The sequence below is a fragment of the Mercenaria mercenaria genome, chromosome 9, assembly GCF_021730395.1.
Source record: "Mercenaria mercenaria strain notata chromosome 9, MADL_Memer_1, whole genome shotgun sequence".
Classification (NCBI taxonomy): domain Eukaryota; kingdom Metazoa; phylum Mollusca; class Bivalvia; order Venerida; family Veneridae; genus Mercenaria; species Mercenaria mercenaria.
The window spans coordinates 37,274,031-37,346,119 of NC_069369.1; the positions used below are offsets into that span (position 1 = coordinate 37,274,031).

Consider the following 72,089-nt stretch of genomic DNA (forward strand, 5'->3'; position numbering starts at 1 on the left):
TCTAGAGAGGTCAAAAGAATTTGATAATTTTAGACCTACTGACCTAGTTTTTGATCGCAGTTGACCCAGTTTCAAACTTGACCTAGATATCATCAAGATGAACATTCAGACAAACTTTCATACAGATCCCATGAAAAATATGGCCTCTAGAGAGGTCACAACGTTTTTTCATTATTTGACCTACTGACCTATTTTTTGATGGCACGTGATCCAGTTTCGAACTTGACGTAGATATCATCAAGATGAACATTCTGACCAATTTTGTGGAGATCCATTCACAAGTATGGCCTCTAGAGAGGTCACAAGGTTTTTTTATTTTATGACCTACTGACCTAGTTTTTGACCGCACATGAACCTGTTTCAAACTTGACCTTGACATCATTAAGATAAACATTCAGACCAACTTTCATACAGATCCCATGAAAAATATGGCCTCTATTATTTGACCTACTGACCTAGTTTTTGATGGCACGTAACCCAGTTTCAAACTTGACCTAGATATCATCAAGGTGAACATTCTGACCGATTTTCATGAAGATCTTGTGAAAATTTTGGCCTCTAGAGAGGTCACAAGGTTTTTCTATTTTTAGACCTACTGACCTACTTTTTGGCCGCACTTGACCCAGTTTCGAACTTGACCTAGAATTTACCAAGATGAACATTCTGACCCATTTTCATAAAGATCCCATGAAAACTGTGACCTCTAGAGATGTCACAAGGAAAAGTTTATGGACGCACGGACGCACGGACGACGGACGCTGCGCGATCACAAAAGCTCACCTTGTCACTTCGTGACAGGTGAGCTAAAAACAGAGGTAGATTGGCTAATTTGACGCAGGGTCAAATACAACCACTTCAGACAACGGCAGTCGAATACCATAATGACCTAGTAAAATTAAGGGCAAATGTCGTGATAATTGTACATAAATAAATTGCGAGAAAGTCAATAGCTGGAAAGTATTGATTTCAAAGTTTCAAGATTCTTTTGTAGAAAATGAAATCTGATCAATAACGGCTGTGAGGAAATGCCACTATTACGATGGTAATGCCGCCGAAACTGTAAAAAGTAATCAAATATTTGATATACACTTTTCAAATATATGTGTACATAAATGATTTAAGATCCCGTGAAATGTTCTCAAGTCATTTGTGAACACGAAAGCCTGCAGTATTTACATCTTGATCGTTATATGCTAATATTTAAACATGTGAAAAATTCAATTTTAGGAAGAAAACATTGAACTTTCTGCAGGCATTCGCCTGATTTGCTCTGCCAATATTGACTGATGCTTTTTATGATAAAAAACACCTATAGACATTCCAAGACCAAAAATTAATCCAGCGCTTATTGACAGTAAATTATCATTTCTGAGAAATAAGATTCTAAACACTGAAACATTCGGCAATTGTGTTAGTCTTTGACGAACGGTAACAATGCTGTCTGTAAACAGCCACTTCTCCAAATAAAAATGCAAACATATGCGTGTACGTAATAAGAAATATTAATTATCTAAGAAGGCTTATTTTTACCTGTCATGTCTCTAACGAATGTAATTTTACTTTTTCTCAGATCTTGTTCATTTGACTTTTCTTTGTGATCCTGGAACGTTATTTTTGTTCTAGTTATACTTATTTATTTTAGGTCGATTGTGAAGCAAGTTCTACAATTTATATTAATCACTCTCGACACCTCATACCTGATGGAATCCATCGCCACGAGGGTATAAGAGAAGAGAAGCCAGCTTCCCTTTTAATGCTGAGCGCCAAGCAAGGGAGCTACTAGTAACATTTTTCACGTCTTTGGTATTTTTGTTTTGATTAGTAACACTAATGCAATGGCGACCGGCAAAGGAAAACATGAACAGGATTGGACACGAAATGCATAATCAAAATATATAAAAAGATTACTGAACCGAACTGGTAAATCTTCTATTTGACGGAATTATTTTTGCATGTGATTTACTTAAAATATATACAAAAATGTATAAACAAAATTTAAACAGTTGAACGCTACCAAAATGATGTTCGTGCTAAGGACGAATATGCACAAATTCATTAAAACCTGTAATAGGTGAAAATAAGACAGACACGACAGTTTACTTTATAATAATATCTTGTGTAAATCATGTTATTGTATATACAAACACTTCCTTAGTAAACAACAACAGGGAGTGATCGTTTTATGGAGTTCTAAACAAAACATGTTCTGATGCGCCTCAGATATCGATATATTAGTTTAACGCAGCATTGATATTTTTGCCGTTCATCCATTTGAACCTTCAAAGACATTAGCACAACCTACATTTTCTTAATGTTTGTCAGGGGTTAGAATGCGAAGAACCCACCTTTACCGCTGGATAGATAGATTTTCAGTCTAGGTAAATAAATGAAGCCATGATTAAGATCAAACAGTTTGAACAGTAATGTAGGTGTATTGTATCATTGTTTATACAAAATGAACCATCGGTCTCACAAGAGTCATAGTTTTCAGACCACGAAATTCTCTCTACTTTTGAAATGACATCACAATAATTTGTTGTTATGAATCCTATCCCAATGCACCAGTAGAAAGAGTAAAGTCACGCTTTGTTCACTTGGTACACTGAATGCAAATAATGCATTTTTACCTCTAGTCATCATACTGATAGCTTCAATAATTGTTACTGTAATATTCCGAAGGATACTGTACTAATACCTTTTAGAATTAACGTTGACTTGTTTGTTTTCTTCTTATGTTAACTACGTGTTATTTTAGCATTTATTCGAGGTGAATACGTTACATAAATCAGAAGAAAGATAAATTCTCCCACGGCTCTATGTAAATCATCATAGGATTTACAGACTCTTGTCAGTTAATCAATATGATATATCCTAACGGACGTTAAAGGAAAAACGGAAGCAAACAAGATTGACGGAAAAAGCAAGACATTTTCGTAATGAGAACATAATTTGCAATTTGTAATTAATTGCAACCGAAACTATTAGCGTGATCTAGTTCTGAGGATGACATTATTGGCAACTCTTCTGTATGTCTTTTATCTTAATATACGACTTTAAAGCTTCAATATTAAAAAACGAGTATTTCATTCTAAAGATTTTACATCTTATAGTACAAAAAGAACAGTCTATCCTATCATTAAGAAATTTAGTTAAAATAGTTTTCGTCTTTCCGAAGGAGCAAAGTAAAAGCTGAGTTGTTAGACATCAAACTGTAATCTGACACTATATAGATGTACACACAATGGGCCATTCAACTGTTTATCTTAAAATTTTATCTCTACATCGCAATACATCTTCCGCAGTTAGCGTGCCAGTGTAAACAACAGGGGAGGATCAAGTATTTTGGTTAAGTGCGTGGTCCGAGGAAATGTCCACCTCGGTAATATTGTTCGCATATGTACAAAAAATTAGAGCTGATCTATATCTGACAAATGTGGGACCTGAATACTTTCAATTTGAAAATTTAAAAAGACATCTGATTCCAATAATAGCTTTTCATCTATCGACTATCATCCTGGCCCAACTCTTCAGCAGTTATAATTACTATTGATATCATGTTTTGAGAGCGAAGCGAGCCAAAAATTCCATTTGTTCAAAGTATAACGTCTCAAATTTTGTGTATAAAAATTATGTCAGCCAAATTTTAGAGTGGGCTCGCGGCGGGTACGTCCCTTTCTTGGGCCACCCTAGAACAAACACATTTTTGACTTATCTAGATAGATACTGGCAACAGTAAATAAAGGGTAGGACCAATTTCCCTCTAAGAAAATACAACTTGTACAATATTTTAATATATTAAATAGACTTTCCTTTCATTTTACCGTTTCACTCTTCATATTCCAGCAAAATTGTTATTGTCGCAAAACACATTTTTATAGCCTGAGAAAATCCTTCTGGTACGATAAGCATAAGGTCTTAATAAACTGAATATATACATAACTTCACTGGTGTAGAGATGACAAATTCATGCGTTGTTGCTTAAAACGGATATCACTTTTGGAAATGATATGTCATTAAACGGTAAGAGAGGTTTTTGAACGACAGAAACGTCATATACAAAGATGGACAGAAAACGTAAAATGATACCAGATAACAGTGAAATATTTTTTTTTTATATAAAATACTGAAATTTAATAAAATAAAAAGGCTTCATCAAGGTATTTAATCTTAATTGTCACCATTTTGATCTTCCATCGCTTCTAAATGTCAAGCAGAATGGCATTAAAGCTTTTGGGAAATGGTTTGCTGTCAAATCGCTTACAGATCACAAGTGGGAAGGACAAGAAAGAATTCCGAGTGCTTAATCGATCCGGCTGGCTATTGGAAGGCACGTCCTGGTAATTACAGGCTTTGATTATCTCCAAAGATTGAGAGCGAATGTCATGCCAGACGGAAATAAATTTTAGTACCGACAGACAAGGGAAATGTAAGTTAATTTGAGTGAAAGTTAACTAAATGTAATATAAATTCACAAAGTAAAGATCAAAATTGTTACGTTAAAAGTCGTACCGACACATCTAAGGACCATATGGCGACTTATCAGCTCTTGATGCACCTTTTTACCATTATTTCAGACACGAACTGGCACCTGTGTAAACCACCGATCTTTCGTAAGCCAGCTAGGTTGTTTACACACATGAAAGAGTTCTACACCCTTAGTGACATTTCAAACAAACAACAATGACGGGCAGATGATTCGAAGTAAGAGATTTTAATTACTTGGACACATAAGAAAACAAATATAACTGTATATCTGTAATGTAAGTCCAACACTATTATATCTTATACACCAACTGTTCCGATTTTCACTGTGGAAGAAGAGTCAAGGTGCCCCTCCAGAAACCATTGAAGACAGGATCGGCACTTGTTTAAAAAATATCAGCCTTCCATGAAAGATTTCTACACCCAAATCGAGGTCTTGAACGCACAGTGGGGAGGGGTCACGGACTTTGACCACTCAAGGTAGCTCCTATATTACAATGAAACATGTATCTATTGCATATATACAAAAATGTTTTTATTTTTTTTTTTCGAATATTTAATACAACGTTGTTAAAGGTGGTGAGTCACATTAAATTTTAAGCATCATTTTATGACTCTTCTGCAGTTTGTTTATATTCTGCTAGAGAGTTAAATACCTCACAGAAAATTATTTTTATCACTTTTTATGAAATTTTGTAATTATCCCACTTTAATATAAAATTATTTTGAAAAGAGGACCATTTCTTTTGCTTTAGATCAATTAACTAGATTAATTCAATTGAGAGATATCTGAAAACTACAACAATCTAAACTGAAAGGCAAATTTTAAACAAGAATGAAGTATGTGGATTCTATCTTCTATCTCAACCAAGATGGGCGAAAAAAGGAGGGGATGGAAGGTATGTGTGTGTGTGTGTGTGTGTGGGTGGGTGGGTGGGTGCGGGGGGGGGGGGGGGGGGGGGTCATTTATTTGCTAATGAATTTTTCCTGGATATATACAATTATCAATACAAATCTTTTGCAAATATAATAATATTATAGTTATTATTCTTATTTTCATATCGTTCCCTAGACAAAGTTTGTTTGTTAGATTTACATAAATGCTCAGTCTGGAAAAACCAAATTTCAAAAATACTTTCAGCGAAAATAAGCCATGCATTAAGCTCTCATGAACACAAATTTATATATGTTTAAATGACCAGTTACTAAAGCTTTGAACAAGTCCATTATTTTTCCAATATCTCTCTATATATTAAACTTTTTTGTATATTTGTGCACTTGCTTTTGTTTGGAAATTATAAACGTTTCAATGACAATATACGTATTGGTTGCATAGGGTGTTAGAATCGCCAAAGTACAGATATGAAAGCTCAGATAATGATCTGAAACAAACATCGACACATTTAAACCACCAATCAACACAGTGTTGTAAGGACAATTTCTTTTTTCTAAAACTATGTTGTGTTCAGGCGCATACGTAAATATAAATCTGTTTTGAGATTGTTGCTCCTGATCAATAGATATCCTTTCAGTGTTAGAAGGTCAAAATGATTTGACATCCTGTGCTGTTTCTGAAATAATTTCGTGTTGTGTCAGAACCCTCCCCCCACCCCCTCCCGCACACACACGCCCATAAGTCAGCCACTACCACAATATGTCGACCAGCATACAATTAGTTAAACTGGAAAAAGCATAGTTATTATTTTCATGACATTAAATTTCAGCTGACCTACTGTCCTCCATTGGAGTTGTTATTGATTTCGTCTGCATTTACCAGTAGGCTCCAGTGTGGAAACCCCTGGTGTCACATTATGTAGGAGATAATTCAGTTTCTTGAAATAATAACAAAGAATTGTTAAATTTTCTGCCGTGTGTGCGAAATCGCATTCAGTCCGAAACCGTGTACACTGACTAGCTACCACACATTCATCTGTAAAGCGAGGTACGCAACAGGGAAAGAAATGTACTTTTAATTTCTCTTGCGTTGATAAATTTTTTAAAAACTTTAAAATTAGTATAAATCATTTTAGTTTTGGGTAACAAAACTACAAAATATCTTCCATTAAATATGTGCCTTTTGGTATTCAATGTCATTCAAGACTTAATACATGTTTTATCTTCTCAGCGCGCACCTGTTCCGTGTCCCAATTACTACAGAATATCTAGGTCAAAATCCATGATATACAGTTAACGCCGAAAAGCAGTAAAAACTGTCCTTGCAGTCTATACCTCTACACCGTCTGTTATGCCTTAAGGTAAGAAAAAGCTGTTAGCAAAGGCATTAGGATAGGTAGGTCAGTACATGTATTTAGTTTTTTCTATCTTTTAACTTTTTGTCACAAATAGAATTTTACGGACCATTGATATTCGTGAACAGTTAAGAAGACTCAAAAATTCTATATTTTACATGTACATTCATCATGTTCATTTTAATTCGCAACAACATTCCTACACATACATGTATCAAAGAAAAATCTCACACAACATGTATATATTTTTAGCTGAAGATACAAAATTTGTTTCAAATTGAAATATTCAACTTAGTAAAATAACTTCAAAGTGAAGGACTTAGATATTTAGTGTACATATGAAATTTATATTTCTGTACTAAAGCTAGATGTTTATCATGTTTATTTTCGAACGACTACTGACACTTTCAATCCTACGCTTAGAATAACCTTTTAAGGATAGGCAAATATACTCTTGACGTATTTGGTAAATATGATGCTATTTTCCACCATCCAAATGTAGATGAAAATCATTATATAAATTATACAGTCGTCAGTATGTAGTTGTACAATAAGTTGAATATCAGAATTATTTGATGAAGGTTCGAAGAGCTTCTTTAACACGATACAGCAGTCTTTCAAAGGAAACCACGTTCTGAAATAAATGACTTTAACAAATATACAAAGGCAGAAATGGTGAAGATTCAAACATTTGCTCTTCTTCAAGGACAAATAATTTTACTTAATAATATGATTATGTAAATCAATGTAGTGTTAGGAAGCTCGATCTGATAAACCATTGTTTTTTTTAATCTACTTGTAATATTTTATGGACATGTTGTTAGTATTAATTAGCACTCTTTGAGATTTTTTTTTTTGCAAAACAAATAAACAACATGAATATCACTCAATATGCAGTCTAGAAAATCGTGACTTGACTCGAGAATCAAACTTAAAAACGTACGTAGGTATGATATTTATATATGTAAACTCGACCGTTTCATTTATGCAACATTTGGGAGCAAGTGACGTCCAGTCCGCATATGAATGATAAGTAGCACCCATTATTCAAGAAACTAATCCATAAAATAACGTTACTTGTAACAGATTAGAAATAGGCAAGAAAACACATTCTTTACTCGTTTTTACTTTGTCTTCATCGGAAATAAGGAGGACAATATCAACGCCGCAAAAGAGCATATAATCCCATTTGAAACTCGAGATCTTGAACTCGCTAACTCGGCTAACCGGCTAACTCTAAGACATTTTCGAGAACAGTCCTGAAAACACGTGTTCAAAATACCAGTTTAAGTCGAATTTCGTTTATCTTGAAGTAAAATGATCGATCCTTTGGATTCGAGATACCGAGTTGCAACTGTGTAATAGCATTGTAATAATATTCATGAATGCAATATTTATATGTACAAAATGTAGTATGGAATATACAAGAATTGAATTGAAATATTCATGACCGTAATTAAAAAAATACTAGTCTTTTAGAGTTGAAATAAATTCATATAGGCCTTTCAAGTACAGTAAAATCGCGATCCTACGAAAAGCCAAGGGACCAGCCGTTGTTTTCGTAATATCGCATTTTCGTTCGAGCGTGGCATAGGAAATTTCGCTATACAGCATCTTAATTGATATCTTCACGTCGTAACCCGTGTTATTTAAACATGTGATTTTCAAGAGTAAATGTATACCAATTTTATATGTACATCTAGGTTTACTACAGATCTTATTCGAATCTGAACTCAGATGGTATCTGGAATGTAAAACGAGTTGGTTTTTGTTTTGTTTTGTTTTCTTTCTTCACTTGTTATTCACTTTGTTGCACGAGAACAAAAAATCGCAGTTGCGTATTCCGATACCCTCAGCTACCCTTTACTGAATTGTTTGCAATAATAAAACGACAATAAACAGACGATCAGGACATTTTTTATTTTCTTTATGCAGTGATTGTTTGAGACAATTCGAAGCAAAAGTGACTGGTATGCCATCCGATCTGATAGTTAAAGGAGAAAAATTTAACCAACAACTTATGTCATAGTGTACAGCGTATGTGTTTCGAATTTAATTACTAAGTATTCACACTTTAATTACTGTTTACGCCAAACTAAATGATAGTGACACTTTCCACTCTAAAGCGTTTTCATGCCGTTATGGAAGGTGTGAACATTTAGACGATACGGGTATTCGTAAAATTGCAACTTAAACAAGTTGAAAACATGCTTTAAGGACATAACAATACATTCGTAGGAGCGCATTTTTCGTAAAATTGCATTTTCGTAAAATTGCATTTTCGTAAAATCGCGACTTTGTTACATAGACATAAGAAGGAAACTAGCCGGGACCACAAAACCTTTTCGTAGACTTAGTATACCCGTATTTCGTTAAATTGCGATACGTAGCATCGCGAATACACTGTATATTCGTTGGTACAGACTTGAGGAGGAAATAATTTTCATTTCAAAATAATGTTCGTTGAAATTTTATTTCAAAATTTAGCGTTGACAGGTATTTACGGTAAACACTAAGAACATCAAATTCATATGTCGATGAAAGCATATTATGCGTACCTGCAAACGCGACCGGATTCAACCGTGTATTGTGTTTTTAAGTACGACCAATTTAGACGGTTAATTTTCGTTCAGTCGAAGGCGCATTTGCCACATTTTTAAACATAGAAAACGTTTGCATGATAACACATCAGAACTCATACATATATTATGATCATCTATTTAATAATTTAGAAGACCACTAACCAAAAAGTACTATGTATGTTTATTAATTGAACATTGCCTTTATAATAATTGTACGTAATGAACTTCTCTGGTGGTCAGTAAGTTTGATAAATGTATGAAAAGTGATAAACATTAATAAACCAAATGACCTGTCACTTCTATGGCATGTAAGCATGTATATCTGATCGCAATAACAAAATATCATGTCACAATTTGCCTAATATAGATATCGGCAAAGCACTAGACTGTTTGTAGGGAAATGCCATAATACAATCAGTTTTGCGGACACTTTAGAATCTACCATTAGCTAAGGAGCAAATAACAAAAACATATTTTTTTTTTCATAATTTTGCCGGTGAAAACTCATACTGGCATTAATTCGATAGATAAGATACTTGGATAGACAAGATGTCCCTCTTAGCATTATAGGTAGTGAATGTACAGGTTTTAACGTTAGTTGATTAGACTGTAAACAGTTACACAAAGTAAAACTTCTCTGCTTTTATGTTCAGCGACCTAAATTCAAAAGAAATCAAATAAAAATTAAGGATTTCAATTTTCCCAAGCACTGCTCAAGCTAAACTCCATCATTAAGAACAATAAATGCACTAGGCATTATCGCAAAGAACAAGAAATAATAGCAAAAATGAGCCCACATACGAGGCGACTTCTGGATGTTGTAAAATCAGATGTCGATATTCACTGAAAACTCCTATTGATCTACCATTTTAATTAAAGTTAACTAATAATTGCCACCACAATCGTACAACTTTTGAATTTGAACACTTGAAGTCGGTACAATGTACGCTGCCGTACCTATGCCCGAATGTTGCATATTTTCAATCGCTTATTATTTGCATGTAATTTTCTTAACGTTTGAAATTACGATATCAGATGACAAAACATAATTATGATGATAATGGTAAAATTAATTGAAAGACAGGTACGGGAACATATATATCGGATATTCACTGACCAAAAAAGAAATAAATATACCTAAGCAATATTGAAATGTGTATTTCCTTTCCAGGTTGTACATGCATTTTCAATTAAGTAAACTTTTTAAAGTATTTGCGATCGACATTGCCACACTGTGTCAATATTTGGGAATTACAAAGACAAAATAATATTGGAACCAGCAGTGGAAAACAGCACCAAATAAACTTTCCAAATTTGAACTTAAGGATGAACACTCCACTTGGCAAAACTATATGTTATATATCGCCATAGACGTCACAGGTTGTCATCGTAGGTGTGTATAACGTGAGCGGCTATCAAATACACCTTTCAAAATCAATATCAAATTAACGAAACTCAGCAAAAAGTGATATTTCTATGGGATTAATTACTTCATTTTCAATGGTATTTCATATATTTCTTTAACTTTGGCATTATGCACCAAACTGATGTCGAGCACAAGGTGTGAAAAATGTCTGTTGTCATGTAAATTGTTTCTCTGTCTGAGATGAAAATGAGAAGAGAAATCAATAAAACTTAAATGCGAAAAAAAGCAGTTCCCCATTGTTTGATTTTAAAACTTTGCTGGAGGCAATATAAAGTTGACTTGATTTCTTGATCCAGCCTTCAAAAAGATCTGAAAACAAGAAATATCTTTAAAAATGATGGTCGGCAAATTGTAATAAGGAAAGAAGTTTATGAATTTTTCATCTAACATTCATCTTTCATCTAACATTTTTCAAATTGCAAAACTAAACACCGCACTTTAACAATTTAAATGGTTCTCTTTTAATTTTTCGCAAAGGTTTCGTAGGGTTGCAATTTTGTTTCGTATATCCTTAGACGAATAATTACAGCAGTAGTTTGATGAAGATTCATGAAGCGGTTCATGAGAAGAGGTCATTAAACGTATTAATATTTTTAGCTAAATTGGTCCCTATTCCCATTTGTAACAAAATAGCAGGAGACCTTACGATATTGTTACACATCGAGTTTGATAAAAATCCATTACATTTTAGTGGCTAATGCGAAGAAAGGCATATCTACTTTTAGCTATAGTGGTCCCTAATAGGGCCCAAGTTCCTATATAAATAAATTTGGAAGAGGACCTTATAATGATGCTCCAGACCAAGTATGACAAAGATCAACCAAGCTGTTCATGAGACGCTGTATAAAGGCATTTCTAGTTTTAGCTCTAGCAGCCCCTAAAAGGGGTCAAATGTCCCAGCTGAACAAAGTTGGCTGCGGGCCTAATAAAGATGCTACAAATCAAGTTTGATTAGAATACATGAGAAAAAATCAATTAAAGGATTTTTTTATTTATTATTTTTATTTATTTCTAAAATAGGCCAACTGATCCCGCTTTAACAAATGCATATTCGCTATTCATGAATCTTTGGACAATGACGTCACACCTATTAAAAAGTGAAGGTCAAGCAAAACATACAATTGTAATTATTTCAATATTTCTGTTTCATAAGCAAAGTTTGACCGTAGTCATATCACATAGATAAACTGTATGCAGCGTACCTTCATTTCAGTGTGATGAGATTCAGTCATTATATAGTATATATATAATGAAACAGATTTCAACTGAGTTCAATATTTGCATACCATACTAAAGAAAAATATTTATATATAATAAATCAGTTAAATAATTTATAACAAATATATCAAAACAAACAAGTGCTCATTTTAATATGCAATCTGAATAAGTCACAAAAGCAAGAAACCTGTTCATATACAGACGACAATGTAACAAGGAAAATCTTTTAAAAAGCACTTCTACATAAAAGACTCTTATCACACCCTTATTCATGTGATACGAAGACCGTATTCAGCTCTTTCTTTAATTTGATATATGTTGGTATTTGAACATGTTTTTATCATATTTATTAAACTTACTTATCATTTTGAGATATATCAATATTCTTGCTAAATATACTGAGCCAAAGTTAGCTTTAAAACTGTGAACAGCGTCGTTTAGGATAAACGCTTTGTCTACATTTCATTCAGCGTAGCACAATCAACAGAGTGAAAGAAATTGACACTCTCGTCCAATCAGGCAGAGTGTTGCATAAATCTTCCATTTTGATAAATTATCTATAATGCGTTATCAAGTAGTTTGACTTGCAAACTGAAGTCACGTGGCATAGGTAACGAAAACGAATTTAGACGGCGTCGCCGAAAAAATCTTCTTTATTGTTTGAGTTTAGCGCCGTTTTTCAACAGTATTTCCAGTTATATAACGGCAAACAATTAACATACCTAACGTCCCTGATTCTACACAAGTAACTGCTAACTTCTCGGGATGAATCAGCGGTGAAGAACGTGTGATTTCAGACACATTGTCATTTCATCAAATCGTCACGGTGAACATATCCCACGCCCAGGGATCGAACTGGCGACTCTGCGACCCGTAGATCTGCGCTCCGTCTAATGTGATATGTGGGCGGGCTTATAAGTTCGAGTTCTGAAAATGAACACAGAACACTTGTAACAAGAGTTTGATATTTATGACAAAACACTTTCTAATTAAGTTCTTTAATTCTTATCAAAAAGGGTGTAAGAAGGGGAACGTGGCTTTAGTATTTTAAAATAAGAATTTAATAACATGCATAGCTTTATCCATATACAGTATAGATCGTTTAATCTTATTTATCATTGATATAATTCTGTTGGAACAGCACAGATATTACACGAGGTATGTTTTTCTATTTAGTCATCAGTTTGGAAAGCTTTGGTGAAAATCTCCAGTAATGTAATTTTCTTACAAAAACAATGTTTTGTGTTTTCCTTGTGCAGAATCCCTACCTTAGTTTTGTTGTGTCTCGATACCGGGTTCCGTTCTAATTCTATTTCTGGTTAACATTCTTGTATATGATACATATCTGTTCAGCTTTGGGCCTCCGTGGCCAAGTGTTTAAGTCACTGACTTCAAATCATTTGCCCCTCATCGCTGTGGGTTGGAGCCTCACTCGGGACGTTGAATTCTTCATGTGCGGAAGCCATCCAGCTGCCTCATGGAAGGTTGGTGGTTCTACCAAGATGCCTGCCGTGATGAAATAATGCATGAAGGGGCATCTGGGGTCTTTCTCAACCATCTAAGTTGGAAAGCCGCCATATTGCCTGTAATGGTGTCGGTGCAACGTTAAACCAAACGGATCAATCAAATTAATCCGTTCAGCTGAACCCACGATGTTGGATATAATGTAACGAATGTTTTGAATATTGATTCTTTTATACAAAATGAAATAAACATTCAAAAATAATATTGAGTCTCTTTCTAAATACACCAACGTGATTGCTTCACTTGCCTTCGCAAAATAGATTTAGTAAAAATAGTGTAGGCCATAAGCCGAAAGACTGTGCACTTTGTACAAGAGCTTTTGTTTTGTATGATTCTTGCGTATTATATCATAATATTACAATTCTGATGTAGAACCCATCGCTGCATGAAGTATTTAACAAAATATAGACCAATTTTGATGAAACTTTACCACTGGAGATTTTCGTTGTACTTGTCATAACTTTTTTTATATTTGTTTAATTCTAAAAATATTTTGTACAAATATATGATTTGTGTTTTAAATGCCGACGCGATACATATATTTGTTTGGTGTTTATTGCAAAATTACTGGAGCGTGTCGAGCTTTATTGATTTAAGCAATTCTGTATGTAAAACATGTACACGTTGACCTATTTTGTAAAAATGCATGTATAGAACAAGGTTGAAGCCGTGCCAAGTAGAACTGGTACAAAACTGGATAAAATGTCAATGCAGACATAAGTAGACTTTTCTGAAACTTTTTAGTTGACAATTTATTGCAATTTTCTCATACAATGTTCTGAAGCTTATGGCAAAAGCCACTGGACCGTGACAAACTGTATTCATTGCTAATATGCACGTATTCGTTTGTAAATATTGAAAAATACTTTTTAAAAAACATGCAGATGATAGCCAATAAGACGTTCATAGGAAATAAGGCAAAGCGTCAAAGCGAGCTCTATTTCACTACTCAAAAGAAAGTGAAGATTCGTGAGAAAGTGTTAAATAAGGAAAGAAGGTAGTAATTCACCGATTATGTCTCTATGGTCACACCGAAAGTAGTCAATATCAGTATACAGTGCTATTTTCCCGCCCGGTAAAGGTTATTTTCATGCCAGAAATAAGAAGTATTGATACTTTATCGTAAAGAAGAATGTCTGTAAAAATGATTTAAAGCTAGGTAACGTTATATTCTTCGAAGTTTGTATAGAACCTGCTGGTAGGATCACGTGACCATGGTTTCATTGCATTATGGAAAACCAAATATTTTTTGTTATTTATTGATTTCTATAGACATACCGGTACCTTCAAGGCAAGGACTATCTCGCAAGAAGTGAAAGGCTGGAAATGCTGACAAGAAGATGCTATGCATTGTCATTTTACATTGAAAATTGTAGCAGAGACATACAGTACATGCCAAAGAGCTATAAAAAGGCATATAGAGTAAATCTCGCAAACATCACTTGGGAACTGAATGAGAACTCATTTTACCGGTGTATGAAATAGACAGCAGAAGGATAAAAATTTGTGTCGTGAAAAACTTTCTATCAGATCGTTTGTTTACAATGATAATGGTGTTTTTAATGCTTTTAATATTTCTACACGGGAAGGAATGAATTTATGATTGGAAGTCTGAGAAATCAACAGTTGTCATTTGAAAATTGGACCCGATTCGGTTATTACGCGCCCGCTGTATCGCCAGTGTAATACTTTAATAAGCGTCTGTTGATTTGATCACGAGTGATCGAGTCAGCAAACGCTTCAATAAGATAACGAGCTTACGCGAGATTATCTCCTGTTGCCATTCTGTGTATTTTATACTTCTTTGTACATGCTAACCTATTAAGAAAAAACTCGCATTTCGTGAAAATCGTATTTTCTTATCAGAATTTTATTATGAAAACCATTTTTAAGAAAAACACGGTAAGTCATTTTCACATTTAATGCAAAAGTGAGAGTTTTTCTAGAAATTAGGCTTAATCCTGATTTTTAAGGTGTTCCCCGCACTTGGTTTCGCATCAGAGGCATTATTATAGAAATTGAAGGCTTTTCAAGTACTTACAGCTGTTCCTTGAAAAGTATTAGAAATAAGAAAAGTAAGATAATAATAGTTCTATCAAACATTTGCAAAACTGATGACAATCGACTTATGTACAATAATTTATTGTAAATTATATGAAGATTACACCGTGGCGTTCTTTGCCATTCGTCGCGTTTGCTTAAAAATATTACTGGCATGCTTTTCCAATTTCTTTCTAGATTCTTTCTATAAAAATGTTATCATATTTTCCATGTAGCTGGAAGTCTCTCTTTAGGGACCAGATCACGTTCTCTGTATACTGCAGAGAAAACACTTTCCTCGCCAACAGCTGCGCTTTGTTATCTTCCAGTGAAAGTTTTGGAATCCATCAAATCAAAATTATGAATATATGCATGTATGAAGACAAATTTGAGGCGGACAGGCAAAATATGTCTCAATTTCAAATGAGGCATATACAATTGGCGCTAAAACAATATGAAATCAAAGTAAAGTAATACCATGAGAATTGAACAAAGGACGCCGCATTCTTTATATAAAATAATGATTGTTAAATACTTGTGAGAAGGAATAAGAATGTCAAAATGCAATTCTTCTCAGATGACACTGAGCCTTATTCTGTTGACAAAAAGAATACGAATGCCTTTATTAAATGATTTCAAGGGACATAACTCTGACCCTTATAACTTATCATAAAAATGGCGGGTAGAGGTGGATTCTACATCTAAAATGTTTCGTTATAGATAATAGTTATGTATCAGACAAAGATCCAAACTATTCTAAAAAGTGCACAATTCGAGCCTATTTTCAGTCTTATAACCTCCATTATAAGTATACTAAATATATCATAGTGACTGTTTCGTTTCTCTAAAATATTTTTATAAAGAAAAGAACAGAAACAAATCATAATATCCATTAGTGAAGAAATTTCAGACTATGAATCTCTCACACTTGTTTTTGTAGATTTCATTCCTCATGGTTAATAGCTAAACGTGAATTTCGTTTTTACGGAACCATTACGAATTTCCGTTCATAGCCCGCCGCTAATGGATACTGCAGACAGCAGAAATGTTTTCGCAACGATACAAGGCTATTTGCGTACACATAAGATGCTCAACTTAGCATTATAAACTTTTAATGTAATTGTGTTTCATTACTAATGACCAGGCATTGTTGACAATATCTATTAGTAAATCTCACAATCATATTGATAATATTGTAATTAAACAGCTACATAAAGTCAATATAATAGTAGATGCATGAAGCCAATGACATTTACAGCACCATATATATACCGCTTACATGCGACTGGCTTTATCATTATTTAATTATTGTACACATATGTGTAAACGTTGTATATCTGTTAAATGGATATAAGATAACAAATACTGGCTCGTTGTTAAACAGTCAAAAATGATTTGTCCTAAATATACCACCATGGTTGCTTCGTTTGCCCTCTAAGAATTTATTATATTTTTAACAAATGTTAAACAACAGCAATCTTTAAGTGCCGTGTGGCGGCTGTAAAAAGTCTCCCGGTACTTGAATTCAGTGTTGTTATATTTTCTGGTCCTTAGGGATCATGGAGTCCATCCAACATATGTGTAATAAGAGTTCCGCTTAAGCCGGTGCTAGGGGGCGTGAGAGTTGTTGCACATTTCATTACCTCTCATGAACAGTCTCAATCAAACCGAGTCTGCTATTATTCTTCTTGATTGCATTCTTTGTTCCAAATAATCTTTTTACAGATTTTATTAGTATTTGATTCAAAATGAAATAAAAAGTCAATTCTAAAGACATACCCATTTTGATGGCTTCATTTTACCTAGAAGATTGTTATAAAGATAAGGACAAAATGTACTAACCATTACTGAAGCAATTTCAGACAACGAAAGTTAAATACTAAACCGGAAATTCCCTTTTACGAATTTACCATTATAGCGCGTTGTGAATGGATAGTGCAGACCACAGAAAGGTTTTCACCGCTAAACAGGAAAGCCAACACAACATACATAAAAATGTTGCAGACCTTATTTGTTTGAGGCTGTTCGTGGATAATAATAATAATATCTAACTTCTCTTTGACGTAAAGGTATATTAAGCGTCCTTTAAATAGAGATTTTCAACTTACTTCGACGCGGACTGCGGCCAGCAAACTGTGGACTTAAAGTAGGGGTTTTCTCAAACTATTTAAAGGTTTGCAAGAAAGAAAACATCCTTATGGTGTATATGCATCTTTTATCTTCATTTACAGAAGCCCTTGCTTTCACTGTAAAAGAATAGTGTATTGTGAAATCATCTTTTCACTACAGTTCTCTGCTGGGCCATGTAATCGAGGTAAAGGAAATGAAAGCTACCGTCCTGGGTAGAGCAGAAGTCAACATTTACACATATTGGCAGTACCAAAATATAAGTTAGAAACATCCACAGATGTGTTCATACGGCGGTGAACACGGAACCCTCAATGAGTCCCAAGATTGAACACATCATATGGCAAAGCAATCTGACATATCGTCATAGGCGTCACAAATTTTCATCTTTAGTGTATACCGTAAATATACTGTCAAATACAATCTCAAAGTATCAACATTGTATAGACGTGACTTTCAGCAAGATATGATATTTCTGATGTTATGGGATGAGTTATTTCATTTTCAGTTTTTCAATGCTATTTTGTTTCATTCACTAGCTTGGCCTTCTAGACAATAATGATATTGAATTCAAAGTTTGGAACACGTTTATGACAGATTTCAAATATCAAGAAAATGCGCTTGTCACGTATACCAATTTTCTGTCTGAGTGAAAATGAGGTTTCTGTGTGTGCAACTGATATTATTTAAATAAGAATTCAACGTTTTATGCACAATATCATAGCGCAGAAAGCAGCTGACCAAGGTTTGTTTGGCACGCGTAATTGTAATTTGATGTGAGCTCAGTTCATAGGTCAAGCAAAAGGAATTAAAAAAAATAATGTAGTGGAGAAAGAGCACTTGTATCAAAAAGTCGGATATTTTCAACTTTTTCCGAGCAAGATATTATATGTAGGAAGGATTAATTTGTTGCATTAGTATTAGTTGATAATCTACCATAGCAACATAAATAGTATGCACATATGTATCCTTGTAAAGGAAATTCTTGCGTTTTTATTTTAATTTACATGGACAAGGTAATACAATTCAGCTGGAATATCACTTAATATCATAATGGCAAGCTGTGCTTTTTTTTTCATTTATTTTCTGCTGCAACATATTTTTCAGCTAATACAACTATGAAAATCGCCCCATAAAATGTTGCTTTTTTATATTTAAAAAAAAGAGGATGTCGTTTCTTTCCTGTCTGTTCCAACACAACATGATGTTTCATGCAAGGTTATGTCTTCATTCTATTTCGTACTAATATGTGTATGTGTTGTATATCTATTCAGCTGAACCAAATATTTGGCATATGATTTAACAAATATTGATGCTTTTATACATAATAAAATAAACAGTAAAAAATCCTAAATATACTACTGTGGTTGGTTCATTTTCCATCGATAAATTTATTCTATTTTAACAAATGCTATTTTGTCATTCAATATGAAGTAAATTGTCAATTATAAATTAAAACCACCGTGGTGAATCGATTTCCCTCGAAGAATTTTACAAAGAAAATAACAAAACTAATGTCCATTAGTAAAGCAATTTAAGACCGCGAATCCCTCACACTTGTTTTTGTAGATTTTGTTTTGTTCGCGTGGTTAAAAACAAAACCTGACATTTCCTTTTACAAAATCCGTACGACCTTCCGTTCATAGCGCGTCGCTAATGGATATTGTAGACAACGGAAAGGTTTACGTCTCTAAAAATGACTAAATGTGTACACAAACTTTCAACTTAGTACTACATTCAGTGAATATATTTTCGTTTCAACACTAGGGGCATTTATCTAGGAGAAATATCTTTGCTACATCTTTGTCAATCTGGCCACTTCCTTGATGATAATAACCACTGTAAATACCTACACAAACGTTCTCTGTTTGTAAGTACAAAGTCCAAAAATAATATGAAGCGAGGTAACAAATATGGCTTTGATTTGATACAGTCTGATTTCTGAATAAAAATGAACTTTTTAGCCAAGGGTACAAACGTATATTGACAAGCAATGTATTTAGACGTAATTAAAATATGAAAGAATTATTTTGATATTGAACATAAAAGGGAAGGAGAAAAAATATGAAATTTGTCGGTCTTGAGATGTTGTGTCGAGGCAGGGGCAAATCCAGACTGTAGTTGAAAAAAAAATGTTTTTCGGCGTGAGCTGTATTGATTTCGACCTATATTCTATAGTAATAGGGGCACGGAACAGGTGCGCGCTGAAAAGATAAACCATTTATTACGAAGTCCGAAATGACATTGAATATCAGAAGGCATTAAATAGATGATATTTAGTAGTTTTGTTACCCAAAAATAAAAAAAAAATGATTTATTCTAATTTTAAAATATTTAGTAATTTATCACCGCAAGAGAAATCGAATATAAACTTCTTCCCCCGTTGCGCACCTTGATTAGGTAAACTGAAAATCTTAAATTTCGTGAAAATAATGACTATGCAAACAACAACAATATGCAAACCAAATTGAGAAATCACTATTTCATCATATATGTAAGTATTTACCTATTACTATACCCAAATAAAAAGTTTTCAACAGTTATTGACTTCAACTTGAGATTTTGCTTCAAGTTTTATCAAAACTGATGTTAGAATTCTTTGAGTTGCTAGTGGTTCAAAAGCTTCTAGTTTCTATGGTTTTATTTCTTATTTCTAGTCCAACTAATTAAATGCGGGCAGAGATATTGTGCTAGTGGGTTACTTATGGGAAATTCTGACCCAACACGGCATTATTTCAGAATCGGCACAGGACGTCAAATCATTTTGACCTTCTTATCACTGAAAGGATACCTATTGATCATTATCATTTGCTACTTAGTTGAAATATTTGCAAATAAATCTTGAGTATCCATTTATTTTCCTGTCTGTACATCCTGTTTAATTCTGATTTTCCATGCGCCAAACATTATTACCTCTACGCCGTTTGTCTTTTTATAGTATTTTTTTGTTAATCTTCACTTCATTCTAAAATTGCCTACAACGTGAAACTTTCAGCTTTACTAAATGACCGAGCGCTATGTGGAGCGACATCTAGAACGCAATCTAGTTAAAAAGTCTTTACATTGTAAAAGAAGTCAGCGTGAGTACCAGTTCCCCAAAATCAAATAAAACCACATAACAGCGGTCTTATCACTCAGGTAATTCCATTAAAGTTACAAATATGATGGTGGTAGACCTATCAGATATTACGTTGTATGATAGATATTTACGTTTTAATGATGTGTTGAGTTTTGGAAGCAGTGCGTCATTATACATGTACCCCTGCTAGATGGCAAATCATAGCTTTCCTGTACTGTTTGATAAAAATAGCGTTATCCATTATCAGCGTTGATTTGATACTGCAAGTGTAGTGTCACCGAATATTGTTTTAGACTACAAAGAATACAATGTGTAACTTTGGCAATATATACAGTAAAAAATAAAGAAATTGTAAATCGTAACAAGAAATGAAAAGATATTGTAATATATCATCGGTAAAATTGTTATCCCAGATGACATTTTAGAAATAAAAACGAAGTAGGTTAAGTAGATTACTTTCAAACTGGATTACGCATACAAAAATATTAAATTATTTCTCCAACGGCTCTAATATTGTAACTATATAAAATACTGAAAGATACATTTGTATATGACAATAACCTAATACATGTATAGTATTTTTTGTAACTTTCAGATAATCAACAAGATATTTACAAAAAGATGTTTAAAGTATGCTTTAAGGGGAATTCTGTGGAGCAATTTTCACTATATTACTTGAAAAAAATAGACAGTAGATCCCGTTTGCATACAGGTAATTAACAATATAAAGAAAATGCATTGAATTTCAATAGTCCGAGGAATCATGACAGTTATATGTTTTGCTTTTTTTCAATGTTGCATAATTATTTGTTTCAGTGGACAACAACCTACGAACCTTTTGTTGATAGACGATGTGTAAAAAAAACTGTATCATAAATTTATTACAAATAAGCTAACTTGAAGGTTTTATAGAATATGAATTGAAAATAACTTCAAGCTTGAAAAGTAATACAGATAATATTTTTACATAGTTTTAATCCCTTCAAGTGTCATTAGATAATTTAGATGCGTTATTAACGCATTATATAATGAAGTGATAGCAGGATCAAGTCTGTAAGTCATCTGTTTACATTTTGAGGGTTCATTGTGAAGGGTCTGTGTATAGGTAGGAACTATGTCATGACACGCTGTTCCGCAGAAACAATTTATTCTGTTAACTAAAAAAATGATTGCAAATATTGATTTCAACGGGCACATCATTTTTAAGGATAATACGATATAATTATGAAACCTGTCGTTTAAACTTAGCAGTAGCAGATTTAAAGAACACGGCATTATATTTTTACATTATAACAAACATGAACTTGATACTTTAAAAGGAATATCGTCACGAGCCAAAAATATTTCATGACATTTAAAATCAAAGTTCCTGCAGCCTTATGTTTAATTGAACGTTGATTAGCGTGTTAATTGACAGCTTTTCTCTGGCAAAACATTGACTTAGTATACGCAAATCAGAAAATGGCACAGCTAAACATGATATTAATCAATTAACCAGAAGGGTCGTCCTGCAATTGTTTGTAGGCTGAATAAACATACATTCGGTCACCTATTTCAGTCAAATTACATTTGGTTATCCTTTTTTTCCTAATTTGCGGCTTACTATAGATTTACGTCCAACCGCATACAAAAACCAGTCAAGTTAACTTTTACATTCAGTTCGTTCTGTTCTAATACGAGAAGTACGTGGCCTCTGTTGCTTAAAGCTAAGTTGGATAAAGGTTGTTTCCAGAACTCAACACGTGAATCAAATCTCAAATAAGAAAATTAAATCTTTACATAAATGATTGACATTTAAATATTAAAAATGTGACATGATTTCTTACATATAAATCTATCACAACGTGTTTGCAGCAACTAGGAATAGTATTGTGGCTATTTACTAACGATTAAAGACGGACAAAGGCAACAAAATGCAGCTGTTCGTTGATTTATGTTGGCTATAATATTAAAGTTATTAATAACTTTGGGGAGCATTTTACAATTCAAAAATTAGTTTACGAGACAGCGCTCTGTCATAATTTCTTGTTTCATGCCATGTTCCAAAGCTTCGAGAAAAGGTGCACTTAAGCAATTAACTTAAATGTACTCAGTTCACTTTAAAATAAAATTTGTTGAGAAAGCATAGAGCGCAATCTACGGAAACAAAAGATGACTCGAGCAGCTTTTACGCCCTGTAGAATCGGCTTTAGAGGACACTGTCATATATAAACAGATATGCAGTTTCTAAAAATAGTACACGTCACCTACATGATGGCACTGAAACATACACGCCAGAACATTGCGGCGGCATATAAACACGTAAAAACTTGAGTCTGGAAGATTGGAAAATTAATTATAATTTATTTACTGTCAAAGTAGAATCTAGTTGACATTTGTGGTGCCTACAACGCAGAAATTGTAAACTACACACATGACCAGACATAGATGCACTGGTGTTGAAGTTGAAACTTACCGGGCTGAAACATATTCTTACGGTAAAATATAAACAAATAAATTCATCAGTTAGATATTTTTTGTTTCAGAAAATTTGATGTACTTTTTATTACTACTACATAACACTGAAAAAGTCGAGTATTTAGTCGGTATATAACGGAAGCAGAGTAGAATCTCAGTCGTGTTACAATCGTAGGGCGGAATGGAAGAGCTATATTATATCGTAGATTCATGTATAGTCGATTTCGCTATATGTTTATATAGCAACTGCTGCGGATCGTGTTAGAATCTAAAATAAAGAACATCTTTTAGAACAGACCAGACAAACTATATATGCGTTAATATTTTACTAGCTTAGCTACGCCAGCATACGTTCCCTAAAGGAAACGCTGGTTCCTCAGAAACTTTACAAAACGATATTTAGAGAATGCTGTCAAGGAAGTACGGATGCAACTGCGATATGCAAAATATACTTCCGAAATGTGTGGAAACTGTTTTCATATAAGTAATCAATTTGCAAAACTATTTGAACAAAAATACTGTAAGCGTGATAAAACGTCATTGATTATGATTTCAAAAACATATTTTTGTTAATCTTGAGCCAAACAAACACAATTCAAGTAAAAACATGGCGACTTTTCCAATGCTTAGATGATGGAGGAAACAGACATCCGGGCATTATTTTACGCTTGGGCGGACTCCTTTGACCTTCCGTTAACCGAGTGGTTGGCTTCCTCAAATGAAGGACAAGGTCCCAAACCACAGTGAGAGGCAAGTGGACTCGGCCATAGAGGCCAAATAAAGTATGTTTTAACGCAACATCGAGTATTTGCTTTAATCTTCATGTTTCAGTGGAAACAGCCTGAAGAACATTTAAATGAACATTTTAATAACAGAAATATGGTATAAAACAATCTATGTTTTAATGATCAAAATAAAAGTAAAGAGACAAAGAGCAAAACTAACGTAAACACTGACGTTCAAATGACTAGGGACCAATATCACGTTAGTAACTTAAAATTAACAGGTTTGTATCAACTTTAAATTTAAACTTTTTTTCACGCTTAAAAAATATCCTTAGGACTACCGTCACATTTTTATACAATGTCGCAAGGCATACGTATGTTTTTAACAACACAGAAAATGACGTCAGACGACCTTCAGCTTTTTCCGGAAGTAAAGAAAGTGAAAGTTCACAAAGGCTAAACTTGAAAACGAAAGACGCGTTTGTATTGGTCTATTGTCAGGGTTCACGCCCAGAGGTCATCCCATCTAGAGCTTTACGCGTGGAATTCTTCATTTCTTTTGTTTTGCTAATATGGCGTCAATTTTCAGAACTTTCTTACGATTTGAAAATACTTGGGCTTTAGCACGACATGTCATCAAATTTGCACTCGGGGGAAAAATCACAAATTCAACAGGGGTCCGTACCGGAGCAAGGGTATATGGAGATTTTTTAAACTTCGCGAAATCGTTCAATAGGTCCTTTTTTGCTGTTGTCTAAAAGTGTCAGTACATGCCTCTGATGTCAGATATTTCCGTATTTGAGAGCTGCAGACCAATATTTTCAAAATGAATTTCATGTAATAAATGTTGATTCTACGGAAGTGTGAAAGGGCCATCACACGCTAATACGTTTTATTACGTTATGGGTGCAGAAAGGACATATAAGTCAATTGTCATAATGACAAACATATTATCAGCAAAATGCTTTTTTATGCTGCCATTGGAAGATAATGCGATGTTGCTTAATGTGACTTGTTAATTTAAAGATTATGCTGCACGCTATGACATAATAGATATTTCTTCTCTCCGGAGTGTAATTTCCTTATAATCTCAGAGTCATTAAATTAGTTCGTACCATAAAATTCCATCAGACATTAAATATTAACGACGGTATAATCAGATAGAAAATACTTGTTAAAAGATAAATATCGTAAGTTAAGATACGCCAGAGACACCAATTTAAGATAATTGATAAAAAATTGAAGAACAACTGCATTCATTTCTCCGTAATTTAATTTCGCATTCATTTGATTGATATTGAATGTTTATTTAGTAGGTTGAGAGGAATAGCATCAATATTTTCGGGGATATTAACTTTATTTACATGGTTAGGTAAGCACCATATTAAACTAGTTTAAGCTCCCCAATAGTGTTTTTGCCACAGATGTTCCACAGTGTTTTTTTATTTGTCCGTTTTATCCGAGTGTGTTTGTCCTTTTTTTTTGCGCGAGCGCGCGCGCGTGTGTGTTGGTCGTGTGCACGTTCATGTGCTGTGGGGTGCGGTTTTGGAAGGCTGCGTTTTTGGAACGTCGTTTTCCATGTTTGATATTTATCGTTGTTTTTAATAAATGTTAGCCGCCGTTTACTCGGTTTATAATTATATCATTGTTAAATCAGTAAGTTGAGAGGAATAACATCAATCCAAATGTTGTTTTGCAGCCATTAACTCGGTATTTAATCATGCCATTGTTTAATCAGGCGGTTGAGGGGAATTACATCATTTTAATGTAGTTTCGCAGTCATTCACTCGGTATATAATCATACCATTGTTTAATCTGTCGGTTAAGAGGAGTTATATCAATTTAATGTTGTTTCGCAGTCATTGGCTTGGTTTATAATCATGCCATTGTTTAATCAGTCGGTTGAAAGGAATTACATCAATTAAATGTTATTTCGCAGTCTAATCATGCCATTGTGTAATCAGGCGGTTGAGAGGAATTACATCAATTTAATGTTGTTTCGCTGTCTAATCATACCATTGTTTAATCAGTCGGTTGAAAGGAATTACATCAATTTAATGTTATTTCGCAGTCTAATCATGCCATTGTTTATATCAGTCGGTTGAAAGGAATTACATCAATTTAATGTTGTTTCGCTGTCTAATCATACCATTGTTTAATCAGTCGGTTGAGAGGAATTACATCAATTTAATGTTTTTTCGCTGTCAATAACTCGGTATATAATCATACCAGTGTTTAGTTTGTCGGTTGAGAGGAACGACCATTCACACGGTATATAATCAAACCATTGTTTAATCAGTCAGTTGAGAGGAATAACCTCAATTTAAATATTGTTTCGCAATCGTTTCCTTCAAATACAATCATACCCTTGTTTTAATCAGTCAGTTGAGAGGAATAGCATCAGTCTTGCGCACTCGTTTCCTCGGTATAAATTCACACCAAATTCACACATATCGAAAGATCTGCAACATTTTTCAGCATTACCTCCCACAACCCCTACACCCAAACTTTCGCTAACAAACGAATACGAATAAACAAATCATCTCCAGTGTTACCTGTCTCACTAGGAAATCTGAAAATTCTATTAATATGTATACATTGTGGATAATCTAAATGTATCAATTTATGTTATCCATTTCTGTAAAGCAGGAAATTCAAATTCAAATCCATTGTCTTAAACAATGCTTTTTTCGCATACGTTTGTGTTCGCTGCTTCAAAACATGTTACCAAGTAAAACTCTAAGTCAACATACTTCCAAAACCTTAGTACTATATCTGGCGTTTATTATTGAAATAAACAAAGCAAGCAAGCACAGGGTGTGTGTATAATATGTCTTTACAAAACAAGGGAATGTAATCTTACAACTACTGTTAATAGATACCGGATGGAATTTACATACATAGCTATAAAGGGAGAAGTTACTGTATAAGAGTTGCATTATGCATTATAGTGAAGACTAGATATCAACATACAAAGGATAAAGGACAGCCGTTTTTCATTTGATTTTCCAAATCATTATTATCACATAAAAGTAGAAAATTACAAAGCCCGCTTAATGTTTGAAGAAAAGCCGAGGCAAACATTTACAAAGTAATCAGAGATATGCCTTGTCCGGTACTTAAAGGCACAAAAATTTCTCGTCAGTCAGTTTTCGAAAGGCGCGAGAAATGTAACACTATGCATATTTATTACATTTGTAACTTAAGACGAATGCACAACATACCTTTTTGTCTTTCCCGATAATCCCATACAATGCCTTTAACAATCAATGAAACTGTCCTCTTCCAATACGACGAAAGACGTACTTTATTGACTGTAAACGATATTTTCTTCAATATTTTAGAAAATCTGTTTCTATTAACAACATTTGCCCTCAGCAGTGATAGTCATTTCCTACGAACCATTCGTGTGAGCAACGAAGACACATATCAATAAAATATTGTAAATTGAGTACCGCGAAGAATCAGGAGAAAATTGATGTCCAATTAATAACCGCTATGAATGTTATTTACTTAGGGAAATGTCATCACTTAAAGAGATACATGTTATATGTATACTTTGATTGTCTAGTCTTAGACTAACATATCTATAAAATTTACTACAGTGCATTCCAAAAATAGCTATACAGCAAAAACTCAGTATTTCTCTGAAAATCGGGAAATTTTTAAAGTCCAAATAGTTTTCCATATAAAATTCGATAAAACACTCTCTAAATACTAGACTTACAGTCCGTTGAGATCAAGTAATCAGTAATAAAGTTTCTTTCTTCCTTCATAATGACACTAAGAAAGCTCTTTTCTCTCTAGCTAGAGATAAAAGACATTGTATTGTATTTTCAGAAAGTGCTATTTTAGAGGATTTTATGACAGAGATATTTGTTTTAAAGGACTCTAACGACTCAAGCCAGTCTATCTGAATACCGGAAATATTAAAATCTGAAAATCGGGACCGAATAGGAATATCCCCTGAAAGCAGACGATACATGTCTTGTGTTTTCTTATAGTAGCAGTGCGAAAATCTCTTATCGGTGTGTTATTTGTATATCGGCAATTCAATGGAAATATATTATTCTCGATTGGCAAAATGAAACAGTTAAGTAAATAAGTTAAATAAAGCGAACATTTTGGCATATAAATAAAGGATAAATATTCATTATTAATTAAAAAAATACTGATCTTTACATGATTTTTCTGATCTGTAGGAGTTTAGCATATTCATAATTTCATGTAAGGTTATTTAATTTAATGACAGAAAATTACATTGCGTCTTTGATTTTATTTGTTGCTGAAAAATAACAAAATATATCGAGCTAAATAATGTATTTACTAATATCAAGTTAAATTTGTGTAAATTTCCACGCGCCTACTCGCACTGGCAAGTAAAACTCAGGCAATGACAAGTGAAACTCCATGTTTGCTCGACTGACTGGTCATGTGCTTTTGTGTGACAAAGCGTTGCCAAAATTCATCTATTAACTATGTTATGAATAACCTCGCGAAAAATCATGATAATATCAAAGACCGTAGACCCTTTAAAACTGAACCACACAACGATCATTATTAACAAGTACGCATAAGTTTGTCGGTTACGGTAGTACTGGGATTCACTCGTCAGTTTTTAGTCGAAATCTTTACAATAAATACACGCAAGCTAGTCTGGAAATGAAAATATTTTATCAGCGTTGATGTTTGTATATTGACTACTTTATAACTCCTACTGTGTCGCATTTGATATCCGTAAAGATCTGGTAGCTTGACGAAGACATTTGATTTGGGCTGATGAAAGAATTTTTTTTGAGTCAACTGAGAGTTCACTATGGGCTAGCTGATTATACTGGCTTCTCGTCCTACAGGGCGTGTGATGGAAAATAATTGCAGCACTGATTAGTCATATCTATATAACCGGTATCGATATTGACTTTGTCCTGGTGGTGTCCAGTTTTCAGAGCGTTTTCTTTTTGTAAAAAAAATAATTATTAAAATCAGTTAGTTTCAAAATGATACGATGACTAGGTCTAAAATGTAATCATAACATTTATAAGAATATCAATTGCCATTAAACTGTTTGACTTGGACCCAGTGTGTTATATTTTCTGTCCTTTAGGACCGTGGAGTCGATTCAATACTGACGTATAAATGAGTTCCGCTTAAGCCGTTGCAAGTGGGCGTAAGAGGTATTGCACGTTTCCATTACATCACACCGAGTCTGCCATAACTGCTTAGCTTTGTTTCATATTATGCCTTATTATACATTACAAACTAATAAGATTGATGTAAGGTTGATACAGAGAAAATAAATTATCTTTTACATTCAGGAAAGGGTAAACATGGGATTAAACCTACAATACCAAGGTTATGGCTAACAAATATCGTTACATTTTGTTGCTAGAAATTGACATTGTTTTACTTTCAAATGATATCTTTCGGCGAAAATATCGTTTCAGTGACAAGTTTTGGGCTTTTTTTGTATCATTGCATCAACAGAGTTGCATATTGAGATACTTTTCTCTTATTCTAGTTTACCTGGACAAATATGCAAAACAGACAGTATACACTACTTTACACCTATTTCCAATGATATGCATTGCCAATACAATGTGATTATTTTATTATGAGATACGTATGCTTCATTTGTGCACAAAAAAAACGTAATTGAAATATTTTAGATTAAACAAGCAATACGAAAAATAGAACATTCTTAAAGATATGGAGCAAAAGATCCTAAATAAATGTCTACATCGATGTTTCTAGTCTGTTTATGGCTTAGCTTAAACACATAGGCCTTTTGAAATTCAGTTTATTTTCTTTTACACATAAACAAACTACGGTATTGCGTGCTAAACAAATCGTCAGACATGAACAACAATAATCTATTCATGAATCATGAAACAAATATAGTTTTTTTTTCTAAAATTTATTTGTCTTATGATCTACAAGCTGTTCAAAGACGTAAAATAAAATCAATTAATCATCAACATTCATTTACTGAAAAACAAATTAAACCAAAACAGATCATTCCATCATCGCAAATTATTACATGCAATGCATTTATTACAATCGATGAAACGTTGCCATTCCGATACAGTTCCAGCAATACGTGACAAGACTATAAACGAATGCTTTTCAACCTGATAGAAAATTGGTTTCTATTAACAACATTTACCCTCAGCAGTGATTGTCATTTCCTCCGGACTATTCACATTAGCAACGGAGACACATATCAATAAAATGTTGTAAATGGAGTACCGCGGCGTTAATTTTCTCCCAAAAGACGCACGCGGATGTCCTATTAATAACAAGTCTGAAATTTATTTACAAGAAATACTTTTTAAGCGTTGATAGACTGTTTTCAGATTTTCACTTGATCTGTAAAATGTCTATCAAAAACTTCATACTTTGAACGTTTACTATATATCAGTATTTTATTATGAAAATAATATATAATTAAAAGCTGTAACAAAGAAACAATGTATTATATAAGTAACAATATTTCTTAAAACGTAAAAAAGAAGAAGTAGATATAAACTAGTTTTAATTTTTTTTTTGAATCATCCTTGATCTGTTACGGTGTAAATAATCTGAACATTGCAGAAATCAGTTATTTGCCTAGCATTTAATTAATACGAATGGTCTATAGTGTTCTGGCCGATGATATGTCCTTACTCAACAGTTTGTCAAATGGGATTCAGTGGCATACCTGTCTCTCTTTTAATGAAATTTAACTTTTTTTCCCTAGAAGCTTTATGTAATTCAAGATGAATACTTGGTTAATGTACAGTGTTGATTGTAAAGGTATGGCCTGTCTAAGAACGAAAAAGTGGTTGTATGGTGGTCAAACATGTTATGTTTAAATTACTTATCTGGAAAAAATGAACCAAAAATAAAACTCAGCATGTCTTTATCATGCTATGTCTTGATGATTTTAAAGAATTTCCTAAGTTAGGCAACAAACCTTTCCATCTGCCATTCCGATACGGATAATGCAAATTGCTTTTGCTGGCTTTTGGACTGTCATTGTGTTATTGTAAATGTTAAGTGTGTGTTTTTATTAGAACTCCACACAGTGAGAAATAATGAATGTCACCAACTTCGAAACTAAGTTTAAAATAACACATTTCACACGGTAATGTGTTCTTTTTATTTGCATTGTTACGTTTCATACTTCCAACGGATGTTATAAAGATTTTATAGTAAAATAAATTCGTTTAATTTATTTTACTTACATTTGGCATGGAAAGTGCCGCAATAAATAATAATGACAGAGTGCGCTCTCTCTCTCTCTCTCTCTCTCTCCCTCTCTCTCCCTCTCTCTCTCCCCCCCCCCCCCTCTCTCTCTCTCCCCCCTCTCTCTCTCTCTCTCGTAACAAGTTTTTAAAGTGTGAATTGTTCCGCAGCATGATTATTACAGATAGCATTATGAATAACATAAAACTGCATTACAGCTCCTTTGACACGTTTTTGTTCTTATTTCAGCTTGGACAAACATAAGCAAACTATTACTGAATACTCCAGACACTCCTTCTTATATGTTGGCTTGCATTGCATAACACATGAAGGTACTTTGAACATATCTTGTATTTGTTCTTATTTAAAGTCGATCTGGGCGCATATATTGCATTTAAAATAGTAAAATGAAACAAAAATATGTCTGTCAAACAAACAAACATAACAAAAGACCTAGAGATTTTACATATTCCTGTTTGGACAAACCGACTTTGATTAATCTCTTGTGTGTTTGTTTTATACAAATAAAAACGGCTAGTGTGTATAATTATAAGGTTAAGCAGTGTAATGGTAATGTTAAAACTAATTACTGGTTAAGATAAGTTGCAATTATTACTTCTGTTGTATTGTTATGCAATATCATAATCCAATGGAGCATCATTCCGTCATTAATACGAACATTTCAATTCCTTTATTGCTATTATGACAATGTTCAACTATTATAATAAATCATTATTATAACTATAATCGTTATTATTATTATTATAGATATTATCATCATCATCATCATCATCATCATCATCATCATCATACCCTTTATTTAACTTCAAAACATAGGTGAAGTTTAAATATATAGGTAAACGTGAAAAGCAATACAATAGTAATAGTGATAAGATAAACTTTGTCGAATATTGGCTTCTTGAAATGTATTACTTATAGAGTACTTTAATGCCTCAACAGTAAGCTTTCCAAAGAAGGCGTTCAAAATATTACATTGGCCGATCTTTCCATATATGCCTCTTATGTAATCAATATATTGTCTTCTCATACAGTTGAAGCAATCCATGACAAGGCTGTTTAACGATATTTGCTTTAATTTCTTACATCATCTGTTTCTTTTAGCAACATTTACGATTAGCAGTGTCACTCATTTCTTGCGAACCATTAGCAAATAGAAGTTTCAACTGAATGTTGTAAACAGAACATCAATACGTTAATTTTCGTTCACTGGACGATTAAGTATGTTCTTTTAATAACAACTGTAAAAGCTACTTTACACATTTTATTTGTCACTATTAAAACAAGTCTTAATGCTTGATTGAGTATCCTAAATTGTTTTTAAAATAGAATGATACATCGTTGAAATGTTCCATCAAATTCCTTTTTATTCTTTGTATTTTCTTTCCGTTTTGAGATATATTGCTAATTCAGGTGTGTCGAAGTGAATTTAAAGCCCTAGCTATTTACGTTCCGATATGTTTATGTGAAAATGTGAAACCAACATACAAGTGTAACCATGTATTATAAGTATAAAACTAAGGAAAACTGAATAAAATACGTCTCTGAAAATGTATATGAAATGTCTTCAATACATTTAGCAATAAACACCCGCAGAAAGGATGTTTTTTAGTCGAATTCCTGTTTTATCGACGTAAAACGAAATTTAGATACCGGATTTCTGCTATATTTTAAATAATTATAAATGTATTATTTTTTTCATGAAATTCAATAAAAACATGATCGTTTTGTACAACTCAAAGGAGTTTGGACACGCCAAGAAACATATATTATACCTTATTTAAAGCGTTATTCGGTAACAAAAATGTATAAGTGCAGAAAATATTTGACGTGCGGTCACAAAGTGCACATGTACTGCTTTAGTAAAAGTATGATATCGGATCGAAATTAGTCAAAGATCAATATTAGTGCGTTAGTGCAATGCCTTATAGGAACCCATACTGTGACTTATAATCATAGTTCCGGGTACTATTTTCAATATCGATGTGACTTGCAATAAGAAATTAAATTTCTTTAATACTCTGTCGAACCTTGATGCAAAATACAACTAGAATTATGAACGATATCTAAGACTTTCACTACATTAGGAAGTCTTTATAATAATATATGGTAACAAATTTCATTTCCGCTCAATATGAAGTCAAATGAATCTAGCAAGCAATGCTTTCATCACGATATCCGACTATAAAAGTTTGCCCTGATGAAATAAAAGAAAGGTCATGTTAATATATTTTTTGATTCTCTTGAAATATATGAACACAATCTCGTGACTTAGAGATATTATGTTCAACACAAACTCACTGTAAACGAATGTTAAATTCAATTTGAACCGACAAATAAACATTGTACGTTCTTTTTCTAAAAAAACAAGTCTGGTTTTGATTTTGTACGAAAACAATGTTCCAAAACAAATGTAATGCGATTTTCAAAATGTTAAGATAAGTACGTGAAAGTGGTATGGAAATATAATGATAAATATAAAACAAATGAAAGAGGTATTCTAAAACATTCGTGCAAACGAAGTTTAATAGAAATATATTCCCGATGGTTTTAGTTCAACCAATATACGTCAGTTGTATGAGTAGCGTAACATCATTTAAGAAAATATCCAAATACGGATCCCGAATAAAAAACAAGCGAGTAGGACGGCCGACAAGAGATACATTTTGCATTTGTGACATCAAAAAGAAATTTTTCTTAGAATAAAACAAGAAGAAAAAAAAAACTAACACAATTTAAGTATATGAAATAATTTCTGACAAGAAATTCCTTCCCTCAGTAGTCTCAAGAATAATACGTTAACTTTATTTGCTTATGATTTATAACAACGACACTATTATCAAATAGAAATTACATGGGAAAAGATTTGTATCATCAAAACTGATACTGTAATGCCTGTGATCTTATACATCACTTGTGTTCGCACTTAAGGTGTGTTTGCTGCCATGAAACATCATTCATGAATATACCTTTACAATCTTACCAAACAAATTAAAGCAGGAAATTAACTGTAATATAAAAACTAACTGTCGGAAATAACGTACATTTATGTATCACAACGTTTAACGCTATTTATTTGTATTACGTTTTGGCGTCACTGACGTCACTTCCTGATATTGTAAACATCTTGAGTTTGAATAATAGATTCATATGAACCAGACGTGCGTTCTTATATAGAGTTTAACCGCAACCCCCCACATTTTGATGCCGTGACAAACGCAACGATGAAAGTAGATAAACTGCGATCACTGAGAGACAGCCAACGCAAAGTTATTGAAATTCAACTTGAGAAAATTCAACGTGCTAAAGAAAATTCATCGATGTTGGAATTTCGAACAATCTTGGAATCAATTACAAACAAAGTAGAAAATTTGAAATCACTGAACGAGAAAATTTTAGAACAGACAGAAATAACCGAAATTGAAGAGGAACTTATCAGCAGTGAAGAATTTTCGTTGCAAATTGAAATACAACTTCGTCAATTTCGTGAATTTGACAATTTTTCAAACCAGGAGAGAAATAATTCGTCATCTTCAGATCAACATCAGACTGTAACTTTTCCGAGCGCTTGCAGTGTACATTCAGCACAGTATCATCGTCTTCCTAAATTATCGTTACCTACTTTTGACGGAAATATTCTACAGTGGCAATCGTTTTGGGACTCTTTCAGCACTACTGTTCACACAAATCCGAACTTGTCAGATGTGCAGAAATTTAATTATCTACGATCGCAGGTGGATGGCGACGCAGCCAGAACTATTGAGGGATTTGCACTTACGAACTCCAACTACGTTAAGGCAGTCGAACTTCTACAGGAACAGTATGGGCAGGCGCATAAAATTGTACACGCATACATGCAGGCTTTGTTACAACTTCCGTCACCAAACAACACACTCAGCAGTCTGAGAAATTATTATGATAAACTTGAAACCTATATCCGTGGACTTGAATCATTGAATCAACATCAGGAATCTTACGGAACACTTTTAGTGCCAGTTGTCTTTGATAAACTTCCGGCGGAAATACGAAAATCCTTAGCACGAGAACATAAGGGCAGTAATCTTCAGCTAAACGAACTTCGCAAAGCAATTTACGAGGAAATTAACGTTATGGAAGCAGGTCAGATCAACAGCCACAGCATATTAGAAAACCCCGCTACAATGTCACTCTTAACAAGTTCCGGTCCTAAACAAGGATTTCAGCGGAATAAAGATAGGAAACATTCTCAGCAGCAGCAACATTCTCAGCAACAAGATCGACGCCCTAGTAACCAAAAGGTATGTGTTTTTGCTCAAGTAACACACATTTAGCAAATGACTGTAATGTAATAACTGATTACACATCGCGAATGACAGTTGTTAGAAATAAACGCCTCTGCTTCAATTGTTTGGGTACGCATCAAGTGTCGAAATGCAAATCGCAGAAAAAGTGCAGAAATTGTCAAAGGAGACATCATACAAGTATTTGTCAGAATACAGGCAGTACAGAACAGACACAAAACGGTACTATATATTCAACATCAGGTCCAAGTTCAGGTATTACCCAAGTTCATCAGCAAGCGGCGACTCTACATACCTACGATGACATCACACGCAAACAGACGACATCCTTACAATTGTCTTCCAATGTGCTACTGAAGACGGCTATACCAACAGTTACTTTCGGCATGTGTACAGCAGACACAAATATATTATTTGATGAGGGATCACAACGATCATTTATTACGCAAAATCAAGCAGAAAAGCTTAAACTTACAACAACGGGAACTGACACGATACATCTCGCAAGCTTCGGGAATTCAACAAATGAGGTCCGACATTTGGAAACAACCAGAATTTATTTGATCACAACTTCCGGTGAAAAGATCCCGATAGATGTGTTGATAGTGCCAACTATTGCAGTACCTCTACAAAATTACAACAGAAGTGTGACAAACCTCCAATACATAAAAGGTCTGAAACTTGCACATCCAGTAACTGATGACGAAACATTTGAAATACAACTACTTATCGGCGCAGACTTTTACTGGAAGGTTATTGAAGATGAAGTGATCCGTGGCTCGGGACCTACAGCTGTAAAATCCAAGATTGGATACCTCCTCTCCGGTCCGGTTCCATTTCAACCGTCAGGACGAAAACCTACAACCAATCTAACTCTACATGTTATCACGCAAGCTCCGAACGAAATCGATTTAGAAAAATTCTGGAAGCTTGAAAGCTTAGGAATTGAACATGATGACTCTGAATACGACAAAATGGATTACGTGAGTACATATCAAGAGAATTCCTTCACGTTTACGGGTAAGAGATACACAGCCGAGTTTCCATGGAAATTAGATAGCCCACCTCTACCTACAAACTATGACATAGTGAAGCGCAGAACTGGAAACTTATTAAACAAGTTACGTCAAGACCCAGTTACATTGAACCATTACAATGCTATAATAAAAGATCAGATAAAGAAAGAATTCATAGAAGAAGTCATGCCTACAGATGAACCCGGAAAGAGAGTACACTACATTCCCCATCACGCCGTGAATAAGGAATCTTCGACAACACCCATACGCGTTGTGTACGATTGTAGTTGTCGGATGTCACGAAACCACCCGAGTTTAAACGATTGTCTGCAATCTACACCACCGCAACTCAACGACTTGACAGCCATATTAGTTCGATTTAGATTTCACAAATTTGCAGTTGTTAGTGATATCGAGAAGGCGTTTCTACATGTGGGACTACACGAGAAGGACCGAGATGTCACACGATTTTTATGGCCTTCAGATCCAACTAATCCCGACAGCCCATTGAAAACATACCGTTTCAAGTCCGTACTTTTCGGATCAGTTTGCTCCCCTTTTATATTAAATGCAACAATACTGAAGCATCTACAGAGAAACTGCGACAATTGGATCAGCGAAAAACTGTGCAAGGATCTGTATGTAGACAACTTCTTGTCCAGTTTTGATAAGGAAGCAGACGTATTAAGATATTTTCGGGAGTCACGTGATCTAATGTCAGCTGCAGGATTTAAGCTACGATCGTGGAATTCAAACAGTATCTTGCTCAGGGAAATGGCGACACATCACAATTTACTGACGAAGATAAAGTAACAAAACTGTTAGGATTACGCTGGCAACCAGAAATGGACATAATGACATTTGCAGAAAGACCAATAGACACAAACCCGATTACGACCAAACGTTATATTTTACAAAGTACATCACGAACATATGACCCTCTCGGCATACTCAGTCCAGTTACCGTAAGAGCCAAGTTACTGCTCCAAGATATTTGGAAAGAACATTTCACTTTGGATACACCACTGCCTATTACTTATCAACGGAGATGGTTGAACATAGCGGCAGATTTGAATACTTCAATGAAAACACAGTTTTCAAGACATTATTTTACAGGTGCAGACGACAAATCAGTACCCTGTTTACACGTATTCGTCGATGCTAGTACACAGTCATACGGTGCTACAGTTTACATCAGCAAAGGCGATATTTCAACTTTAGTAATGGCAAAGAACAGAGTTGCGCCAGTTAAAACACTCACTCTACCAAAGCTTGAACTGATGGCAGCCGTCATAGGAGCCAGATTATCACAGCATTTACAGTCAGTACTAGGAATACAGGAGATATACTATTGGACTGATAGCCAAATTGTACTACATTGGCTCATTAACACAGAAAACAACAACCGATTTGTGAGAACACGTGTATTAGAAATCACAGCTTTAACCGGAAATCAGAATTGGCGATACTGTCCAACCCAAGAGAATCCGGCAAATTTATTGACCCGTGGAATTTCTGCCAAACAATATCAAGAAAGTAATTTATGGTTTAATGGACCATTGTGGATCACCCAGAAGTCTCAGTGGCCGACATGGAACGTTAGAGTCTCAACCGTATTATCTACTTCAGCAGACGACAAAACCGGAAGTCGAACCAACGAGAATCTCCAACCCACATGACGAGAAAAAATAGTTTTGCAATCCAAGATGTGATTGAAGTGACTAGATTCAGCACGCTTAAACGATTACTACGCGTCACAGCTTACGTCTTGCGATTTATACGTAATTGTAGAACAGTAAGTCGGTCAAGAAACAGTGGTTCCATAACACTACAAGAACTTGAGAATGCAGAAATGTTACTTATTCGGCAGTGTCAACAGAATTCCTACAGTGAAGAAATATCTAATCTACAATCCGGAAAATCACGGTTACCGGTTGTTAGACAGTTACGTCTTTACCTAGATTCAGATGGTTATATCAGATGTGGAGGCAGAATACACAACGCACCCCTGGACGAAAATACCCGGTTTCCTATTCTCTTACCAGCAAAACATCACCTGATAAAACTTATCATATTTGATGCGCACGAGAAACAATTACATTCAGGTACAAGTGCAACTATCTGCCACCTACGACAGAAATATTGGATTCCAACAATACGTCAATGTGTAAAATCACTACTTAGAAAGTGCACAATATGCCGTAAAATCAACTCCAAACCCTACCTTGCTCCAGATCCACCACCATTACCAACATACAGAGTGAAAAATTCATCACCTTTTGCTGTGACAGGGATTGACTTCAGTGGAGCACTTTACGTCCGAGGAGAATCCGGCCGAGAGTCCAAGACATATGTGTGTCTTTTTACATGTGCGGCTACCAGAGCAGTACACCTTGAACTCGTGCATGATCTCACAGAAGATTCATTTATGCAAGCGTTTCGGAGATTCGTTAGCAGACGATCATTCCCAAGGCTGATAATATCTGACAACGCAACAACCTATCATGCAGCGTCTAATACACTGAAGAAAATGTTCGAATCCCAAACATTGAAAGACCAACTCAATAGTACAGGAACAGTGTGGCGATTCATCCCAAATCGCTCACCATGGTTTGGCGGATGGTGGGAAAGAATGATTGGACTTGTTAAAACCACACTTAAGAAGGTACTTGGTCGGTCATTCGTAACTTACGGATCCCTACAGACGATACTTACAGAAATCGAAGCCGTTCTTAATGACCGTCCTCTGACATACGTTACATCCGATACTTCAGACCCAGAACCGCTTACCCCTTCGCATTTACTATATGGTCGAAGGATAACGACTCCGGTGGATTACTCAGCTATTCAGAACGTAAACAGTAACCACAACACAGCAAATAAACAGGTTCGAATCCAGCGAGAGTTACTCAACCGATTTTGGGAGAGATGGAAGACTGATTATCTTACTTCATTACGTGAACGACACACGCAAAGCGGTCAAAACAAGCAGACGATAAAAGTTGGTGACGTGGTACAGGTGCATGAAGACTGTCCTCGATTACGATGGAAACTTGCCGTGGTGGAGGAACTGATGACGGGTAAAGATGGTTTAACCAGATCAGCCATGATCCGTACCGGAAGTGGTCTTACAACACGAGCTATTAAGAAACTTTACCCCCTTGAGCTGAATGAAAATGAGAGACAGTAATTTCATGCGAGAATTTATCAAAATTGAATTACGGAAATACGTGAAATAGATAAACTGTGTATTTAAGTATACATTTATAGACTGACAGAGTAAATTTATATTAACTGAAATTATGGATAATTTGAATTACATAGACACTGTGCTTTAATAGTTGTAGAATCTACGCGAGAATGTGATTTATGAAAGACTTATTCTATGATTTGATCAGCATTCTGGGATAACATTTTCATGATATTTTAAATATAGATATTTTTTCTATGTTTCAGATTAATTAACTTTGAAGCATTTCGCGGCCCCCAGAATGTCGGAAATAACGTACATTTATGTATCACAGCGTTTAACGCTATTAATTTGTATTACGTTTTGGCGTCACTGACGTCACTTCCTGATATTGTAAACATCTTGAGTTTGAATAATAGATTCATATGAACCAGACGTGCGTTCTTATATAGAGTTTAACCGCAACCCCCCACACTAACATAGAAAGATAGCAGATTTGTTCTTGTAAGCGTAGTTTTTCTATTTTAGTATATCATTTTCTAAGGAACCGTAACCAAAGTTGATCTGGCAGTTCCGAGGCTGTGCCTAACTCTATTCTTTAAACCGTTTGATAGTGTGCTTGTTGTCTATGTTTTACATTGTTTACTCTATTCTTCTGAACTGTCAGCTTAATTTATAACGATTCCCTGCTGTCTTAAATGATCAACACATTTCTTGTTAATCGTATGTTTGAGTTATGTTTGTGTATATGTCTATCATACATATATACATACGTTGTTGTGGCAGCTGCGTTCTGGGTACGTGGTTGTTGTACCAGATACTTTTGATCAATCACGACGTCTCTAGGAAACGTTTTTATTTTTATTTCGACACATGAAGGGGTAAATTCATTAGAACTGTTTAGACATATTCTGTCTAAAAATGTCCCTAGATCCAGAACATTGCAATCATTTTAAATGCATAAAAGGTAATGATATGTATCGGTGCTCATTTGGAAGAAAACGACTTTTGGTTAGAATTCTATGTTAACTTGAACAAAATCACCGATAGGTATGGGTTTGTCGACCTTCAAAGTTTGACAGTGACCACTACTTGCAATGCTTTTTTGATAAAAATCTTAATGTTTTAATATATCAAATAGCATATCAGATACAATTATATGATAGAAAATATGGCCAAAATAACTACCACTAAAATTTATATAACGCTTTCAGAAATCCCGCAAATTGACGTTCAATAACAATAAGCGTACTTTTCTTTACTACATTTACACGCAAATCACACATTTCTGTCTTCGCTGTAATCAATGGTCCTCTTCCATAAAATTAAAACACTCCACGACGAGACTGTAAACGAGTTTTTTTTTCTTTTGGTATGATAAATATCTCTTTAAACAGGAGTTGCCCCCAGCAGTGACAGTTATTTCCTCCAAATCATTCATATTAGCAATCGAGCGACGTATCGATAAAATGTTTTTTTATGGAGTACCGCGGCGTTACTTTTCTCCTAATAGGCGAAAATGGATGTCCTATTAATAACCACTATAAAATTATTTACAGAGAAATGCCATCAACGGAAGAGATACTTCATATACATTGATTGAACTGTCGTACGTTTTTTCCTGCGACGGCAAAGTCGATCATCATAAATAGAAGACAAGATTATGACAAAGTATGACAAATGATACTGATAAATGAACAGCAAACAAATGTGACGGTATGACCAATTTTGGCTGCTGAAGACATGTCCCCGTGGCTGCTTTAGTCAAAGATATGATATCATTTCGGGACAATTACTGAATTAGGCTTCATAAGGCAAGTGCCTCCTTTCACAAATGTTCCGATGACCGATAAGACATGGATACTCAGGGACTTTCAGAAGTAAGATAATCATTTACAGGACGTAAGTACAAATATACCAGCACTTAAACACAACAAACACAAAGAGCTTTACTGGAAATGATACGACTCTATTTTATGATATCTGTTTATTGCATGCTTCGTTCATAGCCAATTCATGAATTGGTGCGTATCATTACAACACAGATACGATTGGGAGTTGACAGACAAATGTTACAGAAAATATTGTTCAAATAGCTTTAATGAGTATTTTGTTCAATGCCGGTTTCTTTTGCATTTATATTTGTTTGTTAAAAGATAAAATGCAATGAGCACAGATCGCCCCAAACACAGCCACAGAGTCTTGCATCGCAAAGAAGGCCCACAACAAAAAGAATCTGCAACGGAAAAATATTGTAGAAGGGTTGCTTCAAAAATCCAACAATAAGTACATTATAAATATATGCAAAATACAGATAAATGGGATGGGGCGGTAAGGGGTAGATAAAAGGGTCGGATATAGGGAGAAGGTGGAGCAAGGATGAATATTCAACAGGGAAAGGCACATTCCTTAAACGCAATATTCCTACAACGTCGTAGACACGCACGTTCAAAACAGACATCCACACCCACAACTAAACATACAAAGATAAACAAACAGAAAAGCAAGAAAAAACAACACTGAGGGACACCGCCCATAACAAACACGCACAAATACACATACACACACACATAGGCAGGAAAAACAACAGTAGGGCACCGTCTTAGGACGACCGGTGGTCAAAATTATGGTGGGCACGATAAGTTACTCTTGGTAAAAGAAAAGAGGTAGCAAATGCAAGGGAGTATAAATGCTAGGGAAAGGATGGAATGGGTCGATGGAGGTAATGGGGGTAGCGACGAGAAAGAGGAAAGAAACGCTAACAACAAACAAGACATCATACACAACACAAAGTACGAGACGAAGGAGTCTTACACTTTATTAGTCATCGTACCATCAAATAGGAAAGCGTAGCGATTAACTGTAGAGGGGTCAATTTGTTTTGACACATTTTACAAATATTTGATGAAAATAAGCATTATTTTTAATTTTTCAAATTTTATAAACTACATCTCCATAGTATACCGGGTGTGTAAGACTAAAAGTGTTTTGAGGTTTGTGTTATCTTTCTTTAAAAGTTCAGACGATCTGTAGTCAAATTTAGTGAAAGCTTTCAGTAGTTTATGATATCGGTAACCCTGTTGTAGGCTAATAATTTTTTTGGTGATATGAAGGGTGTAGTGTACCATAAAAATCCTTTAACTTTGAGCAAGCTCTTGCAAAACGAATAAGCTGCGAAATGTAGACACCGTATGATGTCGCTCGAGGGATATCTCCAACAAAATAGAGGAATCTGACAATTTCAAAATTAAAATCGTCTCTTTTATCATATATTTTCGTTTCTACATTACCATTTACAATTCTTAAATATAAGTCCAAAAATGACGCTTCTAAGTCTGAAGTATTAGCCTTGTTAAGCTGTAACTCTTTAGGATAAATGTGTTTTACCATTTCTGAAAAATATAGGTTGTCCATATTTAAAATTATTTCCTCTCGGTATATTCAAAGCCCGCTTAAAGGAATAAGAATGATTTTACAGAGGAGCGCCAACTTGCTTAAGTACGCTTTTCTCAATGCCATTTCTTATCACATGCTGCTGCAATTTTCCTTTGATATTTACAATATGATCAAATTGGTAAAAGACTATCAGACGAAAGCTTTGCTGACATATGTTATATATCAACATGCTGCTTCTACTTACTTAGGCGTTAAGGCCAGTCATAAAATTGTTTTGCTTATGAAACTTGATACTACGTAAAAGATGCCATCCATAAATATTTAGCACAGGTTTAAGTGTTAAGACAATGCTCAGACAGTCAAAAGGTGGTATTTATGTCCCACAGGTTAACATGAACTTAACATGTTTAATTTGGGAATGGTACTAGATGTCTGTAATGTCATGTGGTGTATGTTCGCAACTGGTCTCTAGCAAAAATTATGTCTAGGAATGCCAAAGGGTGGTCTTTCTAGGCAGATGGTCTTTATTTACAGCTTTCTCTAAACTGTAAATGTAAGTTTGAAATAAAGCTTTTGAAGATAAAAGTATATAAAACCTATATTCTTTGGCCTGAACAAATGTGCCTTTGAAATACACAATGTGGCGGTCACAGTGACTCCAATTACTTTGATATAACATTTTTCTCAGTCAAAGACCTCGATTAATTAGCCGCCTCTGTGGAACCCCTCAATTGACACTACATGTAATATTGTGTAACGTGTATCTTGTTAAGAGAAAAATACAGAATATGAATTAAAGTACAGCATAAACCAAGAGTTGTGCAATATAAATTTGCAAATACAGAATACAATACTGAGAATTTTAAATGTAAACTTATTGAATAAATCAACATTTGACATTTCGAAAAAGAAAACAAGGCAAACAATCTAGATTGAACGGATTCTTTTGTACACAGAATGTTAATATATTTTTTTCAGCAATATATTATAATAGTTTAATGTCAAGGTGAAAAAATACGATCAACGATATATAACTATATGTTGATAGCAAACTGATATTGATCTTTCTATGAATGCAAATTTAATTCTCTTAGTTTTATAAATCGATGTTATATACGTCATGGACATTAATACTATTAAAACACAAACTTTTACTTAATATCATAACCGTTACAGCAGTTTTTAAATGCCTTGTTGAGAAATGGACACGGACTCAGCATTGTTTTATTTTCTGGTCCTTCGGGATCATGAAAACATTCAACTTTAACGGGTGGTAGGGTCGTCAGGGATGTTGAACATTTAATTACCTATAATGAACAGATTCAGTCAAACCGAGTCTGCTATTATTTTGCTTGGTTGCGTTATGTCCTCCGAAAGGATCGTATTAACTAAACAAGGTGAAAAACGGGGAGCTATAACTCAATTATTAGAACTAAACTTGATAGATAGTAGGTGTTGTATACGCACATAGCATAATGTTCAGGCTACTAGATAAAGATATTTCATTTGTGAATTATAGTGTACAAGCGTAACACAATGCCAAGAAACAACAGGAAAGAGGTTTAAAAACAAGCTTCAATTTACTCCTCAATCCTATGACATTTATATATAAACCAAGAAACAACACTAAGTCACTAGAAGAAGAATTTCTTTTCAATTTTCACTTCAATCTCGATACGAACATTTCCTTCACAAAAGTTGAAACCATGTTTAAAGTTTAAACAAGAATAAAATATTACATGCGACGACATAGTTATCTGAAATGAAATATTGCGTGAGCAATACCTGCTCCTTTAACATGTTTAAATGCATTATTAAAATGTTTGAAAAATACGCCACTGCTGAAAGGCATTCATTAAAATCCAAAAACAGATGTAAATGTATATTTAATATTTCTTGACTTTTACATGAAATGTTTGTAACATTACGCTTAATACAGTTCAAGCAATCAGTGACAAAATTGTTGAACGGTATTTTGTTCAATAATTTAAAAATCTGCTTCCATTAACAGTATTTGCATCAACAGTAACAGACATTTCCTGCGAGCCATTCGTATTAGCAAAGGAGACATAAATCAAAGAAATATTATAAATGGAGTGTCGCGACATTAATTATCTCCTAACAGGCGCAAGTGTTTATTCTTTAAATAACCAGTATTTTCAGAAGAAAATTCTAACCCTAGAGTAAGGAGAAACATGTAAATATTATTGGACGATCTTCGAAGGCGGTACAATCTAAATATATCAGTCTGGACTGGCCGCTATTCATCTGAAACTCTTGAAAGTAAATTACTGGAGACAAGAATCTAAATTATTAAGACGATATCAGTTCACAAGTACAATGCCGTAATGGAGTATATTCTGTAAATCCTTTATATGTGAATTACAGTATCAAGCCTGCAAAATTAGACATTTAGAATCTACAACTACAAAAATTACAGCAAACTATCCTTTGAACATGAAACCCGACCAAAAATGTTAGGATAACAACATTCTTTATTATTACTGATTTGTTTTGAAAAAGTTAAAAGGAAATATCGTGCTTTTTATGACATTTTCCTCAACCCATTCTCAGACAAATTTGACAATGGCAACTGTATGTTAAAATATTTGTGAAATATATACGTTTTGGCAAGAAATCATCTACGCGTGTACATAACAAATCCTGTTTGCAAACCTTACGCTGCCAATTACTTGATAAACAAATGAACTGATTCTTGCTTATTTAATCTATTGCAATAGCAAAGTTTCGTGTTGAGTATATTTCTGATATCGAAGACGACAAAGGGTGTTACAATTCAGCACTAGGTATATACCAGAAAGTCAGGAATTCGAAATTAGTTGTATTTCAGAAAGCATGAGTGTGACATTTAACGATATAGAAAGTTAAAACGCACTTATACCGGAACGTCATATCAAAGACGTGGAAAATGGTACCAGTAGCTCCCTTGCTTGGCGCTCAGCATTTAAAGCGAAACTGGCTTCTCTTCTCTCATACCCTCGTAGCGATGGATTCCATCTGAAATGAGGTGTCGAGAGTGATTAATAGTTGTAGAACTTGCTTCACAATCGACCCAAAATAAATTAGTATAAACTTAAATGCACTTATAAATATAGCGGATGATTAATAAATGATAAGGCATTCATTTAATAAGCTTACCATTTATGCGAAAGAAAAGGTATTCGAGTCCGCCGTTACATCACGGACTACTTTTCAGCTGGCTGTATAGATCACGTAAGGTCTTGAAACATGCGAGGTCGTATAGAGTTCAGCATATATGTAGGCAACATGTGTACTTTAGATTATAACAAATATGCAGTACTGAAGGCACTGACCTCCAGATTGTACGACAACAAAAGAAAAGAAAATGACTAAGTATCAGGAAAGTATTACTATATTTCTTAAGAAGGCTTTGAAACTTGCCTGCATGAAATTTTACAGCTGTAAAAGACCTGTATCTGTTCCAAATTACAGTCATAATTATTTCAAATTTACATCTGTAGATTTCATATAATAATACTGATTTTACAGCTGTAGATTTCAATTTACAGCTGCAAAACGACTGAAAACAGTTCGAAATATGCAAAAGAGTTTACAGCTGTAAAAATGAAAAAGTTAAGCTGTAAAATGCCTCAAAGTTACAGCCGTAGAAACATTAAAGGTGTTGGAAAAGAGGACATTATCTTAAGGGACGAAAGCAGAGGTACAAACAGTTTAAGGATGAATTGCAATTCTCTAGAAAGGGTAGCATAATTATGCTACAAAAATGGCAAAATAAATGATTTTGCAAGTAAATAGAAATAATATGAAACATGTTTACAGTATAGCATTTGCAAAATTCAAGTAGGATACAAAGCAGAAACTATGCATCAGATCATGTTTAAAAAATGTCTTTGTCATGAAAAAATATGACAATTTTGTAATTATTTCTTTCAAACTTATCAGCTTCGAACATAGTTTATCTAAAAGTACAAATTTATAAAATTTACGTGCTACATATCGAAATGGCAGTTTTTATAATTTTTAGATGTTTTAATTTTGTTCTTGAAATGAGATATGTTCTTATTAAATTGTATTTCATTACAATGGCATGGTATTTCTAGCAGACAAAATATAAGCGCATACTTTATCTGCTTCGCACCAGCTGTCAGGTATAGCATTGAGAAACAGTCATTGTTATAAAGCAAAAGAATGTTATTTTAAAGTTACAACCTAACTATTTCGTATGAGGAAGCCATCCAGAAAGTTTCTAAAATGCAAGTGATCATGTATCCTTTGGACTATTTTATCCACCAGTAAAGTTTTAATCTTTTGGAATTTCACTTCTTGATAAAATATTTTAGCTGCCGACTCTGCCACAAAGAATTCTACCTCTTCAACTCGCGCTGAATACGGACTCGGAAAAGAACATAATATTTTATGGTGAAATATAACAAAGAACTTATCCGTTGCATCACTTCTACATCCCATGTCAGACTGCCCACTGAACGCGAACAAAACATAATCTATTTGATAATGTCGGGTGAAAGAACGCTCAAACGCACAGGAAGGCTTTGGTTGGCTGTTTAATTGTACTAATAGCGCTATGTAGAAAATGAATTGCCAGTGACAAAATCATTTAAAAAGCTATGTAAATGCTCTACTACAACGCCGTAGCGGAAAATAGCACGTGAAACCTTAATGTGCCTTTCATTTAGAATTCCGTATAATCTGTCAAATTTACCCCATTTTATCTATGCTGTAGAAAAAGACATTTCCAAACTTCCTATGTTCACAAAATGATGCTCAATAAAAGTAAAGCAAATTTCGCTTTTATCACGAAATCCGACCATAACTAGCTGAAAAAGATTAATAAAAGAAAGGTCAGGTTAATTATATTCTTTGATTTTCTTGAAAAATAAAATGAAAATGTCGTGACATAGAGAAATATTCTTCAATAATGACTCAGAAAAGATCAGGAAGGCAAATTATTTCAATTAAAATGGGAAATGATCACAAGACAGACGTTGCACATAAGTCTACAAAGAACAGTCTGATATTGATTTTCAAATATACAGTGTAATGCGACATGCCAAATGTTTCAAATACGTATAGTACAAGAGATAGGGCACTTTTATTTACCTTTTTGAGCCAAATCAAACTTTTTATTTCATTTGTCAACCAATAATGCTGGCGGATTTTACTATGAAAACTACCTAAAACGCCGAACATCTCCACTCCTAGCTTTTCATTCAATTACAGAAAGCAAGCCAGCAATCTAAAACTAAATGGTGGTTGGTTCGTTTATGAAAAGTGACCAATCAAAAGCTTGCTTACAAAAGTTATTTCGCCCCATAAGGTCGCGGCCATCAAAATTTGCATCAGGACTATGTGGACACTTCATACTAATCTATTTTAGGTCCATTGTGAAACAAGATATTTCAACTTAGATAAAGCATCCTTAGATAACGCACTCTCGACACCTCAGTCATGATGATATCTATCGCCGTGAGTGTATGAGAGAGGTGAAGCCCGTTTCCTTTTTAATGCTGAGCCCCAAGCAAGGGAATTTCTGGTACCGTTCTTACGTCTTTGGTATGTCACAGACAAGGATTGAAATCACGACCTTGTGCACTTGAACAGACGTTCTATTAATGAGCTATCGAGGCGGAACTGTAAACGTTCATAGACCCTTTTTCAATAGAATATCACTTTGAACTCTATCCCTGCCCTCTCATAAAAGGAGCTAAGCGAGCCACTTCTAGTTTTCCAAAAGCTATCCTTGTATGAAGTTTCTTGAAATCCATTTCTTAGTTGCCAAAGCGGGTTTAATCACCAAATTTTCAAGATGGCCGCCAATATGGCCGCCATAATTTTGCAAATGTCCGTTACATAAGAAAGCCTTTCTATATAAAGATTAATGAACTTTATTATCAGAATGATTTCATTGTATAGAAAACAACATTTTCTAAGTATCTTAGCCCTTTCATTATGTAAAAATAATGCCTTAAATGGACAAAATAGTGATGTGGTAACTTTAATATCTTTGTTGCATATCTCTACTAAAAGTCTCTTGCCAGATATGTCATACTAAGCAGAACAATATCTTTGTTTATTATTGTATAACCAACAGGCCACCAATTTGTTTAGCTCACATTATGATCCTCATATTACCATGTTACTATAAAATCTGAATTTGTAAACCATCATACAGTGTTAGGCTGGTTATGATTCAAATAAATAAAAAAAAGAAAGTTTCAACTGGCTATGACATAAGAAATGACAATCGTCAGTAAATTATATAAATCAGGGGCAATAACTCTTCGTTCAGGCAAAATGTTGTAGGATTTGCGTTATAATACTTTAAAATCATAAACTGACTTATATTCAGTGTTTTGTTATATTTTCTGGTACTTTGGGATCACGGAGTCCATTCAATTTCCGCTTAAGCCAGTACGCGAGAGGTATTGCAGTTTTCATTACCTCTCATGAACTAACACAATCAAACCGAGGCTGCTGTTATTCTGCTTTGTTGCATTCTATGCTTTCAAAGGATCTTTCTACAGATTTTATTAACTATCACAACAACAATGTTTAAGTGCCGTTATTAACTTATTACTACATCCACTTCTGTTAAATATGTCTTTTTGAACATGTTGAAGTCTGATTTCAGCTTATTTTATTCTAATAATCACTATGATATCGATACATCCCAGTGTTTTGTTTATGTATTCTATTTTTAGCACAGTGTCGGTACCATTTTACTAAGATTTCTGCCAATACTATTGATGCCATCAATTATTTATTGGGTAAATCATTTCTTTACTTACTATTGCATTATTTTAAAGTGAGGCTGCCATCAAATTTGTTGTATTTTGTAAGTTATTGCATTTTAAATTGTTTACAGTGCAGCATCCCTGTATGGCTGCAGCCATTTTCCCCCATTGCATTCTGGGTAGTTAACCTTGACAACCTAGTAGAATTCCAGGAATTATTCCAACTGTCAAAACAATTCTAATGTAATTTCTTTAATTTAAGCAAAGTTTTTCAGGTAATAGTCATTTCATTTAGGAATTATACCTTTGATTTATGCCCAGTTTTCATGCAACTTAATTTATTTCAGTAGTTTAAACCCTGATTTTTATGATTTAACCATAGTTTTTGCTGTTCCATGTACACATTGTGTACATTCTGCACACAGTTGTACATTCACTCAGAGTTTGGTTGTGTGCACCCACATAGTTGGTGTGGGCATACATGTTTTTGGTGTGCACTTGGTCAGTATAAAAGCTTTTGTAGCTCCATTGCAAGGACTCCAGACTTTGAACTTCAAGGGCTTAACCTATTTTTGGTAACTACCAGTATTCTATTTTTGACTTTAGAATTTTTCAAGATTTGATTATTTTTGGCTTAAGTAAATAACTTTTAACAGTAAAATAAAATTATTTTTAAGATTTAATACTGAGGTTTATAGGCAAGCATTTGTTTCATTTAAAGATTCTAAATATTTAACATCGTTCGATGTTAACTAAGACGTTTTGCTGATACATTATTAGTATTTATTTAGAGTCAGTATTTTATATGCATTGTCTTAATTTTTGTTAGGGATAAAATAAATAAATTTGCAATTTAAATTTATTTGATCTTAGGGATTTCTTATTAGTGTTAAGTAGAACTTAAGTAAATCTTGGTAAAAAAAGTACATGTAGTCTAACTGGAGTAAAATAGCCTTAGTGAATCGGCCAGAAAGCAGAATTGTATTCGAACCTATAGACTAAGAAACGCTACCATGGACAGATATTCTCCCGTTGATAGTGAAGGGGTGGTATACTTCAACAGAGGTCCCGGTTCAGAATCCCAAGCCAATCATCTCAACGATAGATGTGAAGATCCAAGCCAAGACTACCAAGCAGACCTGCAGGATGTAGATCATCTTTCAGTGCATTCCGAGCCAGCTTACAGACCATATTCGTTAAGAGATGCTGAAGTTAACACATCATTCCAACAACAGAACAATTATGAAACCGGATTATCATCAGATGTATTGAGTAACATCACTGGAGTACTTAAGGAGGTTGTAACAGAACTACGTAACATAAAGCAATCTCAGACAGCATCATCTGAAACTTCAAGGCAACAAAGCAGTTTGAATAATATACCATCAACCTAGAATTATACAGATTTGCAAAAGCAGAGTAGGCAACAGTACACTAGAGAACCATACAGTGCAGTTAGTAATGATTTTTCAGGTCCTGTTCAAGGCAGATTTATTCAAAGGCCATATCAGCGTCAGAGTTTTCATGAACAACCGGCAAACAATTTCAACCGTAACTCCTATAATGTTCAAAGAATACCTGTAGTTGAAGAGAAAAGTCAGTACCATATTGCCAGTGAAGTACCAACCAGTTCAAGTCATGGAACATATTACAATACAGCTATGCAACCCCAGTGGCAAAGGCCTAGGAACAATGAGAGCATACGAGTGCCTGCTTTCTCTGGAAAAGATGATTGGGCAGTATGGATAGCTCGTTTTGAAGCTATCGCAAGTCGCTATGGTTGGACTGATGAAGAAAAGATAGACCAGCTATTACCTAGGATAGAAGGAAAAGCAGCAGAATTTATGTTTTCCCAACTGAAACCTAGTGTTTTATACAATTACAGAGAATTGGTTCAAGAGATGAACAACAGATTCATGGTCATTGAAACAAATAGGGCGTTTGCTGCAAAATTCAGCAGAAGAATACAAAAGGCTGGTGAAACAGCAGAAGACTTCGCAGCAGATTTGAAGATGCTTTATGATAAAGCACACGGCTACAGAGATAGACATATCCGAAACAAGGATTTGGTGAGAAGATTTTTCGATGGACTGAAAGATGATGAAGCACGATTCGAGGTGGAATATCACAACGAGCCATCAACTATAGATGAAGCTGTTTTTCATGTAGTCAACTTCATCCAAATCAGAGGTTCTGTTGGGTATGATAGAAGAAATGGTAAATATGCCAGAAGGACGGTAGATAATTCTGATGAAAGGAGAGAAGCAACCTTAAGTGCAGGGAGGGCGTACCGGATGCCAGAAAGGAAACAGACTGAGAGAAGGCCTGTGACTGAAATCGATAGTAATAAATCAGACTGTGAGTCAAATAACAACAGCCAAGAATTGACATTACAGAAAATACTCGAACGACTTGAGAAGCTAGAAAAGGCTAACAAGGCAGATACTGGTAGAAGAGGTTCAAACCACAAGAATAACACAGTTGAATGTTTCAACTGCCACAGAAAGGGTCATTATGCCAGTGAGTGTCCTGATAAACAAAGATCAGACAGAAAGATGGGAGGTCATAATCAAAGTAGAGGGAACCATACTGACTCCAACAGTCGCAGTGGGTCTTTAAACTATCAAGGACCAGCTCTTGTGGCCAAAGAGAGGTTCGCTTAGAGGAAAAAGGCCAGTGTGAAGACAAGATAGATCAGAAAAGTAAAGAGGAGAGTAAGAAGAGGAGCCTTTGTGACGGAGTTTATGTGAAAGGTGCTGTTGAGGGTGTACCTTTATTGTTCACCACGGACACTGGGGCTTCCAGAACCGTAATTTCCACAAGAATTTACGAGAAGATTGCAGAGAATGAAAGACCACAACTAAGCAGGTCTATGTGCTTGAAAGGGGCAAGTGGATCGCCTATTAAGGAGAGGGGAAAAGCTGAGTTTAGGCTTGAAATTGGAATGTATGAGATCATCAGTGAGGCCATGGTGGCTGAAATAGAGGATGATGCTCTGCTGGGTTTTGATGTTTTGATGGGAAGTGAGAAGGGACCAGCTGACATCTTACTGAGCCAGAATAAGATCATTCTTGATGGAATCGAGATACCGACTGTTCAAGTTGGCAAACACAAGAAGACTAGAAGGGTAGTCGTGGCAGATGACATAAGCATACCTGGTCAAGCGGAGTCGCTTATTGACGTTTAAGTTGAGAGGGTGGAAGCTGATGACAGGGATGATCAAGCAGACTACGTGGTAGAACCTACAGACCATTTCAAGGACAGGTATCAGTTGATGATGGCTTCAACACTCGTGGACATCAACAAGGCTACCACCTGTAAAGTACGAATACTGAACCCTTTTCCAACTGAAGATACTCTGAAGCAGGATGCAGTGATAGCTACAGCTAAGAGAATAGAGAGGGTTGTTAGCATTATAGCGGAGGAAGAAAATAAAGAAGAGAAAAAACAATGCAGTATAAGAAGACTTGACGTACATAGCAGCAGTCCCAGAACCGAAAGGAATTTTACCCTAGCCGAAGAAGAAGCTGTTCCAGAACACCTCAGAGATCTGTATAAATCAACAGAAGGAAACATGGATCATGAAAGAAAAGTGTTAGCGGGACTTCTTGTTAAATATAGTGACAGCTTTTCCAAAGATGAGTGGGACATTGGAGTAACCAACTTAGCCGAACACCCGATAAACACTGGGGATGCAATACCAGTCAAACAACGACCGAGAAAAGTCCCGTTAGCTTACGCAGCAGAGGAAAAAGCAGCTATTTAAGATCTAATGAAGAAAGGGGTTATACAGAAGAGCACTTCTCCATGGTCAAGCCCGATAGTATTTGTACGTAAGAAGTCAGGAGCCAAAAGACCATGTGTTGACTACAGGAATGTCAATGCACTTGTTAAACCGGGTGGATTTCCACTGCCCAGGGTATAAGATTGTTTGGATGTGGTATTAGGTTCCAGTTTATTCAGCAGCTTTGATTTAACTAGCGGGTATTTCCAGATTCCACTTAAGAAGGAAAATATTCCCATGAGCGCATTTTCTTGCAAATTTGGTCAGTATGAGATGACAAGGATGCCTTTTGGTTTGAATAATGCCGCAAGTACCTTTCAGAGGACAATGGAGTTAGCACTTCAAGGACTGCAGTGGATAACCTGTCTCGTTTACATAGATGACATCATAATTTTTGGAGCTGACTTTGAAGAAAACATTAGCAGGGTTGATGAAGTTCTTAGCAGAATAAAAGATGCTGGACTAAAGCTTAAGCCAGAGAAATGTCACCTGCTACAAACAGAAGTCATTTTTCTAGGACATGTCGTGTCAAAGGAAGGTATCAAGCCAGATCCTACAAACATCTCTAAAATAGTGCAGTGGCCTAGACCAATAAATACCAAGCAAACGAAAAATTTGTCGCTACAAGTTCTTATTATAGACGGTTTGTTAGAAATTATGCGAAGATTGCAAGACCATTAACAGAACTGACCAGAAAGGACAAAGCGTTTGTGTGGGATGAACACTGTGAAAAGGCCTTCAGTTCAATAAAAGAAGCTTTGATAAGTCCGGAGGTTATGGGCTACCCCATGGACAAAGGCGGAGTTTTTCTCTTGGACGTAGATGCGTCAGGATTAGGAATAGGAGCAGTACTACAACAAATACAAGGTGATAGGGAGAGGGTGATAGCTTATGCAAGCAGAGCCATGAACAAAGCAGAAAAAACTATTGCATAACAGAACAAGGCAGTCTGAACGACAGCTAAATCCCCCGCCACTGCTATGGATAGTGAAAGGGTAAAATTTGATTTTAGCTGTGACCTTGACCTTGAACTGACATGGCTGACTCATGAATTCTGCACAACGTCTTGAGGAGGTGATCATTTGACCCAAGTTTCATGAAAATCCTTCAAGGGGTTTAGGAGATACAGAGCTGAAACCTTTGACCTTCAGTTGTGACCTTGACCTTGAGTTGACATGGCTGACTCATGAGTTCTTGATGAGGTGATCATTTGACCCAAGTTTGATGAAAATCTTTCAAGGGGTTTAGGAGATACAGAGTGGACACCAAATGGAAGGCTCAAACCTTCTACTCTTAGTTGTGACCTTGACCTTGAGCTGGCATGGTTGACTCATAATTTCTGCACATCATTTTGATGAGGTAATCATTTGACCAAAGTTTTATAAAATCCCTTCAAGGGGTTTAGGAGATATAGAGCGGACACGAAATGGAAGGCTCAAACCTTTGACCTTCAGTTGTGACCTTGAATTCGAGCCGACATGGCTGACTCATAAGTTCTGCACATCGCCTTGATGAGGTGATCGTTTGACCCAAGTTTGATGAAAATCCTTCAAGGGGTTTAGGAGATATAGAGCGGACACAAAATGGAAGACTCAAACCTCTTGACCCTAAGTTGTGACCTTGACCTTGAGCCGGCATGACTGACTCATGGGTTCTGCACATCGTCTTGATGAGGTGATCATTTGACCCAAGTTTTATAAAATTCCTTCGAGGGGTTTAAGAGATATAGAGCGGACACAAAATGGAAGGCTCAAACCTTTGACCCTGAGTTGTGACCTTGACCTTGAGCTGGCATGGCTGACTCATGGGTTCTGCACATCGTCTTGATGAGGTGATCATTTGACCCAAGTTTTATAAAATTCCTTCAAGGGGTTTAGAAGATATAGAGCGGACACAAAATGGCAGGCTCAAACCTTTGACCTTGAGTTGTGACCTTGACCTGGAACCGACAAGGCTGACTCATGGGTTTTGCACATCGTCTTGATGAGGTGATCATTTGACCCAAGTTTGATGAAAATCCTTCAAGGGGTTTAGGAGATATGGAGCGGACACGAAAGTGTTACGGACGGAAGGACAGACGGAAGGACGGACGGAAGGACGGACGGAAGGACGAAAGGACGGACGCAGACCATTCCTATAATCCCTCCGCCACGGCGGGGGATTAAAAAGAACTCCTTGCAGTAGTCTATTTTGTGCAATATTTCCGTCAGTATCTACTAGGTAGACATTTCACAGTAAGGAGTGATCATCAGGCACTAGTTTGGTTGTTCAAGTTAAAGGAGCCCGGTGGAAAGATTGCCAGATGGATTGAGATCCTTGCACCTTTCGAATTCTCCATAGAATATAGAGCTGGATGTAAACAAGGACATTGTTATGCCTTGTTCAGATGTGAATGTCCGAGAGGTTGCACTTGTCATGATGTCGACACAAGTGAGTCATTAAAATGTGGTCCATGCAAGAAGTGTAAAAAAGAGGGCAGATGGTATGATGTTAGAGCTAAAAGGGACATAACATCAACACATAGAAAGCAGGAGATCACAATGAAGATCAAGTGGAGCAAACAACAGAAGTTCGTAGTGTTACAGATCAAACGTCACAACCTTGTGTTTCAAAAGACATCACCGATCTGAGATGGATGTACATCAGCACTGCAGGCGAAATTGCTAAACAGCAAGCAAAAGACACTTATATTGGACCAGTTTACAAGGCAATGGTTGAGAACAAAAAGCGTAACAGGTCAGACATGGTGACAGAGAGTCCGGCCTGCAGACACTACTGGGTAATATGGGATTATTTACACCTTCTGAATGATGTCTTATAAAAGGATTTCAAAAAATTGAATGGTACCGGGGAGTATAGGCAGCTGATTGTACCACAACAGATGAGGAAAAAGTTATACACCAGATGCATGATACTGTCACAAATTGACATACGGGCCTTATTTTATCTGTATTGTAAATGCAGGTATTGCATCATCGTTTTGTAAATTTTTGAGTTATTGAGGTAAATGTCAGATTTCACGCATGAAATACCTCTCATGTTTTTCTGTATTTCATAACTTAAATTTCCATGTAAATTTCATTAAATTCTGTTCAGTAATAAGAAAGTTGATATTTTATAAACTTTAGTAATTTATGTTTTTATCCCCAAAACCACTATAATGGGCCTCAAATTGTCAATTTAAATTCGCGCCAAAGTAGTTAGATTCCCCGGCTATATCGTGAATCCCGTGAAAATGACAATAGTCGGAGTCCACGGCTTAGCCGTGAATCCCATGAAATTTAGTATTTGGCGGGACATTATCCTTTAAATAGACTGGACTAGATATGCCTTGCGCACACCACCTTACGACTTTATAGACGAATCTATGTCTGAATTATTTTCTTGCTAGAAATTTATGCTCGATCGAGGTAAGAAATTTATTTGTTAGATTTTTGTATGATTTTTGCATTACGATTTTTATTTGGTAAATTTTTGTTCATTCTACAGAATTCTGTAACATTTACTTTTCGGCATATAATTTTAGCTAGTTTCGGTATGTCAGGATGATTTATTAAATTTTTCAGACTTTTGTAAATTATTTCGAAGGAGGAATCTAAAATGTTTCATTTATATAAGATGTTAGATTTGTACTGAAATTTGTAACATGATATTTATAAAGTACTTTGTTTCAAAAACTTATGTCAAACATTTTTGTTAATTATGGAACGCCATTACTGCATTGTATGGTTATGTATAAATCTATATGGCAAGTCTAGTGCCATGTTTGTAATATATTATTGTAATCTGTAATTGTGTGCCAGTCTATAGCACATCTAACTAATGTCCGTTGTAGTGTATGGCATTAGATATTATATGGATGCCAACTCTCATATAACGTTTGATTTACATTGAATTTTGTTAATTTGTAGTTGTAAATAATAGCTGCAGTTTATCATGTCCGTATCTGTAATGTTTCATCATATACTTTTCATATATTTTTCATACTTTAACTTTAGTCTTTTAAGTAAGTAATCTTTGTAGTAATGGAAGTAATAAGTGACGTATTGTAATCATGTGACGTTTGAACTTAGTAGCACATATGTTTTGTATAAGTAGCACGTATTATTTATGGGAGCCTACGGAGGTATGGTGTACCCAAAGGAGCAGTTTTATGCCCTGACTTATTTGTTTTGCTATGGTGCTTACCATATGTTATATATTTTAGCTTCTTCCGCCAGACGATTTTACCTGGTGATGTCATAACCCGGAAGTACAATGCCCGAGGTTCACTTGTCTTCACTCGCCTGGATGTGATATTCCCAGCGCAGAGCTTTCGTCCCATGGTTGTGCCGTAAACCGCAAAGACGATGATTTTTGTTATCCTCTGAAGTCAGCTCAGGGATGCAATCACCTACCACCATAGGGAGCCAATACGGAATCAACGTATTCACGGTTTAAAGGGACTGGATTTTGAGATATGTTTTGTTTGTGCTACTTAAAGTTCACAATTACATTAAAGACCTGTGTCACGTCAGATTAGAATGGACTATAAGAACTTTTGTATCTAGAGATACTGAACTTTCTTTTTTTTTTCTTTCTTATAATCAGTTTTTTTTTCTTTTCATATCTATTCATTGTTAATAATCATCTTATGTAAATAAATTTGTAAATATTGTAAAGGGTGTTGATTTGTTTTGATGGTTACTGTCGCCGGTACGGCCTTTCCTGTCACAATGGTGTCAGAAGTGGGATTGGTCGACCAGACACAGTAGCTATTCGAATATTATTAACACCCATTTAACTGCAGCAATAATTTGTAAAGATTCCTCTTGTTTTGTTTTATTGCTACACATATAATAGTTTTATTCATTTTTCAGAGTGACGGCTTACCTCAGACAAGACAAGACAGATCCGTAACTTCAGCTAACCAGCTTTAGTGGTCACAGACTAATAGACAGTTGTATACGACACTTGGATTCTGGGGTGAGTTCGTTCCTTTTATTTTTCTTTTGGGTTTATTTTGTGTCACTCTATGATTAAGCCACCATATATCTGTGCTGAGAGTGACCGCCCTTGACAAGGAGAGTTATCCTACTCACTCTTACTTGTGCGTCGCCCTACTTCTCCCAGTGATCCTATTAGGTATTAGTGTGCTGTATACATACCAAATACAGTATTTTTTTTTAATTTGTGTGTGTTAGCAAGCTTGTTTACTTGCATATACTTTTACCTACTTTTAAGTTTTAGTGCTACACAGTTGTGTTATACCTATACTTGATCTTGGGATAAAACACTTTGATTTATTTTTGTTTATTTGTTACACTAAAGTGTTAACACCAGTTACAGTTGATTGATATTTGATAAGGCTAAGGTATTGTTACAGCCTACTGTCACTGTACTTTGTTGATTGTTGCCTATGCAACCTCGATTGACACATAGTACTGTTGCGCAACTTAGTGTATTATTTTAGTGAGGACGTTTGGTGTAGTATATACGTAGAGTATAGTATTTTGTTTTGGCTCCAGTGGTAACTGTAGAGCTTTAGTGTAAACTAGTGTAGTCTAGTATTCCCTCACGATTGTTTATTTAGTGTCTCAGGTTGTTATAGTAGCTGTTGTACTGTAGTGTTATATAGTGTTAACGTAGTGTAAACATGACTAGTGTAGTAGAGTTGACGAAGGTAGGAAAGGAGTTAGGTTATGAAGGAGATGAGTTACGTAACTTTGTTAAGGAAGAGCAGGCTAGGGAACGTGAGGAAAGACATAATAGATTAGAGTTGGAGGCTAGGTTGCAGAAAGAAAAGATAGAATATGAAAAACAAAGTAGTTTAGAAGCAGAGAGATTAAGAGTAGAAGCAGAAAAGAATAGATTAGAAGCAGATAGGGAAAGATTAGAGTTCGAAGTTAGGTTGCAGAAGGAAAAGATAGAATATGAACGACGTAGTAGCTTAGAGGCTGAGAAGGAAAGGTTAGAGTTAGAACGTAAGTTAGAGCTAGATAAGTTAGAATACGGACGTAAGTTAGAACAGGATAAGTTAGAAATGGAAAAGGAGAAGTTAATGTTAGCTAGGAAGTTAGAAACAGAGAAGGAGGAAGCAGAAAGTAGGAGATTAGAAACAGAGCATAAGTTTAAGACAGACTTAGAAAAGATGAGTAAGAAAAAGGTAAAGGTTAAGATGTCTCCTTTTGATGAGAAAATTGATTCCATGGATGCGTACTTGAATGTGTACGAAACGTACGCTGTTGCGCAGGATTGGGATAAAGAGATATGGTCACTTAACTTACCGTTCCTTCTAAAGGGTACGGCAAGAGAGGTTTTTGATAGGCTTCCGTTGGAAGATAGGAAGGATTATGATAAACTGAAAGCCGCTTTGCTACGTCAGTTCGAACTCACTGACGATGGCTATAAGAAAAAGTTTAGAACTGAGAGGCCTCGTGATAATGAGACCTTTGTGATGTTTCTAGCCAGAATAAGTAGATATTTAGATGGTTGGCTTAGATTGAGTAAGGTAGATAAAACGTACGAAGGATTGTTAGATTTTATTCTTAGGGACCAATTTTTAGATGTATGTAATAGAGAACTATACCAGAATTTGAGTAGTAAGAGGTTAGTTAAAGCTAAGGATGTAGCAGAAGATGCAGATTTGTTTGCAAAGACTCGAGGAGGTCCCAAGTATGTCGTGAATCGAACCAATAAGGACCGGAGCTATAAACCATATGAAATACCTCAGAGACACTATCCTAGTAGTCGTAATGTAGGCACTAGTAATAGAGGTAGTAGCAATGTTGCTAATAGAGGTAGAGGTTATCAACCCTTTGGTGTACTGAAGTGTTATAAGTGTGGTCGAATAGGGCATAGTTCATATTACTGTAGGAGTGGAAAGTACGGCGGTAACAGTGCTAATGCAGCAGCAGAGTTAGAAGTAGAGCAGGAACAGGAAAGTAGTAAAGGGGAGAATAGAAATAGTAAGGAAAGTAGAAATAGAGGTAGAGGCCGTGACCGATCTAGGAGTAGAGGTAGAGGAAGAAATAGAGACAGAGATAGGAGTAAGTCAAGTAGGTCAGAGAGTGGAAATAGCATTATAGAACTAAGTGATGTTGAGGAGTTAGGTATGCTTAGTGTAAGTACATGTCCTACAAAACCCGGTACTTGTAATGGTAGGGATGTAATCGCTATGCGAGATACAGGTTGTACATGTGTGATAGTGAAACGGGACTTAGTAGAAGCAAGTCAGTTTTTAGAGAAAACCCGTAGATGTAAGTACATAGATGGGAGTGAACATAGGCTAGATGTAGCTAGAATAGATATTGATTGTCCGTATTTCAAGGGTACAGTAGAGGCGTTGGTTGTAGATAATCCTACCAATGATGTTATAATTGGTAATGTAGAGGGAGCTGTAGAACCTCAGTTTAGTAGCTTAGCGTCAGCAGTAGAAACTAGGGCGCAAGCCAAAGTTAAGAAGCAAGTAAAGCTTAAAGTTCCGTCTCAGATTTTAGATGTATCTAGAGAGGAATTCTTAGATAAGCAACAGAAAGATAGCACGTTAGATTTGTGTAGAAAGAAGGCTGAGGAAGGTACGATTAAGCAGTGTAGAGGTAAAGGTTCAGTTAGGTTTGAGATAAGGAATAGATTGTTATATAGAGAGTATACCGCCCAGAATTTAGACAAAAGTAGACAGTTGATTGTTCCTAAATGTCTTAGAGAAACTGTGATGAAAGTTGCACATGATTCGTTACTGTCAGGCCATTTGGGTATAAGGAAAACTAGTGATAGGGTATTAGGCGAATTATACTGGCCAGGAGTAATGGCAGAGGTTAGGAGGTACTGTCAGTCATGTAGTATTTGTCAACGTACTATAGCTAAGGGTAGAGTAAGTAAAGTTCCGTTAGGAAAAATGCCGTTGATAGATACTCCGTTTAAGAGAGTTGCTGTCGATATCGTTGGTCCGATCGAACCTATGACTGATAGGAAAAACAGGTACATTTTGACTATGGTAGATTATGCTACTAGATATCCGGAAGCCATAGCACTACCTAGTATTGAAACTGAGAGAGTAGCAGAGGCATTAGTAGATATGTATAGTAGATTAGGAGTGCCAGAGGAAATGCTTACCGATTGTGGATCGCAGTTTACGTCAGAACTTATGGCAGAAGTAAGTAGGTTATTGTCATTAAGGCAGTTAACTACAACACCGTATCACCCTATGTGTAACGGTTTAGTAGAGAAGTTTAACGGTAGTTTGAAGCAAATGTTGAAGCGTATGTGTAGTGAGAGACCTAGAGATTGGGATAGGTATTTGAATGCTATGTTGTTTGCTTACCGTGAAGTTCCGCAAGAAAGTTTGGGATTTTCTCCCTTTGAGTTACTTTACGGCAGAACAATCCGTGGACCGATAACTGTGCTAAGAGAGTTATGGGCTGGTAAGACGGAGAATGATGAGGTTAAAACCACTTACCAGTATGTTATGGATTTGCAAGAAAAGTTGGAGGATACGTGTAAGATAGCTCAGCAACAGTTAGCAAAAAGTAGTGCTAGATACAAGAAGTATTACAATAGGAAGGCTAGAGATAGGAGGTTTAAGGCAGGTAGTAAGGTACTTGTATTGTTACCTACGAAACATAATAAGTTGTTGTTACATTGGAAGGGTCCTTACGTAGTAGTAGAGGTAGTAAATAGACTAGATTACAGGATAGATGTAGACGGAAAGTTGAAAACGTTTCATGCAAACATGCTGAAACAGTACTGTGAAAGGAAGGATGATAGTAAGTCTATACCAGATAAGGGTATTTTAAGTAAGGTTGGAGCAGCTATTGTAGAGGAGGATCAGAGAGATTATGACCGATTAGATCCGAATGAAAGTAGTGACGAGTTTTCGAGTAGAGTAGAAAAGGATATAGTTTTGTGTCCTATAAAGCAGGGTACAGAAACGTACAAAGATGATGAGATAAATCCAGAGTTAACAGTAGAATGTAAACAGGAAGTAGTAGATTTGTTAGACAATTTCTCAAAGGTATTGACAGATATTTATTTTGTATGCATACTTCTATTGATACTTTTTAAGTTTATCTCAAATGTCGGCGCCATTGCAGTTCCGCTCACAGATTTGACGAAAAAGGGTCAGCCAAATCTTGTAGAGTGGGGTGAAAGTCAAGAAAAGGCTTTCCAGACTTTGAAGGCTAGCTTAATGGGTCCGCCTATTTTGAAGTTGCCAGATTTAGATCAGACTTTTATATTGAGAGTAGATGCTTCAGATTTAGGTTTAGGCTCAGTATTGCTTCAGGAAAGTGATGGAGAGAAATTACCTGTAGCGTATGCTAGTAGAAAATTGCTACCTAGGGAGCAAAAGTACTCAGTGATAGAGAAGGAGTGTTTAGCGATAGTATGGGCAGTAGCTAAGTTTCACCGGTATTTGTTCGGTAAAGACTTTGTATTAGAGACAGATCATCAGCCGCTCACTTATTTGAATAAAGCGAAACTTAGCAATTCCAGGCTGATGAGATGGGCATTGGCATTGCAGCCATATAGGATCAGTATTAGAGCAATTCCTGGTAGAGAAAATGTAGGCGCAGATTATTTGAGTAGAGTGTAGACAGGTGGCTATATTATATGATGTACAGATAGTGACAGTGTGTGTTTTCTTTTGTGTTTGCTATTTTCAGTATGTCATTTTGCTTTCAATTAAGAAAATTATGAATTTTCTTTTTAAGGGGGGACGTGTGTCACAAATTGACATACGGGCCTTATTTTATCTGTATTGTAAATGCAGGTATTGCATCATCTTTTTGTAAATTTTTGAGTTATTGAGGTAAATGTCAGATTTCACGCATGAAATACCTCTCATGTTTTTCTGTATTTCATAACTTAAATTTCCATGTAAATTTCATTAAATTCTGTTCAGTAATAAGAAAGTTGATATTTTATAAACTTCAGTAATTTATGTTTTTATCCCCAAAACCACTATAATGGGCCTCAAATTGTCAATTTAAATTCGCGCCAAAGTAGTTAGATTCCCCGGCTATATCGTGAATCCCGTGAAAATGACAATAGTCGGAGTCCACGGCTTAGCCGTGAATCCCATGAAATTTAGTATTTGGCGGGACATTATCCTTTAAATAGACTGGACTAGATATGCCTTGCGCACACCACCTTACGACTTTATAGACGAATCTATGTCTGAATTATTTTCTTGCTAGAAATTTATGCTCGATCGAGGTAAGAAATTTATTTGTTAAGATTTTTGTATGATTTTTGCATTACGATTTTTATTTGGTAAATTTTTGTTCATTCTACAGAATTCTGTAACATTTACTTTTCGGCATATAATTTTAGCTAGTTTCGGTATGTCAGGATGATTTATTAAATTTTTCAGACTTTTGTAAATTATTTCGAAAGAGGAATCTAAAATGTTTCATTTATATAAGATGTTAGATTTGTACTGAAATTTGTAACATGATATTTATAAAGTACTTTGTTTCAAAAACTTATGTCAAACATTTTTGTTAATTATGGAACGCCATTACTGCATTGTATGGTTATGTATAAATCTATATGGCAAGTCTAGTGCCATGTTTGTAATATCTTATTGTAATCTGTAATTGTGTGCCAGTCTATAGCACATCTAATTAATGTCCGTTGTAGTGTATGGCATTAGATATTATATGGGTGCCAACTCTCATATAACGTTTGATTTACATTGAATTTTGTTAATTTGTAGTTGTAAATAATAGCTGCAGTTTATCATGTCCGTATCTGTAATGTTTCATCATATACTTTTCATATCTTTTTCATACTTCAACTTTAGTCTTTTAAGTAAGTAATCTTTGTAGTAATGGAAGTAATAAGTGACGTATTGTAATCATGCGACGTTTGAACTTAGTAGCACATATGTTTTGTATAAGTAGCACGTATTATTTATGGGAGCCTACGGAGGTATGGTGTACCCAAAGGAGCAGTTTTATGCCCTGACTTATTTGTTTTGCTATGGTGCTTACCATATGTTATATATTTTAGCTTCTTCCGCCAGACGATTTTACCTGGTGATGTCATAACCCGGAAGTACAATGCCCGAGGTTCACTTGTCTTCACTCGCCTGGATGTGATATTCCCAGCGCAGAGCTTTCGTCCCATGGTTGTGCCGTAAACCGCAAAGACGATGATTTTTGTTATCCTCTGAAGTCAGCTCAGGGATGCAATCACCTACCACCATAGGGAGCCAATACGGAATCAACGTATTCACGGTTTAAAGGGACTGGATTTTGAGATATGTTTTGTTTGTGCTACTTAAAGTTCACAATTACATTAAAGACCTGTGTCACGTCAGATTAGAATGGACTATAAGAACTTTTGTATCTAGAGATACTGAACTTTCTTTTTTTTTTCTTTCTTATAATCAGTTTTTTTTTCTTTTCATATCTATTCATTGTTAATAATCATCTTATGTAAATAAATTTGTAAATATTGTAAAGGGTGTTGATTTGTTTTGATGGTTACTGTCGCCGGTACGGCCTTTCCTGTCACAGATACAGTACTATCTGGACACCTTGGAACCAAAAAGACAAAAGAAAAGATTTCCCAGAGGCATTATTGGTTTGACATGAAGGATGATATACGTCTTTATATCATGAGATGTGACATCTGTGCAACTGATAAGCAACTTCAGAAACCTCCTAAGGCAGCTATGGGACACCTAGGAAGTGGAGCACCATGGGACACCTTAGCTATTGACTAGCTTCGACCATTCCCGAAAACACCTAGGCATAATAAGTACATTATGGTGATGACTGATTTACTTACCAAGTACGTAGAGATTGTGGCTGTACCAAACCAACATGCAGATGATTGTGCACGCCGAATTATGAATGATTTCATCTCAAGATGGGAAACGCCTTTGTCTATTCACACAGATCAAGTTCGAAAGCAAACTATTTCAAGAGCTTTGTAAACTTTTAGAGGTGCGGAAAACTAGAACAAGTCCAAGAAATCCAAAATGTAATGGACAGACCGAAAGATTCAATAGGACACTTTTGAAGATGATTAAGGCATATATAGCTGACGAACAAGATGAATGGGATTGATATCTCGGTTGTCTCGCAGGCGCAAACAGATGTACACCATGCGAATCTACCAAACTGACACCTAACCTACTAAGTTTAGGCCGAGAAATTAAGCTTCCAGCAGATCTATTATTTGGGTATGCTGTAACCTCTACAGATGTGCCATCATATTGTGAGTATGTGGAAGAAATCCGAGCCAAAATGATGCATGCTCACAAGATTGCAAGGCAATATCTCCAGTCAAATGCCAGGCGGAGTGAAATCCTCTATAATACAAAAACTTCATACCACAACTACAATGATGGGGATGTCATATGGTACATTCATGAGTCAAGAAAAGTAGGAGTTACGCCAAAGCTGGATAAGAAATTTGATGGACCTTTCGTAGTTAAAGAAAAAATGTCAAATGTGAATTTTGTGATACAGATGAACAGAGAAGGCCAAGAGAAACTGGTGCATCATGACAAGTTGAAACCGTATTTTGGTACAAATATCCCTAGATGGATTCAGAAGATCAGCAAGAACATCAAGAAGCAGCAGTTTAGTCAGTAAAGTAACAATGATGTCCTGCGCAGTGCTGTAAATGTTGATATAGGCGTAGCTGTAGTTTATCGTAGTCTAAAGTAGAGTCATGTATCAGCAAAACACGTAAATATCATTGTATATCAATTTTAAGATGATCTTCTGTCAACGAATCTCCATATCCATGTATTACTACTGGTCACATTCATAGAAGTAAAGTGGGTCAAAATGGATCTCGTTTCAGGCCAATATGAGTGAGAAGGTTCCTACACGTGGCAGGCTATACATGTGTTTACACTGTGAGAAGGCAGGAAAGGTGTACATAGAAGTGAAGTACAGAGTCACTGGTCATGTTTTTCGCTATTCTATTGCACCCTTTGTCTGTTCAGGTCAACCACAGAGGAGGCACTAAGGAAACATGTTAAGACTTACCGAAGACACGTTCTGATGCGCAAGGATATGGGTACAAGGGTCAATGATAATCGGTACCCAGTGTTTAATACAGCAACACGTGATTTGGTAGAAGGGGGTGATTACACAAGGGAGACCTTGAGAGAATGCTTAGCTGGTACCTCTGCAGTCGAAGACCCATTGATGCTGGATCATGAGGATTACTCGTATGAGAAGACTCCAGAAGAAGATGGTTTGATGACGCTACGTGTTACTCCAGAGGTCCTTGCTGATTTTGTTTCTAGACCAAGACTGACCGAAACATCCGTAGTACCTCAGCAAACAGTTCCTTTTCCTAGCTGCAGCTCATCAACAGTAAGCAAACCAGTCATGACTCAACCATTTATTCAGCAGCCACATCTTCCATTTACTGCCACCATACCAAATAGCGAAGTAGAATCAAATACCACCACTAACACTATCTTAGCCAATGTCAATGAAGCCATAACCAGTAAGCAGTTCTCGCCTTTTCATTTCCTAGAGGCATTCTGCTCAACGCCTACTAAAACAACAACGACAATAAATATGTCCACACTGCAAACACCGATCTTACAGCCACAAGCAGACGAAGAAATTTTAGACCAGTTACTACCAAACCAGGAGATGAGTTTTGGAAATTTAGATTTGCCTGTCAGCATTCCTACTGTCACGGGTATGAAACGTTGCCTGCGGCACAAAATGTGCCGCACTGAAATGAAGGCATCGCGCATCCGACGGCGCAGGCATTGCGCAGGATGTTTAGAAAAATAACGAGCAAGGTGAGTAAAATTGAATGTTTTTGGTTATTGTCTTTTTACAGTAAAACCTTTTTAGAAATCGGGGAATGCAGCGGGATGTAGTTGTGTCTTGCCAACAAATCCATGCCCAGTTTGTGAAGAAATATGTAATATTGTTATTTTGCGCGTGTTTTTCATCGGATACAATAACGTGAAAATTACAAAAGCAGTGAATATTCCGAGTCATTTCACCTCCTGCTGAAAAAGGAATGATAAATTTCTGTAGTATATCATATAAAGACATGATATCTGATCGATTGAGATAAAATACATGCCTAGGAAAAGGCATATCCGCTCGTTCTGCCGACTTTTCAGTCCAGTGCCGCAGGCATCTCGATGGTGCCGCAGACATCGTGAGAGGCGCAGTCATCTTGAATACTATTGTAGTCGGTAGTACGTGTAATTTCGACCTTCTAACATGCATTGAAGTACAAAAATATCAATAACAATGTTGTTCCTCCAGTTATTGTAGTAGTAAGACAAATCTTCTCAGTCCGAACTTTGTAATATAAATAGCAATTTCAAGAAGTTTGCATTATTTTTCTCGCTGTTTAGGGGAATGGGGCCAGGGAAAATCACGTCATTTTGTATCGATTTGGGATTCATTTTCTCCCGTAAAATAGCAATATTCAAATACTAAACATCCCATTTGTAACAATTATTGATGCTTATAGTTCAAAGCAAGGTATGAAAACCAGCATCGGAGCACAAAAACTGTCATAAGTTTTGTCATTTTTCAACCAATTTTAATGTTTTTGTTTCAGCATCGAGTTTTTTTTCTTTACAGTTTGGGCGTACTTTTTTATTAGCGGCGAGCTGAATTTCACCCCCCCCCCCCCCCTCCCCCTCCAAAAATAAAAAAAAATAAACAAATGGTGAGATTCGCAGTTTTGGCGTTCCGAAAAAAAGGAACGCAATAAGACAAATAAAAAAAACACACACACACACACAAAAACACACACACACACACACACACATAAAAATATGAAATTTCTCTTGCTCATCTCGCGCCATGTTTTTCCTTAACAGTATATCAGCACAAATTTCACTGTTAAGTCAAGATATTTAGATACGAACGAAGAATATTTAAAACGATACTGTTCCCAAGTTTTGTGCAGAAAAGAACCATTGAAAAAATTGTCCAAAATGGGGCTTAACCTGTTCTAATTATTTCTGAAATTCTACAAAAATATTAACGTATTTTACTCACTCTTTGTCGTTCAACTATAATTTACGTTTGTGCACTGACTGTACACATAAAGTTTTCGTCTGATCATAAAGAGAAATGATTTTCTTTTTCCTTTTAATATACACTGAATGCATGTACATCCATCTGAAAATATAATATAAACAAGATATTTAACTACCGATAACTTCATTGCTTCTTTTCTACACAAAACTTGGGAACGGTATCGTTTTAAGGGAAGTTTCATGTTTGTACGGTTTTGTGTGTCTCTTTTTGCGTTCCTTTTCTTCGGAAAGCCAAAACAGTGATTTTTCGCCATTTTTTTTTCGGGGGTTGGGGGAGGGGGACGAAATTCAAAAATTTATCAAAATAGATCTAGTACGCCCGAACTGTAAAGAAAAAAAAACTTGATGCTGAAACAAAAACATCAAAATTGGTTAAAAATGACAAAAGTTATGACAGTTTTTGTGCTCCAATGCTGGTTTTCATACCTTGCTTTGAACTAAGCATCAATAATTGTTAAAAATAAGAATGTTTGGTAATTGAATATTGTTTTTTTTAAAGAGAAAATAATCCAAATTCGATACAAAATGACGTGATTTTCTCAACTGGGAGGCACCTGGTCCCATCCCCCAAAGGAGCAAGAAAAAATATTGTGAAATTCTTAAAATAGCTATTAATATTACAAAGTTCGGATTGAGAAGATTTGTCTTACACAATAACTGGAGGAACAACATTGTTATTGATATTTTTGTACTTCAATACATGTTAGAAGGTCGAAATTACACGTACTACCGACTACAATAGTATTCAAGATGACTGCGCCTCTCACGATGTCTGCGGCACCATCGAGATGCCTGCGGCACTGGACTGAATAGTCGGCAGAACGTGGGGATATACCTTTTCCATGACATGTATTTTATCTCAATCGATCAGATGTCATGTCTTTATATAATATACTACAGAAATACATCATTCCTTTTTCAGCAGGATATGAAATGACTCGGAATATTCACTGCTTTTGTAATTTTCATGTTACTGTATCCGATGAAAAACACGCGCAAAATAACAATATTACATATTTCTTCGCAAACTGGGCATGGATTTGTTGGCAAGACACAACTACATCCCGCTGTATTCCCCGATTTCTAAAACGTTTTTACTGTAAAAAGACAATAACCAAAAACATTCAATTTTACTCACCTTGCTCGTTATTTCTGTAAACATCCTGCGCAATGCCTGCGCCGTCGGAAGCGCGATGCCTTCATTTCAGTGTGGCACATTTAGTGCCGCAGGCAACGTTTCATACCCGTGACTGTGAAAAAAACAAAGACAAATATCAAACAGGGAACGCCACGTACCAAAATCGCACCCTCCCCAAAACGAAACCCACAGCACGCAGACGTGCACACCACAAACACATGCACAGACACAAAGCAAACACACGAGGACAAAACGAACAAACAAAAGAACACACACACATATACGCACGCACACACAAAGCCCACACAAAAGGACAATACGAACAAACAAAGGAACACAGTGGGGCACCGCCTTGGAACGGTCAGTGGCAAAAACACAACTGGGGAGCTTAAACCGGTTTATGGTGCGCACCCAATCTCACTCTTACCCCTACCATGTTCCAAAGACACGGGACAGTATAAATAAAAGTAATCCCCTCCAGGTGAATCTCTAACATACGTAATGGAAACAAAAAGGCATGGCAAGTAAAACACAAAAATGCTCGTGTATAAAAATATAAAAAGCAAACCTTTAGAACCAAAAACGCATGTACTCAATGCCTTTTCAGAGGACAGAGCAACAAGAGAAACACCCTTAAGGGCCCGACGAAACAGGACAGAAGACAGATATCAAAACAGTTCAGTCCTGGTAGGATTTAAAAACTGCTTATCATAGAGTCCTCCCCCTCTTCCGTCAGACACAATCAAAGAGGGAAGCGTAGTGTCCAACTGTAAACGGGTTGAACACTAAACATGCGGTATGTCTCAAAACAGTTGGGTCGTAACCTCTTTTAATAAAAAGTCACCTGAAGCCAAAACACAGACAATGGTAGACGAAGAATCACAGACGGAAGAACCGCAACAGAAAAGGAGAAGAACGCAAGATCAGGAAAGTGAGAGCAGAAAATGGGAAGAAATTTTAGATAAGATTGCATCATCAGTTGAATCCAACAGAAGAGCTATCCAGGGTGTAAGAAAATCAGTAGATCAGGTGACAGATGTTTTGGGCGTACTGCAGAAGACAATGGAAAGTATCCGGGATGAGTTTAGGAACAGTAGGTGGGAACAGGAGAGAAGAGGTGAAGGTACAGGCAGTTATACAGATATACCAAGTAAAACAGAAGACGACAAAAGACACAACAGGAACGATAACAGACAACATAACAGAGATGACATACCACGCAACAAGGAGGACAGACGACACAACCCAGGAGACGACATATCATATAACAGAGGAGATGACAGACAAAAGAACCGAGGAGATGACAGATCATACAAAAAGGGAGACGACAGACTGCACAACAGAAATGATAGACCACACAACAGGGAAAACAACAGACAACTCAACAGTAACGACAAAAAATCAAACAATGAGCAGTCATACAAACACAACAACAATTATAGACGAACAAGCAGAGATGACAGGGAGGATAAGGAAAACAGACCCGCATTAAAGTCTGAAGTGAACAAGAAATGAACATTTTACAAGCATTTGCAGTCAATCCGATTTACATTCATGGACATTTATAGACAACATTGATCATTTATACGTAACAGTCTAACGAAAAATGGATGGACCATGACAGGCAAATATGGAGCTGGCGATCTTCAAGTTCGAAGCAACGTATCAAAAGCTTTGATCGCATATTGACGCTTAAATCGCGATAAATCCTGGTTGTCGATGAGGAAATTCCATAACAGAGATACATTCATGGAACTTTTATAAACAGTCAGTTAAACGGAATTACAAACTGTGCTTTTGTGAATATTAGTAAAGTGTGATGGACATTTGGTGATATATTATGCTTTATAAGCATAATTCTGTGAAAATGAAAACAAAGACTTTGAAATTATAGTTTATCTAAGTTAATATTTGTGTGTTTAATGATAGACACTGGTGCTACTTATTACTTAATAATATAGCAGTTTTATATGCTTCCTTTAATATTTCATGTTTAATGTTTAATAAATGGGAATTTTGAAACTTAATGTTAAAGTAACTGTTGTTAATGGTTAAATTATTTGTTCTGTTCAATTTGAATTTAATATTTGTAATGTTATAAGAAAGTTAAATTGATTTTACCTATTTGAATTTTTGAAACATAAGATTACTTTAACATTAAAGGTAGATTTTCAATGTTTAAAGGGACAGTGGTAATTTTTAACACATTTTGTCAAACTGATATACTTTAATCATTTTGCTTAGTTAACTCTTATTCTTAATGTCAGTTGGAACTTTGACATTTAAAGAGGGGGGTAATGATACATCCCAGTGTTTTGTTTATGTATTCTATTTTTAGCACAGTG

The 72,089-nt window shown here is 35.4% G+C and overlaps 4 protein-coding genes across 4 annotated transcripts; all 4 read left to right on the forward strand.

Moving 5' to 3' along the window:
* The first annotated feature begins 34,375 nt into the window (after positions 1 to 34,375).
* LOC128559265 (uncharacterized) lies at positions 34,376 to 35,461 on the forward strand. The gene has a single exon (XM_053550519.1). It carries the CDS (start codon positions 34,376 to 34,378, stop codon positions 35,459 to 35,461), a length of 1,086 nt encoding a protein of 361 aa, XP_053406494.1.
* A 38-nt stretch (positions 35,462 to 35,499) lies between these two features.
* On the forward strand, positions 35,500 to 37,260 carry LOC123546138 (uncharacterized). The gene has a single exon (XM_045332327.2). It carries the CDS (start codon positions 35,500 to 35,502, stop codon positions 37,258 to 37,260), a length of 1,761 nt encoding a protein of 586 aa, XP_045188262.2.
* An 862-nt stretch (positions 37,261 to 38,122) lies between these two features.
* On the forward strand, positions 38,123 to 39,637 carry LOC123546137 (uncharacterized). Its single transcript, XM_045332326.1, has one exon. The coding sequence runs from the start codon at positions 38,123 to 38,125 to the stop codon at positions 39,635 to 39,637; it is 1,515 nt and encodes a 504-aa protein (XP_045188261.1).
* A 19,688-nt stretch (positions 39,638 to 59,325) lies between these two features.
* Positions 59,326 to 65,089, forward strand: LOC128559482 (uncharacterized). The gene is made up of 2 exons (XM_053551238.1): positions 59,326 to 63,766; positions 64,565 to 65,089. Exon 1 carries the CDS (start codon positions 59,595 to 59,597, stop codon positions 63,141 to 63,143), a length of 3,549 nt encoding a protein of 1,182 aa, XP_053407213.1. The 5' UTR covers positions 59,326 to 59,594; the 3' UTR covers positions 63,144 to 63,766; positions 64,565 to 65,089.
* The last annotated feature ends 7,000 nt before the right edge of the window (positions 65,090 to 72,089 follow it).

Coding starts and splice junctions, on each gene's coding strand:
- LOC128559265 (XM_053550519.1), top strand. CDS start 34,376: ATGAAAGTAGATAAACTGCGATCACTGAGAGACAGCCAACGCAAAGTT.
- LOC123546138 (XM_045332327.2), top strand. CDS start 35,500: ATGACAGTTGTTAGAAATAAACGCCTCTGCTTCAATTGTTTGGGTACG.
- LOC123546137 (XM_045332326.1), top strand. CDS start 38,123: ATGACGAGAAAAAATAGTTTTGCAATCCAAGATGTGATTGAAGTGACT.
- LOC128559482 (XM_053551238.1), top strand. CDS start 59,595: ATGGAAAAGGAGAAGTTAATGTTAGCTAGGAAGTTAGAAACAGAGAAG.